The 72,089-nt window shown below is 40.9% G+C and overlaps 1 protein-coding gene across 1 annotated transcript; it reads left to right on the top strand.

Moving 5' to 3' along the window:
* Nucleotides 1-32,858: 32,858 nt before the first annotated feature.
* LOC126483881 (cytochrome P450 6k1-like) lies at nucleotides 32,859-65,203 on the top strand. Its single transcript, XM_050107137.1, has 5 exons — nucleotides 32,859-32,883; nucleotides 50,412-51,311; nucleotides 54,833-55,069; nucleotides 59,632-59,883; nucleotides 64,604-65,203. The coding sequence occupies exons 2-5, from the start codon at nucleotides 50,420-50,422 to the stop codon at nucleotides 64,774-64,776; spliced, it is 1,554 nt and encodes a 517-aa protein (XP_049963094.1). The 5' UTR covers nucleotides 32,859-32,883; nucleotides 50,412-50,419; the 3' UTR covers nucleotides 64,777-65,203.
* Nucleotides 65,204-72,089: the final 6,886 nt, after the last annotated feature.

Below are 72,089 nucleotides of genomic sequence, written 5' to 3'. Positions count from 1 at the left end.
GCTGGAACGTACGATGTTATGCAGGATGGCGCTCCACCCCATATTGCTAGACGCGTGAAAGATTTCTTGCGCCCGTCGTTTGGTGATGATCGTGTGCTCAGCCGCCACTTTCGTTATGCTTGGCGTCCCAGGTCCCCAGACCTCAGTCCGTGCGATTATTGGCTTTGGGGTTACCTGAAGTCGCAAGTGTATCGTGATCGACCGACATCTCTAGGGATGCTAAAAGACAACATCCGACGCCAATGCCTCACCATAACTCCGGACATGCTTTACAGTGCTGTTCACAACATTGTTCCTCAACTCCAGCTATTGCTGAGGAATGATGGTGGACATTTTGAGCATTTCCTGTAAAGAACATCGTCTTTGGTTTGTCTTACTTTGTTATGCTAATTATTGCTATTCTGTTCAGATGAAGCGCCATCTGTCGGACATTTTTTGAACTTTTGCATTAATAACACTGAGCGTATGGCATTGGTGGCCGGGAGACCCCTCGCATGACGGTTCGGCCTCCGCTCCACAAGTTCTTTAATGCCACTACGGCGACTTGCGAGTGAATGAGGATGAAATGATGATGACAGACACACAACACCTAGTCATCTCGAGGCAGAGAAAATCCCTGACCCCGCCGAGAATCGAACCCGGGACCCCGTGCGCGGGAAGCGAGAACGCTATCGCAAGACCACGCGCCACGGACAACTTTTGTATTTTTTCGGTTCTAATAAAACCCCATGTCATTCCAAGCATGTGTGTCAATTTATACCTCTCTATCTACGTTATTCCGTGATTTATTCAGTTTTCAAATTTATACTGACTTTTTGATCACCCGGTGTATAAATTCGTACTTCACTATGTATTTTACATCGCACATAGGACATGAGATATTTCAACAGGATTCCCAGTTAACGCAACTCAGACTGAAAGCGAATAGTAATTTTGGTTTACTGGAGACACCTGTTACAAATGAAGTACATACCTTGGATGTTTCTCTAGGATAAATTAATAATTTCTGACAAACAATGTTATGGTTTTGTAATTGCGTAGGCTTCCGCGGCCAGAGTCAGTCGACGTATAGTTTTCTTGGTATGGTACCGCGTCATATTGTATAAAACTACTGCTGGAGAAAAACCAAAGTTTCGGCCGCTGCAACCGTTGCCGAAACGTTGTTTTTTTCCCTCCAGCAATAATTTCATACAATATGAAGCGGTACCATACCAAGAAAACTTTTATGTCGATTGTTATGGTTCTTTCAGCAAGGTCGCCACCGATTTATACCCCCATCTATGTGAGCTAATATTTTTTTCTCCAAAGATTTCGATGTAGACAGTGTGTTAAGCTCTATTCTTCATGGGCCATGTTACACCGAATTATAACAAAGCCTCTCGATACAACAATAAGTTACAGCTAAATTGTAACATGTTACTGTAGAATTGTACCAAACTGGCTCAAGTTACACCAAGAAATGTATCAAATTGCTCCATGTTACTGACAAACTGTAAAAAATTACCACAACCCATAGAAAACTTTGTCAAATTGGCAATTTTTGGTCGAAATAATTGAATTTTGTGTAGAACCAACGAACTTTTGGTAGAAATCAGAGAAGGAGATTTAATTATTATTATTCTCTCTGCTTTAAAGTCTGAAATTCAAAATACACCTGAATTTTCAAAACTGCAACTGTGATAACTAAGGAATGCAAGTTTTATCGGCCTTTGGATACTAGGACAGTCTCCACCATTTCCAGGTACCTTGTGTTAAGTAAAGAACACGAAGATAGCAGGCATTGCCCACTTACCGTGCTAAGGTTTTGCCTGACATCGCACTGGATATAGATCACTTGCGCTATGTGTAGTATCTAAGATGGACACTTATAAAATCCAATATGGCCATAACATATAAAATTCAACAGGTTAATCTTAGTGCAGTCTGCGTGGTGTACAATAGAACCATCGATCAAAGCTGGTGAGTCAAGATGGTGGGCAGTAGTCCAGACTGCATGATTATCAGATTTCCCATGACGTTACTGATATGTCAGATTTCAAGATCTCGATCCAGGATGGTAATTCTGGGGATTTGGGAAAGCCTGAAGTGCTATGAGTAGAATATAGTTGCCACAATTTCCCTGGCACTGAAGTTGTCAACCCCCCCCCCCCCTCCCCCAATTACCCATAGCATCCAGGCTTGCTAACAATCAGATGGGTTTGCTAATTGTGCTCTGTACACCATAGTGAAAGACTGATCACCATGAGGTGATCTCCCACGTCCAAACAGACGACACTCACTTACACATTTTATTGTAACTAGTAACCCATTCCCAGCTCCCAGAGTGGAATTCAGTGTACAGAAATGTTTCCAGACTTCGAGTTTCCACCACATACAATGTCTACATCATTAGTCCAGCCACAGCTAAGTAATTTCAGAATGCTGTTGTTCAACACTACTTATCAACTAATCACCAGTGGACCAGAACATGTTAATATCAGTATATCATCTGACATAGACTTTGAAGATATAGTACAAGCAGAGAATGTTCAGTGGGTACAATTTAATGTCAGTAAATTTTCTGAAATAGACTTTGAAGTTATAGAAGAAACAGGGAATATTAAGTGGGTACAATGGTGCAGTTCACTAATATAGCATGGGATCAACTGTGCAGCAAACCGGAATACATCAAGGAATGCATGACAACTGACAACAACCCATTCCCTCAAGAAACCAATATAGTCAGTGGCAGCAGTAGCAGTGCATCCATCATCAATATGTATGAGGGTGATACACAGAAATTAACATCTTGAGACTTAACACAGCATTTATATTTAAAGTGTTCAAATGTCATGAGCCTGAGTCGCTTGCATACTGCAGTAGGTGTTTAAGTACTTGTTGATGATGATGATGTGGAATATGTGGTGGAATACAAAGTTCTTAGGGAGGAGGAGGACTTAGACAAACATATAACTGCTTAATGAGTGTTATATCTTAGCCATACTAGCAGAGTTTACAGATAGTACACATATGACTGTAAGTTCTTACTAAATATATCCTATAAGACGTAACATTTCACCTGGGAAGAGAGTGTTAGCAGTTCATACATTTACAATGTCAGAGAGACTTTACAGTCCAGTTGTTGATATGTTGAGGAGACTTGACACATTTTTATATAAGGTGAAACTTAACAGTACAGCGTTTGCAATGTCACAGAGTGAGAAAGACTTCATTGTTGTAACAAAATTCTCCATGTTACACCAAAATTGTAACAAAATATTCCATGTTACACAGAAATTGTAACAAAATGCCACTTATTACAATAAAATTGTGACAGAATGGCAGCTGTTACAGAGAAAGTGCAACAAATTACCAAATGTTATGGTAAAATTTTAACACAAAAAGTTCTATACTACAGCATAAATTGTAGTAAATATACATGGATGTTGGATAGCTTTCTGTAGAGAACTCTCAAAACTGACTACATCAGACATTCACAGCATTAGAATACTAACCAATATCTTTGACATGCTTGTCAGAACAAATTCTGAGCTCAAACAAAACGAGATAACCCAAACAGATTGACCTCATCCATGCCAACCAGTATGGATTCCGAAAACATCGATCATGTGAAACCCAGCTCATATTTTCCTCACATTACATAATGAAAACCTTGGATAAAGGCAGGCATGTAGAAGCAGTATTTCTTGATTTACTAAAAGCATTTGATTTAGTACCACATCTATAACATATTATACAGAATTTAATAGTATGGGTTATCAAGCAAATTTTGTGACCAGATTGAGGATTTCTTGATAGGGTGAACGTAGCAATGAACGGAGAGTCATCAACAGATGTAGATGTAGCTTCAGGTATGCCCCAGTGAACAATATTAACAGTAACCTCGGTCTGCAGGTGATGCAGTTCGCTGTAATTAAATACTGTCTGAAAGAAGCTGTATAAATATTGTCAGAATTTGATTACGTTTCACAGGGATACATAGAATGGCAGCTCGCTTTAAATGCCCAGAAATATAAAACTGTACACTTCACAAAACGAAAAGTTGTATGCAAGACTATAATATCAATGAGTAACAGCTATAATCTGTTAACCATTACAAATACCTGTGCGTAACACTTTCTAGGGATATGAAATGAAATGAGTACATTGGCTCACTTGTTGGTAAAGCAGATGGTAGGCTTGGGTTTATAAGCAGAATACTGGGGAAATATACTCAATCTATGAAGATATTGCTTACAAATCAGAAGTAGAGTGTATAATGTAAGCAGTTTCTTTAGCAAATACCCAGCATCTTATTCTCTGGCAGTAAAATGTAATACAACTACAGTGGCCTATGGCAGTACACACTAGGTTACATGATACTGTGGACATGAGAGACATGTATAGATATTTATTATTAGGTAGTCATTTCACAAAAAATACTCTTCCTGACTGAAGAGGATGATACTATGCTGTGTTAAGTAACACCTATTACAACTAAAACATAATAATGATCATGGCAGAACTATATACATATTGCAATTTATAAACATTTCAATTGATTACAATATTTTTAGTTTAATTTCATGTATGTTATTAACAGTGACAATACTGACCATACATACTACACCTTTAAAACATCATTCCAATTCATATTGAACAATATTTTGTTATTAATTGTTTTCTATTAGCTCATAAATATGCAAAAATATAGAAAATTTAGAAAATGTGAAAAAATAAGTAAAATGCGGAAAGATACAGATACGAAAGGAAATACAGGTTGTCTATATTCACTTAAAGCGATCACTCATATGTTGACATACTACATATTTCACTCATAGAAGAAAAAGTACATGTTGTGGATATCATGTGTATTTCATGTTGCATTAGAGATTCTATGGTGGAGTTAACAACAGAATGCCGTGAAATTATACATATACCCGAAATAGACACCACATATAGACATTCCATATAGAGACTGATAATAACTGAATAGTTCAAAGTGATCTTACCACTTCCTTTGATAAAACAAGCCAAAGTTAAGGAATCGTGATTTTAGTGCTAAAACGTAGAACTGCCAGAAAATACCATGTTTTTCAATATAGATGTCGTTCCACAGCGTTCAAAAACATGCCATTTCACCTTCTGACAGTGAAACATTCAGATGTATGGCGAGGGGAGTGGCAGGGAGAGGCGGTGAATATCAACCTGAAATCTATTAGTCTAGACTGGGCAGGTTGTTTGTAGTGGTGGGGAGGGGTAGTATTTTTTAATTTCTTGGATGTCGAGCCTGTCGTAGGAGACACAGAATTGAACTGCTTTTATAAACAAGGCAGAGTGTTGGATGGCGGACGTTACATATCTTGATAATGTCGCGTTCTAATGTAGCATTCTAAACTGCTACCGTTCCCACAAATACTGTTATTCCACAGGCTCAACATGTTGCGGATACGTACGAGCTGAAACCCTATCCTGTACGACTTTCGGTACAGTACAGGTTAGCACCATCTCAATAGGAGAGCTAGGAGAATATTGCGAAATTAGTGTAGAAGGTCACCCATTACAAACGGTATATAGAATGCACGCGGGGATTCGATTGGGATGGGATCAGTAAACATCATCTATTGGTCAATTATTCCTGTAGGGAATAGTTCTAATTTGCAGTGCGTACGTCGTACGTGCATCTATATCGCATAAGGACGCAATACAAGTGTCTCTGTAATACACATACATTGCTATATGTCCTCCCTGCGAAGGCGTTTGATGGTGTTGAGTAACAATGCGCGCAAAAAACAGATGAAGGTTGATTGCCGTAACATGAAAAAGCCGGTCACGAATGATGCAGTTGTCAATAAGTAGAGATCGACATTTGGTACAGGGAGACTGGTATTAGTAAATGTAACGTACTGCACATACAAAGGGGAAGAAAAACTGAATTGTTCTAGTAAACAACAGCTCAGAACAGTAACTATTGTAAAAAATACCTAGGCGTGGCTTAAAGTACGATGGCTGGTGAGAATTATCATGTTGCAGAATTGGTTGTTGTTAGCTGTGGCTTTTCCGACCTGTTTCTAACAAGAATATCTCTTCACATTTGAGCCAGGTTTAGGATTGGCTGTACACATAGTACATAGGCGTGTTTAAATGTTTTTGTAGTTTGATTAAGAAACGAAATATCAAAATGCTGGGACTGAAATGAGCAATGACGGTACATTTATGCGGAAACGCCACGGTGCAAAACTGGTTGGTCGGAAGTACCACGGTACTTGCTGATCCTGTAAAATAGTCGAACAGGACACGGTCAGAAAGTCGAAGGAGCCCCTCAGTGAGCCTTTCAATGTCACAACTGGAAGTAAAGATGAGTCTGGGTTACTGACGGATCGAAAGAAAAACTCCTCTTACCTACATAAAATAACTAAGGATTTTGCGACCGTCTTTTACGGATTTGCCCACAGGCTCGTTTCCTAGAAACAGGTATTGTTGCCAGTTCGCTGAGGGTTCGTTGACATCCGCAGTCAGGAGTGTCAAAGATGTGGAGGGACACATAACTGCAAATTTCAGCCCTATCAAATATGTGACGTGAAACACAGATAGTTTGGACATTGCGCATCGTACATGGCGGCGACATGTCGGAAGGAAACCATACTGTCGACGACGACCAGTATGACTGAAAAAAGAAACTGAGGCGGATTCTACATGGTTTTATTCAACAAAACCGATTCTATTTCATATTTTCTTACCTCTTAAACAGGCAATTAATTTTACAAACTGCCGTTTACGTTTTAAAGCTGATTACAGGTAAGTAAACCAAACAATACTGTACAAATTTTAAGACATATTTTGTAATGCCTAACTTAATTACATGAAACGTGAAATGATGCACATGGCTCAGAAGGATATCGTCTCTCTCAAATTGCAGCAGAGAGCCGCGTACGTTATTTACCAGGGCACACCGAGCAAGGTTGCCCAGTGGTTAGCACATTGGACTCGCATTCTGGAGGACGACGCTTCAAACCCGCGTCCTGCCGTCCTGATTTCAGTTTTCTGTGTTTTCCCTAAATTGCATCTGACAAATGCCGAGATGGTTCCTTTGAAAGGGCATGGCTGACTTCCTTCCCCATCCTTTCATAATCCGATGGAACCGATGACCTCACTGTTTGCTCCCCTCCCCACACCAGTCAATCAACCAGAAGACTCCCACCTGCAATACATTCACAAAACGGCATTTTTTAGCATTGTACAGTACGGGCGGTGCTCAGTCGAATGCCAGATAGTTGAGAGCGTACTGCTTTCGTCATTTCTTGAAGGCCACATTACTTTTGCTTCTCTGAAAACAAACCAATCTGATGATGGTAATAATAAAGAACGCCACTAATAAAATTCGATTTTGTTTTAAAAAAATCATAATGTTTTACGAACAAGAAACTGAATTTATCAATAGGAAAATAAAATGAGCTCTTATCTGCACCAGCAATGGTTCAATTCTTGAAGAGACAGATGCAGCCCTAGGTACGCTGTCACTAAAACTCACCGTATTTCTCTCTAGAGGAACAGATAATTGTAAGAGTTTTCGCTGTTTGTAGAAGGCGAAGTTATAAACGTTCATAGCTTTAGATGTTGTTTTTCACTTGTCTTCCTTATTGTGCCTTTCATTCTCGATGGTATGCGCTACTTAGTTTCTCTTTCTCTTCAGACAGACTTCAAGAATGAGTTGTGCACCATAAATGAAAGATGGTAAACGTGTTTCTACATCTGAAAGATGATGTCAATTCAAATTTCGCGACAGTCGAGTAAGAGTGGCGCTAGTACACGCTGTTTTAAGTACACGCTGTAATGGTAGAGAGCGTTCGTTACCCTTGAGACGGGACGTGGTGAGTTAATGTTAGTCAAGAACACCGTTCAGGCGACAAAGACGCCATTATCAACACCTCACTGAACGAGGTCTTGTAATAGGACTACGATAAGCTGCATGTTCCTTCTGCTATGCTGCAGATAGACTTGGTAGGAGTATAGCCAGTGTACATGATTGCTGCCAGTAGTAATCACGAGAATGTACGGACGCAAGAAGACCTGGCTCCGCATGGCCACGTGGCACTACGGAAAGGGAAGACCATCGTGTTCGGCGTATGCCCATGGAGCATTGTACAGCATCTGCTGCAGCAGTGTCAACAGAAGCTGATCCCACAGTACAAGAACGGTTACAAATCGGTAACTTCAAGGCAGGTTCGAGCCAGCCGCCTTCCCCGGACTGCTCGGTCACCTCATCTGTCTCCAGTCGAGCACATACAGGACATCATCGGACAACAACTCCAGCGTCATCCGCAATCAGCGTTAAGCGTTCCTGTATTGACCGACCAAGTGCTACAGGCATGGAACTCCATCCCACAACCTGATGTCCGGTACCTGTACAACACAATTCACGAACGTTCGCACGCTTGCGTTCAAGATTCTGCCCGTAAAAACGGTATTTAATGTACCAGAAGATCACATTTGGAATGGCTTATCTCGCGCTTACATTAACCTATGATCTGGTAACATATACCTCTTAAATATCTTACTTACACTACTACAGTCCCGAAATTTCATTACTCTACATTAATCATTTTTTGGTGATGCAACTTTTTTCCGTCAGCGTATTTTCGTCTATTGGTTCGTCGCTATGAAGACAGCAAAAATACGAAGTAAAGCCACAAAAGTGTTAGAAAAGTGGATACACAGTAATTTATTATCATGGAAAAAGACCTCTCTAGGAGATCAGTTGAGTAATTCTAGTATTCCCACCGCTCTGTTTACGTGTCATTGTCCGCTATGCAGGGGGGAAGGGGGAAAGGGAGGCGCGTGATTCTTATTTTGGTAAACATTTATTCATCAGCAGCCAGTAACCAGTAAACCTCCGATACTTTAAAGGAGTGAACTCCCATCCATAAAACAGATTTAGTAGCTCGACTTTAATAAAATCTAGTTTTTCCTGAATCTCAGGTTTTAAGACATCATATGTCCTGAAGTAACTGTTCTATAATAATATAATTTTGCTACTACATTCAGTGGTGTATATGAATACAGTTTCCAAACTATCATGCGAATAGATTTGGTAGTAAATTAAAGCGTCATGACCAGTCCTCAAGTTTTACTTCACGAACACAGAAAACGTTACCTCTCATTATTTTGAGGGGCGCGACAGCGAGAAAAAGTTTCGTATGTGTTTGATTTTATGTGCAAAATCTGCTCCAAGTCGCTAAGTGTAAGTGCTCCTGTGCTCAAACTGGCGCCCCTCCGCTGCTTTACACGTATTTACACAAAGTATTTACGACCTGATGACTTTTCTGTTGTAGAGGTGCTTTCATTGACAGGGCCAGTTGATCCAGTCAAATTGACGGAAAAAAGACTATACTTTGCAGAAAGTGGGGTAGCTGATTATATTTTTTAAATTCGTTCGTATGTTTGGAAATATCGGCAAGCAAAGTTTTTACCAACAAAATTTATGTCGGTTAAACTTTAGTACTCAAGAAACACTGAAAATTACGAACTTTTTTCAGTTTCTTGTACTTCTAGCACTTTGGCATCTATTTCCTTTTCAAAAGTGCACGCAATTCTCTATAAATTTAATTACTACGACTGTTGTCTGCATCCAGTAATAAGGTCACTACAGTTCGTCGAAGTATTGCGACTTTCCAAACTTTCTGCACAACGGCAAAATACCAAGTTCTTGATCATTTATATATCAGTTTCTGTTTGTATAGTCATCACTTATTGCATTAACGGTCCTTTATGGCTACAGCACCTAAAAAAAAACAAATAACCACATTAGAAAGGCAAACAAAATCAGCACACCACGAAAAAATTATAAAGGAACACGTACAGGAGCACAATAACAGAGGAAGTCAGTCAGTCACAACACAGCAGATGTATATTGCAGATGGTAGTCCATCGCTGCCGGCCTCTAGCTTTATCATCCACCACTGTCGGTTCTACTTGTCTGAGGACTATTAGTACTTTCGTCCTTCAATCGCGTACTTGGATGATGCCGTCCTTACGAATTTTCAAACAGGTTGTGAATGAGGGACCCGGTGTGGGAGAAGCCCATCAGCTCGGAGGATGTGGCGAACCACTGTAGCCTTTTCCGCCCTAATATTCGACCAACATGCGGTTTCCAAACCGTTGGTATAGATCTTCTTTGATTCTTCGTGCCCATTTACCTTCCATGGTATTGTAGACAAGTCCATAGACCTCTCCAAGTACCTTCCTCTCGGATGCATAAATTGCTTCTTCAGTTGTTGCTGACGTCGCCCAGGTTTCACTACCGTATAAAAGTACGGGGTATACCAATATCATGTACAGCTCGATCTTATTCTTCTTTGATATCAGTCACGACTTGAATAAATTGTTCAGACCGAAACATGCCAAAACCGTTTGTTTTTAGTTGATTCATTTCTTTCGTCGCTTCAGTTTTATTACTCAGGGTGGATGTCAAGTACTCTAATTCTTTAACTCGTTCAAAGGTGTCTCAGTCAATGACAATGGGAGGAATAAAAGCTGCACGGCACAATAGAACGACATATTTAGTCATCGTCATTCAGCACCAGCCCAATTTTCTTCAGATGTGGAGAAATCGTGAAGTGTCAGCGCATACTTGCTCCAGCGTGACATAAAGAATCACAATATCACCAGCAAATGCCAAGATTGTATCTACTCCCGGCATCTCTGTTTCACTTATTCGATCAGTGTCGCGTCTCACTTTCTCCAGGGCTAAGCTGAACATATTGGTGGCAATGGATTTCCTTGTCTCAGTCGACTTCGAATACTGAACGGTAGGGATAGCTGGTTCTCGAACCACACTTGCCAAGTTGAGTGAGAGTGGAAAGCTGCAAGTAATCTGATACATTTCGATGGGATGTCAAATTCTTCTAACGTTTTTCATTACCTGGAGTGGTCAGAAATTAATGAAGGTGGGGAGCAAATGCTAAGCGAACTCGTAAAATGTTTGTGTCAGCTGCCTCAAGCGCTGAAAGAGGTGATGTGATAAAAACATATCGAAAGACTATGAGTGCAGACCACGTCATAACGAACATAATTAACTTACAATGATATCAGCTTAAAGCATATATATATGGCCAGAAATGTTGGTATCCATGTGCAGATGCTGCACAGGTTGTATTATGCAGTGTGTTCCGAGACTATTCATTCAGATCAATACAGGAGGCAGAGAATATCAAAACTGATATATTTCATTATGGTACATACACTCCCCGACGATAATTTCTAGCGATAGGCACGATTCACAGAGAAGGTAGCTTAGCATGTTAATGACAGCAATGCATTTCACAGGAACTGCTCGAATGCACGACTATTGACTGTATGCATGCAATACAATGTTTGGCCATCGATTATCGTGTCCGTTCGAAAATTCCTGGCATGTTCGCAATGGTACCAGCAGCGACAGCAATTCTACTGATGAGGTCATCTTCGGTTTCCACAACGGTTTCACGTACTAGCTACTTCATTTGCCTCCAGAGAAAGAAATACAGGTACCTGAGGTCTGGTGACCAGGTTGGCCAGGTCACAGGTCCACATCGCCCGATCCATCGATTCCTGAAGGTGACTCTCAGATGATTCCTGACAATAATAATGGAATGAGCTGCCACCCCATCTTGCTGGAAGTATATCGTTTGTCTAGTATTCAGAAATACATCGTCCAGCAGTTCTGACTGCACATGTCCCACGAAGATGCAATAGTTTCATCTGTTGAGGCGGAATGGAAGAATGCATGGTACAATCGACCTGTCATCGAGAATCCCGACCCACACATTAACCCAGTATCACTGTTGATGAGTACGAAGTCGCCTGCATCGTGGATTCGCATGTGCCAAAACATCCGAACTGTGAATATTGAAACATCCTTCACGAGTAAACAAAACCTCGTCGGTGTACAGGACCATAGCCGAAAATAAGGGGTGGAGGGCAGTCTGTTGTAGAAACCATTTTGCGAACTCCGTTAATTGGGAAAAATTTTCGGGTGCTTGTGCTGCTACGCGTCGAAGATGAAACTGCTGGTCACATTCCACACAAGGCTAAGTCCAACGCCAAGGATATGAGCAAACAGAGTGTGCTTACAGCAGGAGTGGTTTCTGTATGTCGCAGGATATCGTCATCCATTTCAGGTGTACGCACTGTTCGATTCCGACCTGTATCATGCGTAGATGCAAGGAAAGTGTCAGTTTCACTCAGCAGCCGATGTGGATGTCCGAATGTTTGGTGTTGTGGAACAGGTCGGTTGAGAAAGCACTGTCTACACTTGTCGACACTCTCTCAATGAAGCTCGTCCGTTGCCATTCACAGACCCGTTTACCAGATGCACGTCATCCATTTCACCACACGTATGTGGTCCACGTTCACTGTTGTTGTCATAAGGCTGTAATGATTGGGACTGCACCGGTATGTTTACAAGGACGTCGCCGTTGTTGTCAGAAGGCAGTGACGCTTGCGAATGAACCAGTGGGCTTTCAAGCAAGCCTCAGGGCCATCAGTACACGGAGCAGCTCTGAATGTCAGTATACATTCGCATTCTGCGACACCGACACAACTGGTTGCGTCAGCACCACTAACAAAGTGTTCCCTAACATTACAGGCTTATTTCTCAAACCATATGTTCCTTATCTAAAGGTATTTGGTTAGATGTTCTCTACCTCTTACATTAACTTGAACTGAGATTTTAGTAATGCCCTGCCCACGTGCCCATTTTTATAGCGCACTGTTCTAAAATCTTTATTTGACAGTAAAACAAATAAAATCAGTTTATCGCTGTAATCAGTTCGATAGGAATTTCCGAGCCATTTATTAGTCTTTCAACTGGAAACGGGTGTCAGAGGAAGCCTATGGGACGGCTAAAATGTCTAGTCAGGGTGATGCGAGTAGAAGAGTTCCATTCGTGGTATCTGCAACTCATCGTACTGACAGTAATTTCGTGGCTGCACCGCTGCTCCCGGATGTCAAACAGGACTGTTTGCGAGTTAAGCTGATGATAAGGGACTCGTTGCCTGAAGCGTGACAATCTGGTTTCTCTGTTTGTGTGTCTTCGGATCCCAAGGTCGCCTGCAGTATCTTGCCGTAAGGAGAATCTGCCATTCATTTCGGCAACAGGTGCTTGAGCTAAATTGGTGTCGTCTCAATGGCGCAATACATCAGTCAAATTAAACTATATCGCTCCAGTGTGTAGCCTATTGTGTGTGTGTGTGTGTGTGTGTGTGTGTGTGTGTGTGTGTGTGTGTTTGCGCAGACTGAGGCACCGAATGAACGTACCAAGGCCTGGATTCGAACTCGGGTCTCCTGATTACTAGGCAGATGCTATGACCACTACGCCACCCTGGTAAAATGGCTTTGCATATTTGCACAGACTAACTCCTCGATCCGAACTCCCATTCACGTGTCAAACCACTTTGTATTCCCCGTATATCAAATGGACAGAGACGTGAATTGCAAAAATGGTTCAAATGGCTCTGAGCACTATGCGACTTAACTTCTGAGGTCATCAGTCGCCTAGAACTTAGAACTAATTAAACGTAACTGACCTAAGGTCATCACACACATCAATGCCCGAGGCAGGATTCGAACCTGTGACCGTAGCGGTTGCTCGGCTCCAGGCTGTAGCGCCTAGAACCGCACGGCCACTCCGGCCGGCCGTGAATTTCAATTTGGATCGAGAAGGGAGCCGTGCAGGGTAGTCCATGCAGTTCTGCAGAGCCACTATGCCAGGGTGGCGTAGTGTTTAGCGCGTTTGCCCAGTGAACAGGAGACCCGATTTCAAATTCTGGCGTTGGTACAAACTTTCATTTGCTGCTTCAGTCTGCATATCGCTAGTCTTACAAACGTTCCACAGCTCATTTGTATTTGCCTCAATTTTTATGCATACCAGTCTCAACACATCTGTTGTTGTTAATCTAGACATTTATTCTGCGAAAGTTACAAATAAGTACTCGCGTGATAGCAATGGTGAGTACCTCAAGTTCACAACACACTGTTTTTTTTTAAGATTTTGGAATTCTTTATAGTTTCCCTGACATCTTTATTGATTTCCATTGTCTGCTACCAGGAACCTTTGAAACGTCCCCTTTCAACAATCATACACGACTGTCCTTAAACTGATACACAATTTTTTTTTTAGCGCAACGCAATCTGACTTTCAAAAATTCCTACAAAAGAATGGCCGTGACTAACATTAAACTATACCTTTCACAAATCACTTACAAAAATCTTCGCTGCTCAAGCTACTGTAATACAGCGAGCGCCACTACTGCCAGCTAAATAAAAGATTCAAACTAAGGAAGGCACTAACTACTGATAGGGATAGTTAGCAAATGAAAGATATTAGTAGAGAACAAACAATGTATTTACCTTGATATCGTCATATATAAATATAGCAGTTCATGCCAAATTACAAATCTCCGCCATCTCTCTCCCCACATCCACCACTGCTGGCGGCTCACCTCCAACTGCGCAACGCTACGCGCTGTTCACAGCCAGCTGCCTAACACTACAATGGCGAGTATTACAACAATGCAAAGCAGCCACAGACTGCACACAGCACAGCCAGTGATTTTCATATTGAGCGCTACGTAATGTTGCCAATAAGAAAACATAAACAGCCTACTTACATAGAGAAAACATAAACAGCCTACTTACATAGCCCCCATGCTCCCCACAAAAAATTTTACAAATTTTTTTGGGCAGTGGCCAATAATGATTTGATAAAATTTTTCATAATTACAATAACAAAGAAATCAAATACACACACTTATTGATACAATGTTGGTCAAAAGCTAAAAATTTCTCACAGTCCATAAAGACAGTCCAGATTGTTCATCACAGTAAAAATGCAGAGTTTTTCTCAAAGTCTGAGCAGTAAAAGAAAATGCACACAGAAGTAGTGGATTTCCATGCAGTCTTGAAGTAGTAGTGTTGTCCTTCCAACGGAAAGACAGTGCTGACTCGAGATGCAGACAGGTAATGGGCCACAACAGAGTAAACCCACAGCAGAGTCAGTCGACGTTTTGAAGAATATTGGTAGTTAGGTCATCACAGAGCAGACCCACTGTAGTCCTGGTAGAAATTACGGTACTGGTGGGCCACCAGAGGTGCAGACCCACTGCAGTCCTTGTAGAGATGATGGTATTGGTGGGTCATCAAAGATGCAGACCCACTGTAGTCCTTGTAGAGATGGCCAGCAGCCATCTGTTGCGATCTGTTGCGACTGTGCAGGTGCACAATCACCATTGAAGAGTCTTGCGAATAATATAGCAAGTCCATAACCACCACTTGTGCATTCACAAAGTTTTTGGAATTGTCCTTAGAACCAGCAATGCTGTTATCCAGTCCCTTGCTGAATTATTAACACACGTGCAAACACTATCAGTCCCTACTTCTCACATATTGTCCATGTACTATGACCAACAGAAACGTGTGCAGTGAAATGTAACTAACAAGTTAATAATATCATGAACTGGTGACAATTACAATTTTAGAACATAAGAATACAATAACAAAGGTACACAATACATCATTAAAAACATAACAATATAGATAACATTTGTAGTAATAGGGGCTTTACAAAAGAATCGAACTAACATATACATTAGTGGAATTATGACATGAGTACATACATAAAAGATCACAATAACTTTTGAAACATCAACTTCACACATGAGCATTAAACAGAACGGAATTAATAATGTCTAACATCTTTACAAAGTAAATAACGTATTATTAATGCCAATTATATTCGAGGATAACAGTATTCCTCATCATAGTGAATGTAGCTTAATATTAAAAGAAGAAAAAATTCTATGAAACTACACAGAGACAGGAAGAAAACAAATACACAAGGGTACACAAACATGTAGTGGGATAACACAAAAGGGAAAGGACAGGGTTTGTTTTACTGCAGTATTTTGCATGGAGATCTCCCTTTGTTCATCATTATTCCCAAAAAGTCCTATCTAAGCCTGCTTTCTGTATTCTGTTCACATCCTCTTTCAAAATAGTTTTTCTCCACTGTACACTACCTTTTTTTTATATCTTCTCAATGCATTTCTTCCAATTCATCATAGTTAGTTTCTTATATAGTCTACCCCCTCTTAAGCTAACTTAAATCTACTGAGCTCAGATGCTAAACTAAGGGACGAGGCAATGCAGCAGCACAAAACAATTAATACAAACAGCAATGAAAAAAAATTCAAACTGGCAAAGTAATTGCAATATTACAAGTAATATAAGGCAACGAGCAGCAAACAAGACAAATAAATCAGTAGTAAAACTGGCTTAGCAGAGTAACACAAATTAAAATTCAGTAGCACTATGCCTGACAAACAGCAGCAGCATCTAAACATGACAAAGCTCAAGCAGAAAAAATATTACACTAAAAATGGCCATGTCTAATACCTATGTCACATCTTAACACTAGAGTGATGCATCACAATTTATTCTACAAAAGAAATTACCAAGTCATTAAAAATAGTATTTATGCAATTCCTGTGAAGGGAAATGTCTATTTGTGCTCTCTTTTCTCAGAAAGTTTATCAGAAACGTATTTTTTACTGGGTCTGTAGACAGAAAATAGTGATATTAGTACATCTATTAAATTTTATAATAAGCAATGCTGCAGTGCAGCTAGAAACTACATATTAAAGAAAATGAGCAAATATGTACAAAGGACGGCATGAAACATCATTCATTAACCATATGGCATTTCATAAGGCAGTAAAAATTCTCTCAATTCTAGAGAAAAACGCTTGTCATAATCAGGTGTGCAGATGTAAGTATCTTTCCAAGTAATGAGCGTGTTGTATTTGCGGTGCTTTCTACAAAGGAATGTCGATAGTGAGGATAATGGCCTCACTTTTTTTTTTCTTCCTGTGCTCTGAAAGGCACACACTAATGGCTTTTTTCCAGGCGACTGTCGCGCAGCAGGGTGCCCACGACTCATTACGTGAAGGTGGTCACTTAACTTTCTTACTGAAATATTTACGACACCAGTTTGCATTACAGTGACAGTCTCATATAAAAAATTTCACCGGTTGAGAATTTGCATTGTAAATGTGTAGAAACAAAATCCTATGAATATAAGAGTGTCCAAAAAATTTTCGTCGGCATTGTGATACATTCACGCATTTACACACATTTCATAACTCTTAAAGTATGATTCTTGGTTTCCATCATCCTTTTCCACAAATCAGAGTCCCTAACCACTATTCATTACTCCTTACCTTATTACACATATACATATTCGTCGTCATAACAATAACATCAAAACACCTCAGTCAAATCTCAAAAACGTTGTAGCTTTATGCAATAATTTCAAAACCTAAAGAAAATTCTCTGCTCATTTCAATAGTGTCATCTACCTCAAACGTACTTTAAAAATCATGATCCCATACCAAATACATCATTCAAAGCTCTCATAGTATCACAATGGTTCTGAAAAATATGAACAGTTCACAAAGTACAGACAAGATACAATTTCATAAGTGTGAAGTTATCCAGCTGTGTAATTGCGTAAACATGTGTCACTGATGTAGTAAAAAAAAGTTTATCTCTCAGTTAAATGATCAGATAGCTGTGTAATTTGTGTGTTAGAGAAATATGGTACCGATGTGTAAAGTTGTATAAGCAAATACCATATTAGCTAGGGCTCCTTGTGCTTGCCAAACATATGGTACACAAAGTAGGCGTGTACCCCCCTGAGGATTAATGTAATTATACCCTCAGGTGTTACAGATTACAGCAATGAAATGAAATGTATCACGGAAAACTTTCTTTGTAATTCAAAAATCTTTAAAAATAAATGTTTTAAGTACAAAATTAATCACTCAAATACGTGTCCTGTAGCGCTAAATATTCGTCTTGCTGTAAGATAATCTCTGTGGAAGTGTCGTAGTTATCGTCCTCCGAAAGCTAAGTTCTGCAGAAGACAATGTTCTTACCTCATGGTAAACGAAAGTGAAATGCTTTGCGTATAGATATCTTAGTTATTACGCTTATTGTTGTGGTGAAGAACGTACTGTGCTGTAACGTATTGTTGTGCTACGAAAGAGGCTGTCTCATTGTAGCTATACCACAAAAGTTACTACTAAAACATGTTTTACTTTGCAGAATAATACAGAAAAACTGTGCAGATATGAAACAGAAACACCGCAAACAGATTCTAAGTCTGACAAATCATATTAGTAATGTGAAGCGAAAAATTTTGTGGGAAAGACAAAGTTAAAAGGCAGATTATCTTTCAATAAACGGTTTTACATGTGAAATGTGGTACAATCTTTTACTCTTCAAAGTACTCAGAATTTCAGCTTGAACGCAATTATCATGCAGTATACGTCGGTAATTTTTCACAAGGTTAGCTTCAATGTTATTTTCTCTGAGCCAGCCAGCGCACGTGGGTGCCTGCGGCGCGAGTCATTGTCTGTCTCTTTGTTGGCGCGCATTGTTATTAGGATTAGGAGACCTAACTTCTACAAATTCGCCTTGCCGAGAGGGCCCAGCTCTGTTAGAATCCCGCCGGTTCTGATGAAATTCACGTCTGTCGTTTTGTCGGTAGTTTCCACAGTTTCTTTCTTGTCGGTCACGTGGTTGAGAATTTCTCCCTGAGTCGTAACTGCGCGCTGGACCGTTGCGTCTAAAGTTATTCTGTCTCCCTTGACAATAATTGTTTTGGTTCCCATATTCTCTGTTTCTCTGATTGTCTCTGTGATAGTCATTACTGCGGAAAGGTGATCTTTCCCTGTAACTATTACTACTCTGCCAACGGTTGTCGTACGGGTGGTGTCTATTTTGGTCACGATTTGCGTTGTAAGAATAGACCAGTCATGTCCGGTTATTGTTTCTGTCGTCACGGAATTGTGACGGATGTGACCTGTAATTGTTGTGTCCTTGTTTTCGCGTTCCGCAATTATCAGTGTCAATTTCTAGTTCTTGTAACAGTCCCTGAAAAGCTTCAATGTCGTCTTTCCAACGTCCTGCTAAAATAATATGCCGTAAATGTTCAGGTAATTTGATTAAGCAAATACGGATGAGTTCTGAGGGGCTGTATGGGTTTGACAGGTACTGATTCTTGTGCAACATGTCTTCAAAATATTTCACAAGACTGGAGAATTCAGATTGATCGAAATGTTTCATCATTATGATACCATGTTTTACTCGGTCTTGTGTGGCTTGAGACCAATATGCTGAGAGGAAGGCATGGTAAAATTCTCCTTCACTGTGGCAATCGTGAATGACCGATCGCATTCTTACAGCTGGTTCATTCTCTAAGTAGCCACACATAAATTCTAATCTGTGTTCCAACGACCAGTTGGGAGGAAAACAATGAGAGAATTGATGGAGCCATGCTTGTGGATGAATGTCGTTGCCAGAATTCTTAAATGTTTTGAATTTACGTGTAGTAATGAACAGCTTATAGTCAAAATCATCATGTCGGCGAGTCGCATATCGGTCATTGTTAGGTCGTGTCGGCCGTTCCATCTCAAAATTCGGTGCACATTGCCAATTTCTTTCATAACTTCCGAAATGCCCTGTGTTATTATTTTGCGGCTTTTCCGTGTTTCTAAGTCCCTCTTCCCGTGTTGGAGCGCCAGTGTCCTCTGAAATACGTAATTCTTGTATTACCTGTGTCAGCTGATCTTGTACTTCCCGGATTTCTCTTTGGTGTTGTGTATTAATTTGATTCTGATTTTGTTTGAATTTTCTTATTTGTTCATACTCTTCTGTGACAGTGAAGGCTACGGGTCTTGTGTCATTCAGATCATCATCTACCTTTGTAGATAAGTTAGTGACCTGATCCGAAAGTTCGGCTACTTTCTCCGATAGTGTACTTATTTCTTCAGTGTGTTTTTCTGAACCAAGTTTCAGAGTATCTACTGTGTCCTTAAAGTTTTCCTGAGTTTTTGCAAGTTGCGTAACCGAATCGGTAGATGCAACTGAGTCAAATTTAGCTTTCAAGGTCTCATGATTTTCATGAACAATAGTTTGCAGTTCTTTTATGGCTGCTTCGTGATTCTGTAATGCATTTTCATGCCGCGAAAAAATAAGTTGAAAATGCTCACAAATTTGTGTTTTTACGTCATTACAGACTTTTTGACACTTCGATTCAATGTTATGTAACTCAGTAGTTAAATCTTCACGTGTTTGTTCAAGTGTTTGTTCCAATGAGTCTAACTTTTTAAGATTTTGTTCCACTGTGTCTAACTTTTGAAGCTTTTGCTGTGTTTGTCTCTGATTTTGTTCCATTGTGTCTAACTGTTGCTGTGTTTGTCTCTGATGTTGTTCCATTGTGTCTAACTTTTCAAGCTTTTGTCCCATTTGTTGCATTAATTGTAATAACAATGCACTGGTGTCTGAAACATGTTCCTCAGTGCTTTTCGGCAGTGAAGTTGCACCGGCAACATTCACATTTTGACAAGTGGAAAATGTGTCTTGACTCATTTGAGAAAACGGTGGGAACCCAAAACCTGAGTCTGCAGTATTTGTAATATTGTGTTCTGTCATTCCCGATTCCTGAGGCGAGGTGTTGCCGACCAATCGATCGATAACGCTTCCCTGTTCACTACCTGTTTCACTGTCTACACCATTGTTTGCCGCCCGCTCCATTTCCCTATGCGCAGTTACCAAACTACTACTTTGAACATTAGTTAATTCATTACTCTGCGGCGCTAACACACTGCTTTCGTCTTCACTGTCATTTCTCAGTTTACTTTGGAGCCTAGTATTACGTTTTTCACACGCCATTATTGTCACAGTATTTCACACGATAACACAGAAAAGCGCAATTTGAAGAGCAAAATAAAATAACATAGCAATGGAAATAATGTCTACTTAATTGCCAGCGCAGCTGCGAAATACTTGGTGCAAATCTACATGCATGCTACAACTGTTTTACTGTACAACAATGAAAAACTACAACTACAAAGGAAATTCTCTCTATAATTACGCGCTAGCAATAAACAATAGCTACACTAATTACACAAACTACAAGAAAAAAAATCAGAAGATTCCAGTGAGGTATCCTCGGCTAAGGGTCGACATATGAAACGTCCCCTTTGAACAATTATACACGACTGTCCTTAAACTGATACACAATTTTTTTTTTAGCGCAACGCAATCTGACTTTCAAAAATCCCTACAAAAGAATGGCCGTGACTAACATTAAACTATACCTTTCACAAATCACTTACAAAAATCTTCGCTGCTCAAGCTACTGTAATACAGCGAGCGCCACTACTGCCAGCTAAATAAAAGATTCAAACTAAGGAAGGCACTAACTACTGATAGGGATAGTTAGCAAATGAAAGATATTAGTAGAGAACAAACAATGTATTTACCTTGATATCATCATATATAAATATAGCAGTTCATGCCAAATTACAAATCTCCGCCATCTCTCTCCCCACATCCACCACTGCTGGCGGCTCACCTCCAACTGCGCAACGCTACGCGCTGTTCACAGCCAGCTGCCTAACACTACAATGGCGAGTATTACAACAATGCAAAGCAGCCACAGACTGCACACAGCACAGCCAGTGATTTTCATATTGAGCGCTACGTAATGTTGCCAATAAGAAAACATAAACAGCCTACTTACATAGAGAAAACATAAACAGCCTACTTACACCTTGTTTGTTGCCCACTCCTGACTGTATCCCTGCTTATTTTGATTTTGTTTCGAGCGTTATGTATTGTATTGATACAGCCTGGAATGTTAACCTTGCTAATGGCATTTCTTACTGCCACATTGAAATGATGCAGATATATCCGACTGTACCGTAAGCTTTTCTACAGCTTACATACACCATATCCTCTTGAGATCAGGCTTTTTGTTTGACATCACTGCTACTGTATTTTCCGATTCTTACAGGAAGCGAGACCATAAAAAGTGGAATGGTGATTCTAAATACAGTACCTCGTATATCAATATTCTCTTGGATTATATCTTAATGTACTTCATTATTTATGCTGTTGTTTCATGTTTTGGCAATCCATTACTATTTTCTTTCACAGCCACCTGTCCAATAACGTGACACCAGTGGTTCTATTATCTTGTCCGTTCTCTCTTGTAGCTTTGCTGGGAAATTCACTTTGGAAGGAAGACTGAAAGAACAGAGGAAGTGTTCCAATTCTTTAATTTCTATAAAAAGTTTCAGAAACTGTATACCGAAGCACAGCATCTAGTACATTCACTAAAAACTCAGGCTAACACACTTATTCGCTTAGAAGTTTTCTTAGGATATTCTTGAAGAACCTGAGAACTGTAATTTTCAGTTCAGTATGAAAGCTTACATATGTTGGACAGGAATCACAGATCTGAGGAAGACCAAGATTCATACAGTCACCACCGTAAATATATGGCTTAGTAAAATGTAGAGCAACGGTCTCATACAAGTTAATGCAGTGTACGTTAGAATCAACAAAATTTACAATAGAATCGTATCAGAAGTTGTCCTGCTATTATTGCAGAGAGGTGTATGGAAGGCGATATACTCTCAAGTGCTGCAATCGCAGCAGTACGGTTGTAGATGTCGGCGAAAAGAAACAATGCCGACAACACGTTGTAGTGCGTGACTTATAGCTTTGTATCTGTTCAGACAGCCTCTTCTTCCCTGCAGTCACACAATTTTAATTTGACGAGACCAGTATGCTGTAGATGCTTCCTGTAGCATCTGTGCTTGAAGGTGTGGCATCTTATAGAAATCTTGAGACTTTCGGAGCGCAGATGTTTCTTGTGCCAGAAGTTAGTAATCAGCACCAGGTTCACTGTGGCATAATCCCTGCCTTCGTATTAAGAGGCATCTTGTCACTATGTGTATCACTTCTCTTTCACTTTTAGTTCGATGCCGTTTAAAAGAGCTGTTGCTGCAAATTTCCACATGTTCTCTCTCTCCGTCATAAACGGCTGCATTGACTATTGTTTCGTTGCCATAAATACCATAGCGTGGTTTTATCCAGCCTGTGGTAACTTCCTGAGACTCATTTGTGATCTGTTATACCATATTGATGATGTCATATCTTATAGGATGGTTGGATGGTTCGTTGTGTAGATATTCTTGTAGGTGTAGCGCTGACATCCTGTCGGAAATGATAACGAACTTATAGACCATGTGCTTCTCGGAGTATTGAAGGGTAAGTAGTACTGCCGAAAACTTGGCCGTCATAATCGTTAGTTCGTAAGGTAGTTTCAGTTTTATTCCATTATGACAGCTGCTGTCCCAGTAAGCAAATACACAGCCATCTTCATTCTTCGAAGCGTCAGTAGAGGTGAGTCTTGCGTTTCTACGTTGGATGAGGTACTTCTTCAAAACGCTGTCATCTTAATAGCCACAGCCAGAGTCGAGGTGTAATACGAACTGTGGTTCCAATACACTGACATGGTAGTGTACCTTAATGTAGTGTAAACTTGGTGCAGATAGGCTTATTTTGATAAATGGACTAGTATCAGTTTATGCAGCAGCGAGAAGGGGAAGATGTTTACTGAGCGAATATCTACACATGTAACACAGCTCCGTTAAGGTATAGCGCGTACTGCGATCGTTTCAGTAATAATTTCGCACTCTGCTACTGGCGACGTAGTTGTAGGAGAGACTCATTTGCTTCAGCTAAAAGAGCGTGTAGACTGCATTGTTCCCAGGCATATTCAAGGTTCTTTGTATTAGCATTTGTCTAGTGGTTTTAGACACGTGACTTTAGGTGACACATCACAGAGGTATACCTGTTCCATGTATGGATGTATTAAGTACGATATAGTCTTAGTCCAATGTCTGCATCCACTCGCTAACACACTCCCATGATGGCTCAGAGTATATCTAAGGACACTTCAAAGTTTACCACAGTTTCTGTAGTATGTTGCTTCCATCGAAGTTTGTGGTCGATATGGAGTACAAGTTATGTGAATACTTGAGGGAAGTCACTTTTCTATTTTTATTTTTGAAATAAACACTTTATTTCATGTTTTTGCGCTCTTAGCTAATTTCGCCTCTTTGAGCATTTTCGAGCTACCTCCTGTCACAGTGGGAACTGTAGTCGCATGTCTTACCTTACCCCCATCAGTGTGGAGGAAGCTCTTTCTAATGGTATTCCTAATAAAGGTTGCTTATGAATGTGGTGGTAACAGGCAAAACTGTCACATCTAAAAACGGGCTACGTGAGACAATGTCTTTCCTCAAGGAATTTGCAGTGGTTGTGGACCCATGTACACGAACACTATTGATACCTTTAAATACTATCTTCGTTGTGAGTTCGTACAGCCAAAGCTTCAGTGTCTCCTTAGGCGGAATCATGTGTCTGATGAAGAGAATAACCGAAGACCTTCTGAGAGGTGTATCGAATCCACTCTTCTCCTTGTTAGTACATGTTTTGTCTAGACATAGCTTAATCTATACGAGGCAGGCCACCTGGAATGGTGTTGATCGTTCAGTAACATTTTGTGTGAATATTTAATGTAGGACTGACGTAAATATATTGAAAAGCAGGGAAGATAAAAGTGATCTCTCAGGTTGCTAATAGCATCTCGCCATTGGAACCTCGTAGTCATTTCCACTTCTTACTACTAATAATGTATATGAAAGTAAGTGGATAAGTTTACTCGCAAAGCTAACGGGATTATTCTGCCTCTGCATTTTGGCACCTGGCATTGTTAAGGTGACTTTATAATACGCATTGTTTATGTCATGGAAACCGGTAATGACATATCGGTCGTGGCTGAGACTACATAGTTATCGGTTACTAATTTTATCAGTGTTCCGTTCGCCTCATGTCCTCTCCGAAAACCAGAAGTCATCTTAGGTAACAGGTTGCAGTAGTCATACAGCCACTCAAGTCTATGTTTCAGCATTCTTTCCAAGACATTTTCTACTCAGCTCAAGAGCGTTTTTGGCACATATTTGTTTGTTTCATTAGGTGGTTTACCATGTTTTCCCATTGGCACTATTCGTGAGGTCTGCCATTCGGGGACATCAGTTCTTTTGTTCCATGTATTACTGAAACGATTACAGAGATGGGTCCCCATTTATGCACAAATGAAAATGGGATGTGTTAATATGCAGGGTGATTCACAAGGAACCGGCCCCGAGACCTAGACTGCGCATTGTCGACAGCCAATTGTCATCTATTGCTCCGAAACTGTTGCGACTACTTTTTGTATTGTCAATATTTCTTTCTTATTTAATTATTATATGTTTATCCATTTGTTGTTGTATTTGCTCATGGCGGGTAACAATTCGTGCATAATTGGCGAGTAGTCTTTACTCGGAGCCGGTTTTTCTCGCGTTGCCCTATATACTGTCAGTTCCTGAGGCACAACGTCTTACAGATGACAAGACTGTTGTGTTCTACAAGAGTGAAGCACTAGTGTTGGAAATGCTATCTTCCTTGTCTTCCTCACGAATAATTTGTTCAACTGAATCTGGTGCCAGGCGTTACAGGAAGCCATAAACTAATTTCACAGGAAGAGCTTTTACTATTGTTCCAGGCTCTACGTATACGCTTAACTCGTTGCCGGATGGTCGGGCTGAGTAATCGTAAGCTTTACAGAAGTTCATCCCAGCACATTTCTTACTTGAGAATAGTCATTTTGCTTTCACTTGCAGTTAATTTAAGTTTATGTAATTTTCTTACGAAGCGCGCCTTCTGTACAATTTCAGAGCGTTCCTTTGTTCGATCAATGAATTATTGCATTCCTCATCCCATCACAGCCGTAATGTTTTACTTTTCCGAATGAAGGGTCAATATTTTGGGATAGATAGCCGTGAATCATTGACTTTGGCGAAGCTGGGTGCTTCGTGTTTCTCAACGACACAGACAACCGTACCGTAAGTGGAAACAAAATGGAGACACCAAACTAACCGGTGGTTCCTGGGGAGGGAAAGCAACCTTCTCAGCAGTTGCAGGGGCAACAATCTGGATGATCGACTGATCATCAGCCAACGTGGTCTTGCCGTAATGGTCCTGCAAATGGCTGAGAGCAAGGAGATGCTATAGCTATGATTTTGTCTCTGAGAGCATGTAGCACAGTCATACGGCATAATTATGATTGGGTCCTCCTGGGTAAAATATTCGAGTGCTAAACTAATCTCCCTTTCGGATTTACGCGTGGGGACTACTCAGAAGGAGGTATTCATCTTGAGAAAGAAAACAGACTTTCGACGAGCTAGAGTGCGGAATGTTAGATCCCTTAATCCGGTATTTATGTTAGAGAATTTGAAAGGGAACTGGATCGATTAAATAAAGTTAGACATAGTGAGAACTAGTGAAGTGTGGTGGCAGAAAGAGCAGGACTCCTGGTCTGTTCAGCACACGGATATCAATACTAAACCAAAAGAGGGAATGCAGTAGCTAGTCTATTAAAGAATAAAGAATGGGAACGAGGGTAAACTGCTGTGAAAAGCATTGTGAAAAAGTTATCGAAGCAAAGTTAATGAAATCTACACCCACCACAGTGTACAACTTCCTATACCAACTAGCCCCACAGATGATCAAGAAATGGGAAGAATGTTAGATGAGGCAAAGGAAACTTTTCAGATAGCTAAGGGAGACGAAAATTTAATCGTGGTAGGTGACTGTAATTTGATAGTAGGGCTGATGGAAAGAAATGAAAGAGATAGCTGCCTAGTAAATTTTGCACTCAGCATAATTTAATAAGTGACAACACTTGCCTTAAGACTCGCGAAAGAAAGTTGTATACATGAAGAGACTTGGGGACACTAGAAGGTTTCAGTTGATAGATCGAAGGTTAATTTTTACAAAAAGGGGCTTCTCTGATAAAACTGATATTTAGTGTAATTGTGGAGAAGAGCAGACTATTCATCATGTGGTTCAATGCCGACTATATCCAGCCTCCTGTACAAAGCCGAACTTCATCAAGGAGCAGAAAATGCATTGAAAGTGTCCTACTCCTGGGCAAAAGTAATACATTCATAACTGTGTAAATAATATGTTTCTGGTATAAGAATAAATATACAATGGTAAGACAGAGATTTCGAAAACAGATTTTAAGCTGTAAGACGTTCCCAGGGGCAGATGCGTATTCTGAGCATTATTTAGTGAATATGAACTATATATTAAAAGTAAATTAATTATAAGAACGTAATGGATTAGAAAGATAGGACCCGTATATTCTGAAGGAACTAGACGTTGTCTGGAGCTTCAGTGGGAGACATGGGTACTGTTGGACAGAAAGGAAAGGAACACCATAGGAGATGGAAGCAGCAGAGGATCACACAGGTAAAAAGACAAGGCTTATTAGAAATCAATGGGTAAGGCAGGAGATATTGAATTTAACTGACGAAAGAAGGAAATATTAAATCATAGCAAATGAACTACACGAAGGGGAGCATAGACATCTAAAAACTGAGACTGACTATAAATTGGCTAAGGAGGAACTGCTGGAGGACAAATACACTGCTGTAGAAGCATGTATAACTAGGGAAAATATACGTGTAGCTATAGGAAAATGATGGAGACCTTCACGGGTCTTCAGTGTGAAATGTTCTCACATTACTGTCACATTTCGCTACACCGTATTGTTCCATGTTCTCCTGATGTTGTCTCAGGTTCCTGTTTGTCAGAATAAAGCAGTCAGTGAATCTCATTAGAAGAGGTGAGCCTGCCCAAGGAAATGGCGATTTCCCAGAAGTGGGGCTGCAGCTCCTTAACAAATAATCAGAATTTTTTTTCGCACTGCAATAGATTAGCGTGATGGAATTCTAGAACTTCTCTTGCAACTCGATTTCGAACCCTGCTTGACATCGATATTAATTTTTTGTAATTCGTGTATGGGCATTTACTTAAGTGATCGAGTTAAGTTTGCTCGTAAAATAAATGGGACCATGACGGGTAATTATTCTGAAGCAGGTCGATATTTTGTTGCACACTGCCGAAAGACTTGAGGCAAACAGGTCTTGACCTACGTCGCCAAGGACACCAGGGCTCGGCATCAGTGGACAGCCCAGTGCACAATGGAGATGCTACTCCAATTTACTATCATTCGCTTCAACTATTTGGTTCTGGATGATTGACTGATCTTGGCTCAGCTACCTAGTGTGGAATGTGCTAAAGTCTTATGTGTATGGATTTTATGGAAATGTCTGACATGCTCTTACTGAGCTTGCCCATCAGAACACTTCAGAACAATTCAGTATGTTTTGTCTTTCAGTATTCAGTATGTTCGATATATCACCATCATTGCTTGACGTTGGTGAAGAATTACATGTACACCCCCTTATGTAAGTCTAAGTAAAAAACAGTGAAAAGATTATCTGTCTCTCCAAACAGTGTTTCATTTTAGTAAAAACCTCAGACATATTGAATAAGACATGCAGTTAAAATTATTAAACTTCACATTGCAACGAGGCTGATTTACATATTCAGTAACCTAGCTGGAGCAACTCGAAACATTTGTCTATGGGTATCACATAAAGACAAACTGCAGTGTATGTATATAGTAGCACTGTTCTTGATGTGAGGGACTATAACATTACAGTCTAGTTATTGCTATATCAGAGAAAATTTTTACATGAGATCAAACTTAAAAGTTCAGCTGCTGCTATGTCACAGAATGAAAAGGAGTTAACAACTGTAACAAAATACCCCTTGTTACAGCAAAAAAAAAAAAAAGTAACAGAATACCAGACGATACAATTAAATTTTAACAAAATGCAGCATTTTGCAGTACACTTGTAATAAAATGATACATTTTACAGCAAAATTCGAACGAACTGCCTCTTAGTATTCATGAAATGTTGTGCAGCGTTATGTAGAGAGCTCTAAAAGAACTGGCTACCGCAGACAGTTAGCAAAAGCATAAGACTACACATAGAGGGAGATTTAACAGTCCATGTTGTTAAAATGTCCATGAGAATACATTTTAACTGAGATGGAACTTAACACATCAGTTAATGCTGAATGTGGAATCATCTAGCCAGCTGCCATGAGGATGCACTATAGTGTGCAAAAGGCTACTCACTATCGCCCACATTCTAACTTGATGTGACATACTGACACAAACATGCTGCTAGATTTGACATGCGCTGGTGGAAGAAGAGTACAGCACTGGTGCAAGCAAAGTGCAGAGTGTAGAGTAAGCAGACAGAGTGTAATATCATGCAGAGCGCAGCGTGCTATCATAGCCTCAGAAACATTCTGCATTAGCCTTGCGACCCTGCAGGGTGTGGCGTTAAGGGCATGTGGCAGCAGAGAATGTTTGGCATATTGTCTGTCGACAGGCTCCTGTTACCACTGTGGTTGGACCATACTACATTCCTCACTAGATCATATGGCATACCAACTAACGTTTCATCACAGGAATTCGGTGAGCTCTGACATGCATGACTGGAAGCATCTGCCTGTAGTTGGAGACGGTACAACGCTTCATGTCAGGTGGCCATAGTGTGCAGGTAAACCAACTGAGCCGCGCAGGGTAGCCGCGCGGTCTAGGGCGCCTTGTCGTGGCCCGTGCGGCTGCCCCCGTCGGAGGTTCGAGTCCTCCCTCGGGCATGGGTGTGTGTGTTGTCAATAGCGTAAGTTAGTTTAAGTTAGATTAAGTAGTGTGTAGGGACAGCTGGCAACGAGGTGCAGTCGGCTGTAGGGCGTGCAGCTTTGGCAGCAGTGGGGCGTGGAGAGTCTGTTGACCAGTGCGACGTGGTACAAGTTCTGCAAGTAGATTTGCATGGTGTGTTTACACACAAGTGGATCCCGCTCCCAGTCCAGTTCCATTACATACGGGAGACGCAAGTATTTGGCAAATATACAGGTTGCACCAGCTAGCCATATAGTTAGGACAAGTGGTCTAGTTCTGACGACCACTATGTTTCCCCTTCCTTTTTAACTTTGGATAAACAGATTTTTTTAGCTGCCCGCCATTTTAAACCTAGGTAAATTCAAGCTTTTTAATTCCCTGACACTTTAAATTTAGGACGGGGTAATTTGTTTTAATATTCCACCATTCTAAACTTAGGACACATCAGCTCCAAACTTAGGGTAGCAGTTCTTTAAACAGTGACATCAGAATGGCGGGTGACAATGATGTAAACTTACAACAACTGGCATGTGGACTCAGCCCAGCCAACAGCTAACGGTCTGCCTAAAGTCAGTAGAAAATGAACGTCGTAGAACGGTTAGTTGGCAGCACTCTACGACACGTGCCTTCATTCAAAGCAAAGTAGCAGTGTTGCCCAGTTAGAGCAATGGACAGAGGATTGTCTTAGAACACTCGACGCGGAGAGCTCGATTCCAGATCTAGGTGTAGTTTTTTTCTGTGTGATAACATTGTGTTGCCCCGTAGATCTGTAACATAGAATGTTTATTAAACTATACGCATGCTACAAGTGAACTATTCCTTACAACTGAAAGTTAAAATAATTTGGCAAACATCACAAATATTCATGAAAATTATAACTATTTAAGCAAACATTACCTGTCATAGCATAGAAATAACTACAACACGTTAATGGAGAGATGTTAAACATGCATAATAAACGGAGTACGAGCGACCGAGGCAAATGGTTCAAATGGCTCTGAGCACTATGGGACTTAACTGCTGTGGTCATCAGTCCCCTAGAACTTAGAACTACTTAAACCTAACTAACCTAAGGACGTCACACACATCCATGCCCGAGGCAGGATTCGAACCTGCGACCGTAGCAGCCGCGCGGTTCCGGACTGAGCTCCTAGAACCGCTAGACCACTGCGGCCGGCGGTACCCTGCTAAAAAACTGTCGCGAACTGAGGTGCAAGCAGTGTGCCGTTTGAGCAGCGACACTGGTACTTTGCTACGAGTCGGCGGTTCACACCCGAAATCCAACTATCGTTTGTATTTAGTATTTATCATTTCTAAAACTCTCTGTGAATTTATTGTGTCTGTAAGCTTTGTACATTCAAGAATATTCGATATCTGTATAAATAGCAGCACCCTTCGTCCAGGACAGTGACGGAAACAATTGGGGGAGGGATAAGAAAGATATATCCTTCCTCCCCCCCTCCCGCCTCCCTCCGAAGTTCGGAAAATGTACGAAATCGCAGATCTTTCATGTATTTACAAAAGTGTAGTACAACGAAGAATGAAAATACTAACGCAGTTGTTTAACAGCTGCTACTCTTGAAAGACCAAACTAACAATCTCTCTTCTTCACGAAATTTTGGGCAGCAGCAAGAACAAACATTTGAGAAAGCGATTTAAGAATACCGCGGTGGCCGAGCTGCTCTAGGCGCTTCAGTCTGGAACCGCGTGACTGCTACGTTCGCGGGTTCGAATCCTGCCTCAGGCATGGATGTGTGTGATGTCCTTAGGTTAGTTAGGTTTAAGTAGTTCTAAGTTCTAGGGGACTGATGACCTCGGATGTTAAGTCCCATAGTGCTCAGAGCCATTTGAACCATTTTATTTAAGAATAACCAGTGCCACTGTACACATTATATTTTAAAAGTTGTGGTGAGCCAAATCATTTTGCGCTCAGACCACACAAACTCATAAACAAATATTCATTCCGAAGTCTTTAGAAAATGTTTTTACTTAAATGATATCCTGAATTTCAATAATTTAGCGCACCATTGGTCAAACGAATGTGGTGTAACTAAAATCTATTTCTTGTATGCCCTTAAGCGTCAGTTTTACTGAATTCGTTCGTATGTAGTAGGCTCTGGATTTTTAATGTAATTGCAACTTCCGCGAAGAAGAAAAAATGCCGAAAATTTTATCATAAGGAGACGTGAATTCAACACCCTTTAGACCTTGACTGTCTTCTTAATCGCACAGCATTTCTTTCTGGATAGGAGTATGTGCACCAAGTTAAGTCGTAATCGATCCAGGGAATTAGGGTGAGGTTTGTGCTCGCGTCTTCGCGAATGTATGCGCATGTTACATATCCTCACTTTTATTTAATATATTTGTACACATATTTCACCTGTATATCTGGCAAATTTCGGCTTTCAGTTTAGTTTTGAAGTAGATCAATATTTATGTCATCACATCTCCAGCCGTAAAATGATATAATTTTGTAGATACTTTCACTGGTATATGTGAATATTCTCTGCAAAATTTGCCGGGAGTGGAGTTAGTGGTAAAGAAGTAATAAATTAGAACGTCCAGTCTGATGTGGAAGTTTTACCATACGAGCAGGGAAAATAAAGTTATGTATAAACTTCTTTGCTTTCACCGTTTTGTGGAAAGCGTCAGCGCGAAAAGCTGTAGTAAAGATTTTAAATTACGAGTAAAGTCTGTTGCAAGTGACTTGTTGCAAGTCACCAAGCGCTCTCACCCTTAAACGCTGGATGAAGAAAGACTGGTATTTGCGCGTCGTGAGCTAAATACCTATTTCACATCGACCGCCTCCCATCTGACAGGCAGATGTTTCCGGACGGTAACTAATATGTGTACCAAGTTTGGTTGAAACCCGTCCTGTGGTTTAGGAGATGTGGAAAAATACATGCGTATATCCATTTTAATAATATGGATGGAGTATGGATTTTGTCGCTATATTTTTAATTTTTACTGAAACGGAAATGTGTGGCTTTTTGGAAAATATAACACTAGAAGGGAAATAACGGAAAGCGGTTTACCATTTTCAGTGTTCTATCAAAATAGGAGAAAATATGGTGAACATACAGCTAGTAAAAAGACAAGCAGCCTGTCTTTCATTTATTTTACTAAGTAAATAGTGAATGGTGAGCCATTAAATAGAGGTAGTGAGTCAGCGATTCTGATCTGATCCCTTGAATGAGTTTCGCTCATCTCTACAACCGAGGCGCGTGTGTTCTTTTATCTCTTTCGCAGTCACGTGGGGACGAGTGAGTTGCATAACTCCAACTCGTGTCGCCTATTTAAGCGGCGTGCAGAATATATCTCACAGTTCTCCACAACAGCAGCTATATCACCAACAGGCAAGTACTGCGCTGCTCAGTTGTCACAGCAAACATGTTTCATTCTGCAACCGACTTCCTTCTAAACCCGTCAGATTTTAGCCGCTTGTAGTGAACACACATGTACACAAACACAATCGTCCAGAACCTTCAACATCGCAGCGGGTCAGCTATCGTTGGTTAATATACAGGCTGTTACAAAGAGGTACGGCCAAACTTTCAGGAAACATTCCTCACACACAAAGAAAGAAATTATGTTATGTGGAGATGTGTCCGGAATCGCTTACTTTCCATGGTAGAGCTCATTATATTACTTCTCTTCAAATCACATTAATCATGGAATGGAAACACACAGCAGCAGAACGTACGAGCGGGACTTGAAACACTTTGTTACAGGAAATGTTCAAAATGTCCTCCGTTAGCGAGGATACATGCATCCACCCTCCGTCGCATGGAATCCCTGGTGCACTGATGCAGCCCTGGGGAATGGCGTATTGTATCACAGCCGTCCACAAAACGAGCACGAAGAGCCTCTACATTTGGTACCGGGGTTGCGTAGACAAGAGCTTTCAAATGCCCCCATAAATGAAAGTCAAGAGGGTTGAGGTCAGGAGAGCGTGGAGGCCATGGAATTGGTCCGCCTCTACCAATCCATCAGTCACCGAATCTGTTGTTGAGAAGCGTACGAGCACTTCGACTGAAACGTTCAGGAGCTCCATCGCGCATGAACCACATGTTGTGTCGTACTTGTAAAGGCACATGTTCTAGCAGCACAGGTGGAGTATCCCATATGAAATCATGATAACGTGCTCCATTGGGCGTAGGTGGACGAAACTAAAATGAGCTCTAACATGGAAATTAAGCGGTTCCGGACACATGTCTTTATTTGTGTGTGAGGAATGTTTCCTGAAAGTTTGGCCGTACCTTTTTGTAACACCCTGTATTAAAATACTAAAAACTCGCCTCGATTGCGAAAAAAGCACTATGTCCTTTCTTCGCAATCGAGGCGGGTTTTTAGTTTTTTAATACAATCGTGCAGCTCTGTACACCAAATTACAATAAGTGCGTAGTTTAGAAATTTAATTCATATTATCAGCTAAACATTAGAATTCGAAATTATCCTGTTGGGTTTGAGATCAGTCTTCTTACTTTCTTTTCTGCATCATCAGTCTTCTAACTTGTTTGATGCTGCTTAAATTAAAGTTTACATTTGTTACTGACAGATTTGTCTTAGCAGGGAACGTTCACCTAGACCGTGCTAGTCTGCTTTTTATGCCCTCCTTACCTCGTTCGTCATGCATTATTTTACTTTCAAGGTAGCAGAATCCCTTCAGTACGTTTATTACACTGTTCCCAATTTTGATGTTAATTTTATGATTAATTTACTACCGCTTCGTTTTTCTTTGGCTTAATCTGAGTTCATGTTCTATGCTGATTAAACTTCCTAGTCCGTGCAACAGGTCTTGTAATTTACCCTCACTTATTATACCAATCTCATCAGTGAATCTCATCAATGATATTCTTTCACACTGAATTTATGTTTCCGATATTGCTTCCTGGATGTACAGGTAGAACAACAGAAGGGAAGGGCTACATATCTATCTTACGCCCTTTTTGGTGAGAGCGCTTCTCTCTTGGCTTTCCATTCTATTCTTCCCTCTTGCTTCTTGTACGTTTTTCCCTACAGCGTATACCTATTTTCCTGAGAATTTCAAATCTCTTCCATCATTTCTCATTGTCTAACACTTTTTCTAAGATAGCAAATCGTATGAAAGTGTCTTCATTCATATAAAATTTTGCATCGCTTATCAAATGCGACGCTAAAATTACTTTCCTGGCCCCTTTGCTTTTCCTAAAGTCATATCACCATCATATAACGGTTCATTAAGTTTATTTTCAGTTCTTTTTTATGCAATTCTTGTCTGGAACTTGGATACATGAGCTGCTAATCTGATTATGATATAGTTTTCTCATTTATCTACCTCTAACACTGTCAAGATGTGTCTGGAGACTCATAGATTCTACGTTGTAACTTCAGGAACTATTTGCGTGACACTCCCACACAAATTTGAAAAATTTCTATGGAATTTTATGTATCCATTTTGTTTTGTTTGATCGCACAACTTCCAAACATCTTTCAATCTCTAGTTTCATAATACAGAAAAATATATTTTCTCATACAACGTCGCATTTCAGTGGTTTTAGCGATGTTAACAGTATAAATTTCTCCTCTATAGTTTTACTGAGAATTACAGCACTAGTGTACGCTGTTGAAGCATTCCAACCAAAAAACTACAAGTATGCACGAGGCTGTAGAATCAGCATAAATTCGTGTCTCTCTTCTGCTAAACAAAGGATTTTCCCAACTGTCAAACTTCCAGACTTGTAGGAAATTTCGTGTTATGCATTCCTGTTCCTCTGATGCTAGTGGGCACTATTTTGTACTGAAACAGGCGTCATCGGCTAACAATAATACTGAAAAGTTAGCTTTAGTACAATAATATTTTCTTCCACACTGAGTTTTGTCCTGCTCACATTCTGTTCTCCTGGCAGAACGCCCGAGTATGCGCCAATGGGACGTTGTTATCAATATGCACATACAGTAAGTCCAAAAACTATTATTCTAGTTGTTTTTTTAAAGAAAACTAAGTATATGTCACGTGAAAGGAAGGGAACACAAAATGTGAACATCCAGTCATATGCAACGAACCTTTGTAAGTCATTTCTATTGATGGACAAGAAAAAAATACATCCATAGCAATAACAAATTTGGCAAAATGGAGAATTTATTCAAGGGCTACTTCAAAAAGTAATCGCCCATTAATATTTTTTTTTCTTTACAATCTGAAAATATAATTTGAATTACAAAAATAAATATTTAGTGGGCTTTCCCTTTGCAGCTATTACTGCTTGTAGTCGTCTGGGCATCGACTTGACCAAGTTTGCTGCCACAGAGGCTGGAATTTTGTCCCATTCATCTTGAAGTGCTTCTTTTAGGTCTCTCATATTAGAAATGTGTCTTCTCCTGATGCTATCTTCCAGTACTTTCCAAAGGTGTTCAATAGGATTAATGTCTGGTCTCTGAGGAGGGGTGTTAAGTTTTTTTTTTTTGGGGGGGGGGGGGTGTTGTATAGGAGCCACAGCCTTCTGTTTAGAGCCGTATGCGTTGGGCCGTTATCTTGTTGAAAAATTTAATTTCCTTGCAGACCTAATTTTTCTGTGCTAGGATTCAGATTGTCCTTTAAACCGTTTATATACATATGGTGATCCATGTACCTTCCATGAAATGTAATTTTCCAACACCTCCAGCACTTATACAGCCCCACAGCATTAGGGAGCGCCCACTGTGTGTAACCATTGGCACAAGATTGCGTGACAACATCTCCGCTTTCTTCTTACGCCACACCATACGCCTGGCAACCGACCCGAATACGTTATATTTACTCTCATCCGAAAATATTACTCTATTCCAGAAGCCTTCCTTTTTGAATCTGTGTCCCATCGCAAAATTAAGGCGCTTCTTTCGATTCTGTTCACTGACCGAAAATTTCCTGCGCGCTACCCGGCCGTGATACCCATACGTTTTGAAAGTATTTCTGATTGTGTTGGTACATACCTTCTTCCCCCTAGACTATAACTCCCCACCCAACTTAGGAGCGCTGATTTTAGGTTTCTTCTTCATTTCCCTCAAGTCAAAGTGTGAGGGCGTCCGGTACGTGGTTGGTTTCTTAATGATTTTGTTGCGCAAAATCTATCTATTATGGACTGAACCGTCGATCTATATCTACCGACTACTTTATCAATCTCGAAAGAAGATTTGCACTGATTATGTAAGCGCAGAATAAGTTTCCTTGCCGGCCGGAGTGGCCGTCGGTTCTAGTCGCTACAGTCTGGAGCCGAGAACCGCTACGGTCGCAGGTTCGAATCCTGCCTCGGGCATGGATGTGTGTGATGTCCTTAGGTTAGTTAGGTTTAATTAGTTCTAAGTTCTAGGCGACTGATGACCTCAGAACCAGTGCTCAGAACCATTTGAACCAAGTCATAAGTTTCATTTCGGTCAGCGTTGTCTCACTAGCCTTACGGCCCATGACGCGAACTGCACTGTATCGACGCCGTTCAGAACCACAACAGGCGATAGAGTGGGGCCGCGCACTGTTGACTCTAGTGTGTGCTGTGGGTCAGCGTTATAGTTTAATCACTCGGCATGTTTAGATGGTGGACGAATACTTTATGAACTAGCTCTTGTATTATATTTTCTATTTTGTTAACCTTGCTGTCGATTTGAATGTATTCCTTTCCTTGCTTTTCAACAAAAATGACTTACCGAGGTACTTTTACTGGCTCTTTAGATTCTGTATACATTTCTTTTCATGTTACACAGACGTTGTTTTCTAAAAGATATGCAGCTAGACGAATACTTTTTGGACTCACTGTAAATTGATCAGACGTTCACAGTTGTCATACTTCGCGGCTGCCACAATTGCAGCGGGCAGAAGGGCACTGGGTACGCCGTTACGCGCTGTCTCGGCAAATCCAACTTTGCATGAACTATCGCAGCTAGTAAGCCACTACTGCTCTTACTACCGATCCCACTGTCGCAGAGGTTTTTTTCCCATGGCACGAGCCTTGGCACTTTTTCCCTCTGCTCTTCAAATCGCTACCCTCACTCGCGTTTCGTCCACTATCTATCACCTGATGGACCGTGTTAATGCGTAGTCTTACCCAGACGCACAGATAACATCAGAGCCCAGCAGTCTTACCCAGACGCACGCATAACATCACAGCCCAGCACCCTGTGATCCACTTACTAGATAACTAACATGTTTACGGAGGTGACAGTAGAACTTTTGGTTTGGCCACCACGTTGGTGCGGGCGTGGAGGGGCCCCATCTCTTTTTGCCGTGGCGAGGCAGGTGTGCACCCACCACCTCATGACGTCACAGCCATCTAACTGGGGCCAACGAAACACACGAGCCCCACAACGAAGTTGTGACGTTACTCGGCTTATCCGCTATCCTTTGCGAGAGACTGGTCCCGTGCAAAGCGTAAGTGAAATCAATACTCAATTGAAAAGATACGCACTAAAGATGTCGTGTGTTATTGAGAGTTTGCATGCATTTAATCACACAGTCGAGAATTATTAAACTTGCCTCACCGTATTTTCTCCCTACCGGGAATCGATGCTGGCACTCATAACACCTGCAGTGTCACATGCTATGATGCACGCGCCATGGCCTGTCTTTTTCATGGGCCTCGCAGCTAGCCGCAGCACAGACTGTGTATCTTGCACTGCCTCAGTAGTCGGCAGCTCGGCTACCAGATTGCCTTTCACGTTGTACACTATTTTGTGTCACTTTACGCTGCCATCGTTATGACTATGTCGCTTTGTCACCATGACGTCGTTTTTTTACGTCAATTGTTTGAGTACTCAGCCTATCCAGGGTTTTGCAATTGCATTTGCTTCTCTCTTGCTGACATTCTATCTGTCCATTAACCCATTCTGCTCTGCCTCTGGTTTTGCCGGGGAAGAACTTAAACAGTTTTTTAATATCCAACTGGATTTTTTTTCCGGAACCCAGCAGAGCTTAAGGTGGTAGTCCACAACCTACAAAAGTCTTTCACAAATTTTATTCCCTTCTCAGATGTCTAACCTTTAAACATGCTAGTTATATAATTTTAACAAATGAACTTCAAACAGTTTGAATTGAGTGTTCAGTATGAGCTGAAAGAAACAGAAAATTCTGTATTTAACATCGAACATTTTCAACTTACACACTTATGATTGTTACAAAAAACGAGTGAAAAGAAATTTTTCCTGATTAGAAATTCTCCTTTCTTGAAGCAAGCACGCTGATCAAGTGGCATGTTATATCATTCCAAAAACGGCTTTTCAAATTTCATCATATAATTTATTAATTCAGATACATAAGCGACCCATTCTATCTACCCAAATTCCATCTACAACAGAAGGGAAATGTACAAATATGCAATATACACTGAAAAGCGAAAGAAACTGGCACACCTACCTAATATCGTGTAGGGCCCCCGCGAGAACGCAAAAGTGCCGCATCACGACCTGGAATAGTCTCGACTAATGTCTGAAGTAGTGCTGGAAGGAACTGACACCAGGAATCTTGCAGGGCTGTCTAAAAATCCGTAACAATACGAAGGGTGGAAATCTCTTCTTAACAGCACGTTGCAAGGCATCCCAAATATTATCAATAACGTTCATGTCTGGGGAGTTTGGTGGCTAGCGGAAGTGTTTAAACTCGGAAGAGTGTTCCTGGAGCCACTCTGTAACAATTCTGGACGTCGGGTGCTGCACTGTCTTGCTGAAATTGCCCAAGGCCGTCGGAACGCACAATGGACAGGTGATCAGACAGGATGCTTACGTACGTTTCACCTGTAAGAGTCGTACCTAGACGTATCAGGGGTCCCATATCTCTCCAGCTACACGCCCCACTCCATTACAGAGCCTCCACTAGCTTGAACAGTTCCCTGCTGAAATGCAGGGTCCATGGATTCATGAGGTCGTCTCCATACTCGTAATACATCCAACCGCTCGATGAAATTTGTAAAGAGATTCGTCAAACCAACCAGGCAAGACGTAAAGCTTTGTGTCGTGCAGTCATCAAGGGTACACGAGTGGACCTTCAGCTCCGAAAGCCGATATCGATGATTTTTCGTTGAATGGTTCACACGCTGACACTTGTTCACGGCCCAGCATTGAAATATGCAGCAGTTTGCGGAAGGGTTGCATTTCGGTACATTGAACGATTCTCTCCAGTTGTCGTTGGTCCCGTTCTTGCAGGATCTTTCTCCAGCCGCAGCGATGTCGTAGATTTCATGTTTTAACAGATTCCTGTTATTCATGGTACACTTGTGAAACGGTCGTATGGGAAAATCCTCACTACATCGCTACCTCGGAGATGCTGAATCCCATTGCTAGTGCACCGACTATAACACCACATTCAAAATCACTTATATCTTAATAACGTGGCATTGTAGCTGCTGTGACCGATCTAACAACTGCGCCGTATTCTGCCTGTTTACATATCTCTGTATTTGAATACGCAAGCCTATACCAGTTTCTTCGGCGCTTCAGTGTACATCCTTACACACACACAGTTGCCATAAACATTGATGAACAAATGCTGAAAATAATTACGGCCTCCTAATTGCACCCGCCGTCAATGCACGTGCATGATGCATACTTACTCACACGAAAAAGTAACACACAGGACACAATTGGACATGTACTCTCTGTATTCAAATGCACACGTTAAAATAATTCAGCCCATATAGAAATAATACTAACTTTAGTTATGAGAGACCCACTGTCCACTGTTGTTAAAGAACTCATGACCTTCTGAAGAAGTACACACTGGAACAGCTTACACAAAATAACATTTCTCTCAGCACACAAAATAACCACGTGAAAATATAATAAAGGCCTCAGTGCTGTTCCTCCCAGAATTTTTGTTTAACTTTCGAGGCGCCACATGGGTTTATGAGGCACATCTTTTCAACATAACAACGACATTAAGTAAATTTTGTTTTTAAATCCCCCAAAGCCTAGCCAGGTGCATTACAAGGAAATTGGTCTTTAACGAGACTCTCACAATTTCTTCAGGTTCAGTTTGTGAATTCGTATAATGGCTTCAGTAAAATTATATGCTCTACACCATCTGCTGCAGGGGATGCCGAGTACCCACTTGCACCCCACCGTAACTTGACGACAAGAAATTGTGACTCGCTTGGAACTAAACTCCCATAGACTGGAAATGCTCCAACATTGGCAACGATTACTGCTAAGTGCAAACTGCATGATTATTGCGATCACCTCCACTCATGTGAACTTCTGAACTAAAATTGAAGTAATCACCTCATCCCACATTTTGCTTAAGCACTTGCTGTAATCCATCTGAAACACAATCTGCTGCTTAATAGCTGACATCAAGCTATAACTATTAAGGGTGTGGGCAGAATTAGCACTGGCGCAGGCCCCTCAGCTTTGAGTTCACTGCACCCCCCTTACTAGCGCCCTCTGTAAGGATGTCGCGCAATCCGTCTCCAGTGATGGAGTAGAATTGTCTCTGGCGCACTGGCAACTTATCAGTACGAGCTGGCAACTGGCTCAGCGCTCTTGGAATACATTTCAGAAGTGATTCCTTTGCTGCCGCGACTGGTACCTTTTTACTGTAGAGGATATTGAGTATTAGTCGAGTCTATGTATTAATAAGTGCACGGCGATGCGTATTAGTCGGAATGAACTCAGTTTTAGCTCCACTAGAAACTGCGTCCTCGAGACTCGTTATGCTAGTTTATATGTGTTACACATCATCATCTTGATAACAATACGAAATAGTTTTACATTTTGTGGCATACAAATCCTGTACTGGCACCTATTTACAAAAGCATGTAGCATGTCCACTTTGAGAACACGGATTCTGCAGGATCAGAATACTTACAGCAAACGGACTTAAATGCTCTCGAAGAATATGGGAAAATTGTGAATATCAAGCAGTCACACACGCACAATATGCGTACAGTAGTGCAGTCGATGACATAGTGGGTGCTTTCTGAAACAGATATTAAATCAGTTCTTGCAGTTCAGTAAAAGCCTAAAACAATGTATGCACAAGAGATTGTGTCATTGCTCTGATTAATAAAGTAATTAAAACTATAATGAACTGCTCATGGTCCATGCTGTTGTTAATTGTTATCATGTGTCTTATTTGTTGGATCGCACTGCATGCTTATCTAAAGTTGACTGTAATATATGACATAGCAACTGCCGTTTAGTTGGTTATCTCTACAATTGTTCGAATAACTATTATAGAATTTTCACTTAAATATCGCTACTGCTCTGGTCAAACTCCTGAACTAGTAGATTTCTGTGCAGATTAAGTGAGGAATTCAGATGAAAATCACAGTTTTGCTATTATTAATTTTTCAAGACACAGGAAAAACGTTTGTACGTAAGCTGTGTGCTTTGTGTTATCCACATTATCTCTGTATTTATTTGTGAAATTTCCTATCGAGTAGGCAAGACAAACAGTTAGCAAATTAAAATATATTTTCGAAATGTCTGGGTTCGCCATCAAAACTGATAGGCAAAATACACATATGAGAGGTGTTCTAAAAGCGTTGGTCGGAGACTAGAACAGTTTAAAGACTGCGTAATTTTTTATTAAATAATTAAATCGTAATTCTGACAATCTGTTCATGTGGAAAATAAATCACAACTTTCCTGCAGTAATCAAGTTTCATATTTCCAACGTTTCACATACTTCCCATTGTTTGTGAGGCCGCTCTTCGTCATCTTCCTCAACATCAGGTTCTGCATCTAACTCGACGTTCAGACGATGAGAGTCGAGGTCATTGTTATACTTACACTCGACTCCATAATGTTGTAATGTTTTTAAGGAAAGTGTCAAGGTCATAAACATTAGCATTCTTCAGGACAAACTTACTGGTAAAACTCAATCAGCAGAGCACATAGGACTTTCTTACTCTGGAGGAAAACTAGTCATCAGAAGCTTATGATGAACTGCTGACGTTGCCTCATTAGATGATTCTGGACGCTCAGTTTCTGTCCACATGCAAATGCAAATAATCTCAGTTGCTACGGTGCACCTTCAACGACTGTAAAACTGAAAGTGTTCAGATGTCGTGAGAAGTAAGTGGCTTGGTTCACTTGCGTGCAGTTAAATTTTTCCGGTCGTAAGAAGTAAGACGGATGGCTCATTTGCGTGCAATTAGATATTTCAAATAGTCATAACCTGATGTCATTATGTTTTTGTTATTGCCTTTCAAAATGTCAAGAAATGTGTCGCTCGAGTTGTATGCGTACGTTTCTGGTATATGATGTCCTTAATAAAAACAGAAACCGTCTGTTGCTTTTCTTTCAGTAACTTGAATGCAGAACGAACAGTCATCAGTGCTGGATTTCTAAACCTAACATTGTTAAAAACATTCCGAAAAGTTAAGACATTAACTTGAGTGTTATAAGCGCTCTGTAACTACCTAATGAAACTGAATGCAAGTAAAAACGGGAACACCTTTAGAGAGTCAGTAAGGACAGGATAAACAGTATAATCTTCATGTGTTTTCTTCATTGTTGTGGTGACTTTCTGTCTCCTTTTCTGATCTCACGACTCAGGCAGCAAATACCCTAGCTGTAAGTGATACGCTATCTTTCCAACACGAAGAATATCGAGAAAAACCCTCTGAAATGTATGATCACTGTTTTGGCTGCAGCACACTTTACTTCATATTTTACCCACAGTGCATGGGGATTTTACGTTGGTACACACATATCTATTTTTGAAGAAACATCATTACAGAATTAATTTTAGTCTTTTAAAAAAAATGATGAAAGATCTTTGCATCGACCATTATCAATAAATGACACATAAAAGAAGTTTACTTCTTGTCAGGATGGTTGCATTCTGTCTGTTCTCAAAGGCAGGTGTTATTCGAGATTCAGCCTCACAGTTAGTAATAACTAATAAGCAATTTAAACTGTTGACTAATGAGAGAGGTCGACTTGATCTGGCTTGATGTTAAGGATCCCTGGTGTGAAGAGGTGAGGACTTGGAAGTGACTTGGAGAACGAAAACTCTCGAAGAATTATTTTTTCTCTGAAATTTCAGTTACAAAACCTTCTGCCCTGAATGAGGTGTATCTACAAAGTAGCCAAGTCTTAACCCAGAGATGGTGACTGTCTGTCCCAAGTCAGTCTGCTCTCAGTAAATATCTGTGCTTACCATTGCGATATAGGGTCCAGCAGCTGAATCCCCTGCGTTCATACGACTGACTATCGTGAGCTCCTGCTGCTCAGGTGCTGATCCAGGTTTCGCTTCTAGAGGGGGGGGGGGGGGGACGTTGCTGGGGGTCACTGTGTCACTGTCGGATATTGTCTCTCCTACTAGCCCCCTCATTAACTCCTCCCCCAAACAGAAGTTGCCATCACCCCCACGTATAAGTGGGAACGATTTCAATACTAGAAATAAAAATTTAAAATGCTTTAATGGTTTAATAATAACAGTTCTTTGTATTATTTGTCTAGATCTCAGTAATCTCTTTGGCATGACATTCTAGAAATCGTAGTTCAGAGGAATACAGCATCTGAAAAAGATTCATCAAAAAATTAGAGCAGTACATGTGCCACGAATTTCATTTAAGAACTATGTTAGCAACAATGTCTACACTTTGACCATGTAGTAATTTACACAATACAGAATGATAGGATGGACTCCCCATTACCAATGTGTCACTCAGCAGTAGAACTGTGAACACACAGTGCAGCGTAAGTTTTTGTGAGAGAGTAAACGAAGGGGATGATGTTTATTGCGGTCGCTTCCGCCTACGGCCAGAAAATCAATCTTTCTCTCATTTTTTTCTTTCTTTCCATGCGGTCTTTTTTTCCTGTCTTTACTTAGTTGACTTGCTATTGTCTTCCGGTTCCACCTGTTGACTCCTGAACCGTCTCGAATTTGTTGTTGACAGCCAGAACATGCAACCTGTAGATGTACGCCTCTTCCTGGCTGGAGTTTGCTCTGCAAGTGGTTAGGCCAGAAGCCCGTCCACGTGGTGATGACCCCCGCTCGAGCAACTGAAAGTATCCTGTGTTAAACATAGCTTATAATTTATAGAATGCCTTGGCATTTACGCAACTGGTAGTAAACATTCTACTGTATGCTCTGAAAGTTAGTTGAGAAATTCCCTCAATGTTAATGGAGGTTGTTGCTATTGTTGGCCGATCGAGGTGGCCGAGCTGATCTAGGCGCTACAGTCTGGAACCGCGCGACCGCTACGGTCGCAGGTTCGAATCCTGCCTCGGGCACGGATGTGTGTGATGTCCTTAGGTTAGTTAGGTTTAAGTAGTTCTACGCTCTAGGAGACTGATGACCTCAGAAGTTAAGTCCCATAGTGCTCAGAGCCATTTTAACAATTTGCTATTGCGGTCACTACAAATGAGGTTTTAATTAGGCTAGGTTAGTGTCTTAACATATATATATATATATATATATATATATATATATATATATATATATATATATATATATATATATAAATAAATAAGCAGCCACTCAAGATCCATCGTCTAAGCAGATGACACAGCTGCCGACGCTCAAGGATTGACATTTGAAGAAATAGAATCCAAGTTGACCTATGCTCTCGAAGAACATGTTACCTGCTACTAACGGAAACAACCACTTGAAACTCAATCCAAAATAAACTGTGTGCCTCGCAGTATTGAATATGGAGACAAGAAGAAAGCTGAACATTACTTGAAAAGGTCGCAGTTTAAATCATTGTGTACGCCCGAGCCCCAATAATTAGGGTTGAAACTGGATCGTGTCTTAACATACAAACAGCTCCATTTGGACACCAGGAACAGTCTCACCTCCAGACTGACAAACTTCACGTAGGGAGCACAGGCCAGAGCCCTCTACACATCCACTCTTGCTCTGCGCTCCTCTGCTGCATTTTACGCCACTCCTTATGGAGGAACTCTGCGGATGCTGATCATGTTGGTTGGCAAGGCAGAATAGTCACAGGGTGTATAAGACCGAATGAAGTCAATAAGACCTATAAACTGACAGCAGAGCGAGATGTAAGAAGAAGTAGTAACAGACACTGAAAAGAAGTGAAAAGAAGAAGGAAAAAACAGATCTAAGGCATCAATTATTGGAAGCTCGCGCTTTTCCATCATGATTTAGCTCCTGGAAAAGCTTCGTCCTTACAACAGCACCAGTTCAACTTCAGCAGAAGCCTGCTGTACTGAGCTATGGAGAACAATATCCCTTGGAAGATTATGGACAGCTACAGCGAAGCTAACTCCAGGCCGCCGTCTCCAACACGGAACAAAAAAGATCAACTAATTAAGAAAAGGGGTGACGAGGTAGAAGCCTACTTTGTAGAAGCAAGGATCCGTGACGATGAGCATTGTGAGTGTGTGTGGCGGGGGGGGGGGGGGGGGGGGGGGGGAACGCAGGACTCTAAACACTTGTTGGTTTGTAATAGTAAGAGTGGACCCTGTGATGCAGGAGGCCTGTTTGCAGCGAATGACTGTGCCAGTCAGGGTTCTGGATATTGGATTCAGAAAGTGTGAAATTCTCTCTGTCATTATTATTAGGTTGTACCTTTAAGTTTATGCTGTGCTTTAGTCTTTCTTTGGACGTGGATAAATGAATTAATAAATAAAAGACGAGAAATTTGTACATTTCTACTATATGTAAAAATAGAAATGTTCTTACGAATTTTTTTTGGGGGTAGGTGGAGGGGAAGAGGGCATGGCAACAAGCATGACAACATGTACGTCAGAAAGGACAGACACCATACATGTAGTATGTATACTCCAGATGGCGTTATGACATTTTAGTGCAGATGCACATCAGTGTCTGAAACCTTGTGCGAAGTGACTTAGGCTCGGAAACAAGTGGATTAAAGGGTATCGGACGCTGCTCTGTAGCGAGCGGCGCATGGGGATCTGGGACTTATTGGTGGACATTCACAGGTGCTAAAGGCGACCGCTCATGTGAAACAGGAAATTTGGGTTTGACCGCCAGTCCGGAAAAAGTTTTAATCGATCCCCACTGGGATCACTCTCTGCCCCACTGCAGCTAAATGTCTGATTTCTTTTGTCATGATTCAGTATAGCTAAGGATCGAACAAATTCCGCACATTATATCCAAAAGAGCAAAAACTATCGGTACAACATCAATATTAAGTTTCTTATTGATGTCATTTAGAATCCTATGTAAGTAGACATATTCTTGAGTACACAATTCTGTCGAAAATGGCACTCAATTTACGTCCTATTTTATCTTGTATTTTTTCTACATCTTTTTAGTGCCTCAAGCCCTAACTTATGGTCACAAACCAGTTCTACAACATTATTTTGGTTGAGTTTTGATTTGTTATTACATTTCAGTCCTTTATCAAGCAATTGAAATTCTCTATTATTAAATATAATGTCAATCTTATAAATTATTCTACTACAAAATTCAAATTTTAAAGTACATGCATAAGCACAGCTGTGTTTAATACATTTGGATAGGAGGAATTTTAATTTTTTTATCATGTCTCTTTTGAATAAGATATTTTTATTTCTGTAGCCATTGATTGTCATGAATTGTCCAGGTGTACACTGTGTAACATACTAGTGATTTCATTGTGTATTCTCTAGTCGCTAACATTCAATTTGTCTTTTTCTATGAATGTACATTTTATCCTATCATTCTTGACAAACTTCATGAGTTTCTAAGTCCACTTGTTATTATGCACATTTGTAGGCACTTTCATGTAAGCAAGGACATATTTAGGTATTACGTTGCTGATGATGTATTGTTTATAAAATTAATGTGGTTGGAAATCAGGAGAGTGTTCCGTTTGTTTTTCCTTTACATGTAGATGGTTCTTTGCATCTGGCTTGACGTTAAATTTGGTACTTTATCCATCTGGAGCAACTGTAAATATATTTGCCTAGAAAATCGACAAACAGGTATAAAAAGAGATTTATTTCTTTACCATTTTCAGCTTGCTAGTGCTCTTCTTAATAAAACTGCGCTGAAAAATATGCCACATGTAAGTACACGCTAGATAAGAATATCAGGAAATTTAAGAAGTAAAATTAAAAAAATTAAAAAAAGAGATTGCAATTAATTTGAATTATCACACCAACAATGAGTGTCAGAAATCTAGAAGTGTATGGAGTATAGTACTGTAGTCCTACAAGAACACAACAATGATATGTAATATAATAATGCATTCAATTAATGCAGAAAGAGCTCATGAGTCCTTACATATGGATCGTAATACATGTACAAATATGGGGTAAGGGCACCAAACAAATGCAGACATTATGCAAGAACTGGAGCTAATCAATTAATGAGATATGTATCTTCAGTTTGGTCTCAGAGTGGGAGCTAAATATAAGACAAAGAAGTAGAACAAGAATTTATAAAACTATAGCTGCCATGAAACATAGAGGAAAATGTAAGGGCACATAATCACTGTATTAACTAACATATAATATCCTACATATTAAGGTTGAATAAAATAACTTAATACAAACGCCATGTGACACTATGGATGGGAAACTTAGAAAATAATCGCTGAATAAGTGTAGTTTGGCATTAGTGTCTTAGCACCGAATTTGTGGGCGATAACAATTTGCAAAGTTGGGTCTGGATGCTGCAACTAGAGTAAGCAGAGAAACAGATCAGGATCAGTAGCTAATACGAATGGTCGAAAAATGACTGTAGCAGAAAGGACGTTTGGGCACAATTGTGTACCTCTATTGTAGGGAAACAATTAATACTGTAACATACGATGTGGCAGGTCACAAATACGATTCGTGAAACAAGTGTAACTAAAGGTATTCATACCAATTTATGGTAAGTTTTAGGATATATTGCTGAACTTGTGTTGAGAGGTGCTTGCAAGAAATACGCCCACACAAACAATGCGTGAGACATGCCATGGGGACAGAAAGAGTAAGGGAGTGGATAAACATTTTCTAATAAATAGTAAAAATGAAGAGCCAAATAAACAGAGACAGTGTTGTGTTCATTTGTTATAGTGAAATAACTAGTTCAGAAATGTGCACAACGTCATAAATGTGCTTCATGAGAAAATGCAACTAGTGACGTTCACACTAACTGTATGAAATAGCTACAAAAGGTTTGACTGACTGACGTTAAATAACTAAACAGCTGAAGATGATAAAGTGCCTATAATAGTGGTTTGGATGCCTTATTTGCAGGCTTCAAAGTTTATGAAGTGTGATGGTGCATGTGATGTAGCACGACAGCAACCATTGGAAACAGTGCCACATGTTATCCCAAAGTCGTATCACAACACACACATACACACACACACACACACACACACACACACAGACGTATTGTTGTGAGCCACATAAATCCACCTGATAATGGAGGTTAAAGCCTCCAGAATGTGTCGTGGAAATAAATAGATTGTGGTTGTTAAGCGTAAACTTGTTGTTTCGTTACAAGTTTTTGGGTATTGTATGTCTGCATGAATGTAAATATTTGTACAAAAGAGGAGATTAGTAATTTAATTTCCAGCCGAGCTGAAGAGTATATCTATTTATGAGTACATGTAATGAACATCACCATCCATTAAGTCGAGAAACTGGAAAGCTAGAAGAAGGTTCTCTCTATGACAGCATTAGTTTCTTTTGAATATCTCTAACCCCTGATTTTCAGCATGGAGCCACTGACAGCATATGTAAAAGTCTTCCTATTTGGCACAATAATCTGTTCTTATACACTCCAAAAAGTTTCTCATGCAAAATATACAAGAATTATACCCAAAAGAGAAAAAAATGAAGATTGTCATTACTGTAAAATAAATACATCAACCATTGTTAGCAGTAACTTATGCCTGCTGCATAAAAATTTCTATTTTTGATGATGGCTTAATTTAGTTTCCCAGTGATAAACATATGTGTCATTTTCATTTACTCATCAGTTAAGATAGTCTATTTCCATCAGTAACTTTCCATCAGTACCTTATCTGAAGTCCTTTGTTGGAATACTGTGGTGTTCATAGAGAAATTCCCATTTCCCAACACAGTGGAACAACAAAGAACTGTTGCCAGCCGTAGCTAGAGGGAGTATATGTGATGTCTGTCATGAACTTATGAGTGCAGGGTAAGTGTAAAAGATACTAAAAGTAAGTAAAAGTCAAGAATTGGTTTAGGTGTCAGTAACAAGTATAAAACAGCTACGAGTTAATACTTGTAAAAAAAATACTGAAGACCCTTTGAGCTATGCAAGGACTTGTTATAGTAGCTTACTTGACCAGAAATACTTTTTGTATTATGAACAATGTACGAATCTTCTAACTGGATAGAATAAATGGCTTGCATTTTAAAGTGTGGCAGAAAGCAGATACTTTATATCAAACAGAATTAATGGACCATGGTCAACATTCATATTGATGAAACGTGGATACTATAAATGATACAATTATCTCAAATAGGTATTGAACGATATGGAGACCACCAATTAGAAGAAGTTTGCTAACAAACTGGCGCTGTTTCAAATCCCGCAGTGTGATTCATGCGACAATTGCACCTGTGTAAGAATCTCTCTTATTTCTCCACAAATCTCTTGCATAAATCGATGTAGTGAATCTGCTTCACCTACTGTACCATCATAAGGGCATAATTTCTCAATAAATTGGCATCTCTTACGACACCTATCTTTCAACAAGTATTATAACAGTTCAGTTTACCGAGGTGACACAGGTGAAAAAAAGACAGAAATTCACAGGAACAGGTTTCGTACTTATTTTCGGATGTTCGAACGCTAAACTGCAGTGAAATCACTAATATTCTATAGGTAGCGATAGCCAACGTCGCTCATTCCGTCAGTGAGTTGCAGTCAGCTTTCCTGTTGTTACAGAAGTGTGCCAAACAAGGGGTTTAACAACGCAGCATAGCATATAAGGAGTTACTCGTATATGTTGTGATACTAATGATCTATTCTTTCTTTTTGTTTCTATAGGAATCAAAATGGCCATCTTCTTCGATTCTTGGGTGACCGAAATGTTGGCTATCTTGTCAACGGTTTTTGCGATACTTTACGTCACATTTAAAATCAGTTACACACACTGGAAGAAGAAAGGTCTGCCGTATTTGGAGCCGTCTTTCCCGCTTGGAAATGCATGGAACACGGCACTAATGAGGAAGAGCCTTGGCGAGGATCTGCGGGACGTCTATTTTGAAGCAGAAGGCAAAGATGTCGTCGGTATTTACTCATTACACAACCCTATTCTCGTTGTGCGGGATCCAGAGCTGATCAAAACGATCTTTGTGAAAGATTTTAACTATTTTCCCGATCGGGGCGTTTATGTGGACGAGAAGACAGACCCACTGTCAGCACACCTCTTCTTCCAATCAGGAAGCAAGTGGAAGTCATCGCGCCAAAAGCTGTCCCCCACGTTCACGTCTGGAAAAATGCGCGCCATGTTCGGCATAGTGCGCGACTGTGCACGCACTCTGGTTGACGTCACACCTGTGGGCAGCGTTGTGGAAGTCCGTGAGATGCTTGCCCGCTACTCCACTGACGCCATCGCTTCCTGCGCCTTCGGCATCGATGTAGACAGCCAGCACAATCCCAACGCTGAGTTCCGACAGTGGGGACGGCGCTTCTTCAAGCCTTCGTTGCGTACCTTCCTGTCTTTGGGTGTGGCACTCGCTAATCCCAAACTGCGCACCCTGTTACCTATACCCCTCGTTCCAAAGGACATCGCTGAGTACTTCACACAGATTGTCAAGGACACAGTCAGACACCGAGAGGGAGCAGGAGTCATCAGGAAGGACTTCATACAGTTGATGGTTCAGTTGAAGAACAACGGATACATCGATGACAGCTTCTCAGTCTCTGGGCATAAGAATTCTGAACGTAAGTCTTGAAATTTTTTTAAAAAGTTTAAATATATAATTAGCACATCGTCCAGACTATCGTCCTTAAACATTTCTGCATTAAGATACCATTATTCCTCTCGCCTCCGCAAGAGATGCAATAAAGATATCACTTAATGCCATGGTACTTAATGTCGTTGATTACCACACACCACAATGCCAAATTCATTCATTTAAAACTGTGATGATTGTCACTCTAGGTATAGAAGTTGTAAGCTAAAATAATTTAATCGCATATCACTCTCTAAAAAATGACAATAGTTTGGGGTAGTAACAGTTTCTGAAAGCTGATAGTCTACCAGTAATTCATACGTTACGAACAATATTACTACCAATATATTGCCGTTATATTGTCATCTGCATCATAACTGGTACATCCTCTGTTTGAATCGTTAACAGTACTGTTTACATGACGAAACATTGGACAACAATTAGACATCTCCCTGTTGCTCCATCGCAGCCCCACCTATGATGGTGAACTATGGACTGGCTGAACACTGAGAACCCAGTTGCACCACTCGCTGGAGAGGTCGTTCACTCTCAGCCCCTGCATTGTGGATACAGGTGGAGATATATGTAGTGCACATAGGAATTACTATCACTGTGTGATCCAGTGGCTGGCGCCATCCTATTTTTAGATGAAATTAAAACGGCTTTTGTATCAGTTGTTTTGATTATACATATGACACGGAAAGTGATAGCAATGAGCTGATATGGCATACAGATTTGTGTTTGTATTACTAATGCAAAGGGTTGATCTACATTTGTCGAAAAGGCAGTAGACACACCTGACCTTCATATAAACGAGACAACGTAGTAAGTTTAAAAGAAGTGAGCAAGAAAGAAGCTCCCAGGTAGATGTCATTTTCCTTGACTTCCGGAAGGCGTTCGATACAGTTTCGCACTGTCGCCTGATAAACAAAGTAAGAGCATACGGAATATCAGACCAGCTGTGTGGCTGGATTGAAGAGTTTTTAGCAAACAGAACACAGCATGTTGTTCTCAATGGAGAGACGTCTACAGATGTTAAAGTAACCTCTGGTGTGCCACGTGGGGAGTGTTACGGGACCATTGCTTTTCACAATATATATAAATGACCTAGTAGATAGTGTCGGAAGTTCCATGCGGCTTTTCGCAGATGATGCTGTAGTATACAGAGAAGTTGCAGCATTAGAAAATTGCGGCAAAATGCAGGAAGATCTACAGCGGATAGGCACTTGGTGCAGGGAGTGGCAACTGACCCTTAACATAGACAAATGTAATGTATTGCGAATACATAGAAAGGAGGATCCTTTATTGTATGATTATATGACAGCAGAACAAACACTGGTAGCAGTTACTTCTGTAAAATTTCTGGGAATGTGCGTTCGGAACGATTTGAAGTGGAATAATCATATAAAATTAATTGTTGGTAAGGCGGGTACCAGCTTGAGATTCATTGGGAGAGTCCTTAGGAAATCCATCAACAAAGTAGGTGGCTTACAAAACATTCGTTCGACCTATACTTGAGTATTGCTCATCAGTGTGGGATCCGTACCAGGTCGGGTTGACAGAGGAGATAGAGAAGAACCAAAGAAGAGCGGTGCGTTTCGTCACAGGGTTATTTAGTAAGCGTGATAGTGTTACGGAGATGTTTAGCTAACTCAAGTGGCAGACTCTGCAAGAGAGGCGCTCTGCATCGCGGTGTAGCTTGCTGTCCAGGTTTCGAGAGGGTGCATTTCTGGATGAGGTAGCGAATATATCGATTCCCCCTACTTATACCTCCCGAGGAGATCACGAATGTAAAATTAGAGAGATTCGAGCGCGCATGGAGGCTTGCAGGCGTTCTTCCCGCGAACCATACGCGACTGGAACAGGAAAGGGAGGTAATGACAGTGGCACGTAAAGTACCCTCCGCCACACACCGTTGGGTGGCTTGCGGAGTATAACTGTAGATGTAGATGTAAATTGTTTTCTTCATACCTCTCCATTAGGGAAGGTGTGTATTATATTTTGAGAGTCGACGTATAGCTCACCATTTGAGATCTTGAGCGCTATTTAAATTTTTTACTGATATCTTATTAGAGAGACAGCAAACGCAAGGAAGTGATGAAGAATATCATACATAGGTCGTTTTAAAAATTTCATTATTGCTACGGGAGACAGTACTTGTCGAAACTATAAAAACAGGTTATATACGTCTAACATTAAATAAAAACTTGTTGAGACACAGATCATTCTGTTCTACTGTAGCCATCTGTCCGTTGAAACCACAGAAGATGCCAAAGTGCTCACTGTTAACTCTTCCCACCCTTCATCCATCTTTTACAAAGAATCACGAACTTGCGCTAGCTCACGTGACAGTCCTTGCATTCACTGACACGTTTGACACAGATGCTTTTGTAATGTGTTTCGTTTTCGATGATTGTGAAGCACACCAATGCCTTTAAATGTGCCCATAATCAGAAAACGAAGCGGTTAAGAGCAGGTGACGTGGGAGACCGTGATGATGTACATTCTCGACCAATAAATTACTCATTAAACGATTGTGTTATGTAATGTCGTACGAAGAGTGTGAAATGTGGTGATGCCCCATCGTGCACAACTTTCGTTGTCTTTTTGCAAGGCTAACGATCTCCACTAACGTGTGATAGAGATTCACATCTCGAATAAATTAAATAAAACTTTTACTGTGCCTTCTAAGACTGTGGTTCCGTTAGGCTGTCACCCACGGCTGCTCAAATGGCTCTGAGCACTATGGGACTTAACTTCTGAGGTCATCGGTCCCCTCGTACTTAAACCTAACTAACCTAAGGACATCACACGCTTCCATGCCCGAGGCAGGATTCGAACCTGCGACTGTAGCGGTCGCGCAGTTCGATACTGTAGCGCCTAGAACCGCTCGGCCACTCAGGCCGGCCACAGCTGCTGCTCACACATTGAAATTATAGTGAATCTGCTGCTCCGCTTCCATGAAACCTTGCCTAATTGCACCTCCCCCCACACAGCTACCATGATAATATTCAGTCACAGTCCGAACTGTAAACTGGCTGTGACCAACACCACCATCACCGTCAGAGGAGCAAGTACAGAGGCAAACACAACCAGTAAGAAATTAGCAATGAACATCATCCACGACACAATTATTGGTTTCCAGACGTATTTTTATAGGATTTTTGTTTTTTAGTTTTCACCAACATCGCCTCCGGTAACAATTTGTAAGACACTCCGTTTTAAACATCCAGTATAAATCAGCATGTATTTTCTTTAAGTCTGTGTACTACTTTCTCCATATTACGCATTTAGTATGTGTCAGAGTCAAGGTTTCTGCAGTTATTGTTGATATTTCACTTCTTTATAATGAAAGTGCATCTTGAAGGAGAACCTTCCCCCAGTCGACAACAATCAGAGATAAATTTTTAGAGTGCATTTTTCCATGAATCACTGTAAGATGATAATTCATCAATCTCATTTGTCTTACAACGCAGCTGACTGCATACAAACATATTTTATCCTTGGCAGAAGAGAACGGGATCCTGACGACCAAGGAGATGGCAGCACAGGCGTGGGGGTTCTTCCTCGGTGGGTTCGAAACTTCCTCCAGCACTGTAAGCTTCTGTCTGTACGAGCTCGCTAGACACCCGGATGTTCAGAAGAAACTACAAGAAGAAATAGACGACGTGATGAAGAAGACAAAAGGTGATGTGACGTATGAAGACATAATGACCCAGATGCCATACCTGGAAAAGGTGGTGAACGGTACGTTGTACGATTTTGATTTTTTCGTGTATTACAGTAATTAAATTTCGATGCTGAATACATGAAGAGCCATTAAGGGGGAGAACGGAGTTTCCTAACAATATATCAAAAACATAGTTTTCTATTTGTCCGCCGTTTGGGTAGTTAATGGTATCCATATACAACAATGTGAAGCAAAGTAATTTACTGCGTCAGTGCAAACCTGTACCACAAGTAAAGCTCAAATATTCTCAGGAATGAAGAGGACCACAGTTGACTAATCCCTACTTGAAACATCATCGTAAGCTACCCTTACAAGCCACATTTTTGTACCTACAAGTCTAAGATAGCTTCCGGTATACCTTTATCACTACGCGATTTTGTACTCTCTATACAAATACACAGACACACACACACACACACACACACACACACACACACACACACACGTATGTAAACACACACCCCATACACACATGTGCACAAACACACACACACACACACACGTATGTAAACACACACCCCATACACACATGTGCACAAACACACACACACACACACACATGCGTATACACACACAAAATGAAATAAACAGAAACAGAACCTAGAGAAGGGGCTTAGATATGCCCTTTTTATTTGTTGATTCATTCAGAACTGTATGTTTGCAGTTGTTTTTCCAAAAAACACCTTATACCCTCATGCTATCAACCACAGAGTATAATAAGGTTTACTCTAAGAGCAAGTGAAGAGCTTGCCAAAATATGTTAATCACATTATTATAATTCCAAGAAGATCTTTTACATAACTTTAATCTAACTTGTTATTAATTATCCATGATCAAGGAACACTTATTGCATATTTTTAGGAATAGAGTTGTTTATTTTGGTATAGAAAATAAAATTGTCGGATTTATGAATCCCTTTACTCTGGTTTTGCACATAAATGATCAGAAAATAACAAGCAGAAAAATGCTCCTAATGGAGCACAAAAATGCAAGTATGTTCCTGTTTGTTTAAAAGACGGACTGAAAAGTGATCTTCCGACAGTCTTATTCTATCTTCTTAAGCACCTTTAAAAACTTTCCAAAAATTTTGGCATACGAACGTATTCATGCTGTTCTAATGTTCAACTCACCTCAAACTCCCAGAAGCTCTCCTACCTCTAATTAACTCACACCCACTAGTCCGTCACTGTTGTCTCTGTTACCCATCCACTCACAGTTGCTCTTTCTCACTCACTTATTCATCCCAACTCATTGTCTATATCTCTTTGTTTCTCCTGTATCAAAATTACAGCCATTTCTTCTTCTGTCTTACTACTGAAGTCTCCTCTCTCTGCCGCAGTCTCCCTCTTGCTCTCTCTTACTCCTACTATCTCATTCCTTCCTTCCTATTGTTGCTGTCTCTTCTCACCGTCAATATCTCTCTGTTCCTCGTCGTCAGTGTCATATATTCTCTCTCTTAATCACTTGCTCCCACCCAATTCATCTTCCTCTTTCTCTTCATTCCTTCACTCAGGTACTTTCTCCGTTACTCTTTTCCTAGAATTGTTCCGTCACTGTCACTGCCCCCCCCCCCCCCTCTCTCTCTCTCTGATAATGCAATAGTCGCCTTCACTCTTTCTATAACACAAATAACACAGATACTGTCTACTAATACTTACAGTATTTATTACTTTTCCATCTTTTTACCATTACCACTGTCTTCTTTTCTCTCAGCATAAGAAAATGCGAGTATGTTTGCATGCCAAACATTTTGGAATTTTTTTTAAAGGTGCCGAGGAAGGTAGAACGAGGCAGCTGGTATGCCACATTTAAGTCAGTCTTTGAAATAAACAGGAACATATTCACATTACTATGTGCTCCAGTAGGAGCATTTTTCAGCTGGTTCCCTTCTTTCCCCTTCTGCAGCAGGAGCATGTTAGTCATAAGAAACGAAATGTACTGGTCAGTAAAATTTAGACAGTCTACTTATGTGAAGTTGAAATAATACAAAACTTATTTTATACCTCAGTCGGATTTTACGTGCAAATTGTTTTACGGGTACGTCTGTAGTACAACATAGGGTTTCCAGATGATAACGGAGACACTTTGCAGCATGTTTATCAGTGCTACGTCACTTTGTAAACCACGTTTTCATCTCACAACCGATTTTAGGTGCGTATTTGACATGTGCATGTAGGATAATTTTGAACCTTTGTACCTCTGAAACGGATAAAGATATGAAGAAAATTTTCAAGGTTGTTCAGGACCAGGATCTTAAGAATCCGTTGTAAAAATTAGAGCCCTTTGCTGTGCATAGCCGTCTCAGAATCCACGGCAAAGTTTTCAGCACCAAAATTATAAGTTTTTTGGTGTTTCTCGATAACACATTAAGAGGTCTGTAAACGGGGAGATGGCTCTTCTAGATAGATGCATAGAGAACACACCGTTAACATTTCAGCAACTTCCTATGGTTATTTATTATTCAGATTTCGCATCACACCGTATTTTTCGTGTAGAAGAAGGGTAAATCTGAACATTAGTATCTTGGAAACGGATAAACATATTTTACAAAATTTTCTTGAAATCGGGGTCTTAGGAATGTTTTTAAAGTTTCAGCTATTTCCTCTGCGTAACCGTCTTCGAATCCTCGGCTGGGATTTGGTCAGCTTGTGACGGCGAAAATATAGTAAAAAAACCCTCTTTGTGACGTTTTCCGAGGAAATGCACATAAACTAATGGTGCCTCCACACTTCCCATCAAGTTCACCGTAGACCGCCTCAAATACAAAAAGAAACAACAGACGTGCTCCATTTGCCTAAGTAGGAGAAAGTATGTCACATTCACCTTTGACCTTGTACTGTAGGATAGTGAGACTGAGACGAACGTCCTGTTGGTTATACGAATGATCCCTATTCCTATTTTTTATCACCAATAAAACCCCTGTCACATGCATACCATTATAAAAGTGTGTGTACGGATGTTACATTCAAGACTATACCTCTATTTACTTGATGACACTGCAATTCACGCTTACATATCCGGGAAAGGACGCTTCGAATCACTGTCGTGGTGTTTTCTCTACCGTTCCACTCTCTAACGGCGCGTGGGAAAAACGAACTCTTGAAACTCTCTGTGCGAGCTCTGATTTCTCTTACTTGATTACGACGATAATTTTCCCCATGCAGCCTGGAGATGATACAAAATTTTCATATTCGGAGGAGAAAGCTGTTGATTGAAATTTCGTGAAAAGGTCTAGCTGCAACGAAACACGCCTCTCTTTTGCTCATCGACACCCGAAATCGCTTACCACATCCATGACGCTCTCCCCCTGTTTCGCGATAATACAAAACCAGATGCATTTCTTTGGACTTTTTAGATCTTCTCCGTCAATCCTGTCTGGTAAGAGTGCCACGCTACACAACAATATTGTAGCAGGGGATGGACAAACGTAGTGCACACAGACTCTTTAATAGACCTGTTGCACCCCCTAAGTGTTCTGTCAGTTAAACACAGCCTTTGGGTTCATTTCCCACAGCATTATCTGTTTCACCTTTGCAATTTAAGTTGTTCGTAATTGTAATTTCGAAGTATGTAGTTGAATTGGAGGCCTTTAAATTTGTGTGATTTAATGTATACCGAAATTTCACGAATTTGCTTTTGTATGCATGTGGTTAAACTCACACGTTTACTTCTTCAGTGACAATTGCCACTTTTCGCTCCATACAGATATACATCTATATCATCTTTCATTTAGTTTCGATCTTGTGATGACTATACTGTAGATAAATGACAACATCGTCTGCAAACAATTTAACGGTGATGCTCAGCTTGTCTCCAAAACTGTTTCTACAGATCAGACTAGTCAACATTTTTTACCTACCACCCACTTTTGTAATTATGTTAGTAGTAAAATTCTCTAACCGCCAACCGGTTCCACAACAATGGTTATTTATAACTTAGGAAAGTAATTTCAATTCATAAAAGTTGTAAAGCAGAGTTACAACAAGTGAAAGGATGTAATAATAATTAGTTACCAAAAACTTGACGTCAAAATTTTATGAAAATCTGATGAAAATATTTTTAAAATTCCTACCACCTACCGTCCAACATGGAAGCTGAAATGCCCACTAGTGCCCTTTAGGGACCACGTTGAGTACCACTGACACAGATGGTCGTATTTCCTCTTACAAGCACAATGAATTTCGTTTGAAGGTCAAATGCCCCCAGTGCTGCTGATGATTTTCCTATTTCCCAGCAGTCTTCCCTTCCATTCCCCTCCATGTAATAACGTTCGAACTACCTAGGACTATCAAAATCTCACCCCTTCCGCGTATTTAATCAACATCTCTAGTTCTACATATATTCCCTCTATTTTCTCGTCATCGGCTTGTGATGTGGGTATGGAAATCTGTATGACGATGGTGGATGTTGCCTCATTTTGAAACCTCAGAAAAATAATTCCGTCACTTTATCACTCATAGCGTCCCACCCTTTTACCAGCTATACCAGACTGCTGTCCATTAGATTTAAGATCTTACGCGTAGTGCCACTGTAGAATAATAATTAAGATATCTACGATGAGATATGTCTTTTTTTTCAGAAACCCTTCGTCTGCACCCTCCAGCTCCAATTCTGAATCGCGAGGTGGCGAAGGATTATAAACTGCCAGGATATGACTGTGTGTTGGAGACAGGAACTAAGGTGATCATTCCAGTCATGGGACTCCATCATGACAAGAAGTTCTTTCGAAATCCTGATAAATTCGACCCGGAGCACTTCTCTGAGGAGCAGGTGGCATCCCGACATACCTACAGCTTTCTGCCTTTCGGCGAAGGGCCACGCATCTGCATTGGTGAGTCACTTCTACTTTCATATTTATTGATTCTTTTTAATTGTTACATAATTCTTATGAATATTTTTACACGTCCAAAGTAACCGAGATATAAGTATTGCAATAAGATTTCTTACGTCTACACTATGTTTAATGCCCGCACTAAACAATCAACAGCTGGCGCCACTCACGAATTTAAAATACATTCAGAAATGGGAGTACTTGAGGTAAATATACTTAGTTCATTGGAGGTAAGTGTGAATCACAAGAACTCTCAATCATGTAGGATGATAGTACACTGTTTTTACGCACGGAGGTACAATAAATCAGCAACTAAAAAAAAAGCTCACTCAGGTCGTGTTGTTATGTTGCCATTTTCTTTCTATGCCCATGCTGTTCTTTGTCTCTTTTTCTTTTGTCCCATAGTAGGCTCCTGAAGATAGTATCGTATTTTTGAAAAAGTTTCTATCTTTCAAATGTTTAATGCATTTTTCTGTAGAATGAAAATATTTCATTTTTCTTGTCTTCTTATTGAATAATGAAGTTTTTTTGTTGATAGTCTGTAAACTTGGTGGACCACTAAGACATTTGGGAAGGTTATCTGTGGCCATAATGGCGAGAGCAATGCGTCACTTCGTACAGGAGATGATAATGGTCAGAAAATACCTGCATCATATATACGCCTAGATGTGTAGTTAATGTGTGTCGAGGTTTCATGGGTAAAAGTGCAGCTTCCAAAGCTTTGTGGAGGACGGTGGGTAACTGATAACATAGGAGTGCACAGGTTAGGTTTGCAAGGCTGTTGGGTTTACATTTTGAAGCACCTGAGCATTCACTACGAGAGTTATCCCATTGATAAGATGCACCACACACTTTCTTGTGGCCTGCTCCACTCTGATTGAGCCACACATCACGGAGGCTAGTCGTGGAAAGTATTTATTTATTTATGCTCCTCCAGTATCTGCATTAACCATGCACAGCACTTCGCTAGGCAATGAAAGCATATTAATTTTTGCCGGCCGGAGTGGCCGAGCGGTTCTAGGCGCTACAGTCTCGAACTGCGCGACCGCTACGGTCGCAGGTTCGAATTCTGCCTCGGGCATGGATGTGTGTTATGTCCTTAGGTTAGTTAGGTTTACGCAGTTCTAGGGAACTGATGACCTTAGAAGTTAAGTTCCATAGTGCTCAGAGTCATTTGAATCATATTCATTTTTTTAAAAGAAAACACCCCTAACGTTCCGATGTTTTGACTCTTAGGGCAGTGCACTTTATCCAACGATTTTCTAGTGAAAATGTTTGATCCCTGAAGTGCGATTGTTGAAGATTTACAAACACATGTCTTTCGCTGCCGTACCCTCTATCTGGGATTAAAAACATATTCTCACAAAGAGCTTTAGAAGTGGAAAAAATAAGTGAGTACACTAGAGACGTAACACGAGTTCATACTGGGGAAAGGAAGGAAAGAATTATCAAATTGATAGTCCTTTGCAAAGGAACCATGCTGGCACCCACCTTAAGCGAGGAAACCACAAATCTTAGAGGGAAGGGATTCAACTGCCACCTTCCATAATGTGTCCAGTATTTTACCACGGCAGTACCTCACTCTGTAGCTGTGGATACCTATGGACACCAGTGTTCTAGCACTATGGTATGTCGCACACCTACAGCTACAGAGCCATGTGGAGTCCAATGTTTCATCTCTGAAGGCCCTGACTCTGTGTGTAGTTTTGAAATGGTTTAAAGGGCTCCAAGCACTATGGGACTTAACATCTGAGGTCATCAGTCCCCTAGACGTAGAACTATTTAAACCTAACTAACCTAAGGACATCACACACATCCATGCCCGAGGCAGCATTCGAACCTGCGACCATAGCGGTTGCGCGGTTCCAGACTGAAGAGCCTAGAGCCGCTCGGCCACAGCCGCCGGCATAGGTTTGAAGACAGGTGGAATACCACACTGGTAGCTCACTCAGTGTGTAGTGTGGTGGCATGTGGAACTTAATGTTCTATCATTGCAGCCGGCCGAAGTGACCGTGCGGTTCTAGGCGCTGCAGTCTGGAACCGCGAGACCGCTACGGTCGCAGGTTCGAATCCTGCCTCGCGCATGGATGTGTGTGATGTCCTTAGGTTAGTTAGGTTTAACTAGTTCTACGTTCTAGGGGACTAATGACCTCGGCAGTTGAGTCCCATAGTGCTCAGAGCCATTTGAACCATTTTCTATCATTGCATACATCACTTGTCATGTAGATGTATAGATGGTAGATTCCGCTGTACTACACTTGTGATGATTCAGTTGGTGTGCAAGTGTGTAGACAGGTGCGTCACAGTGTACTACCATTGCAGTAATTCATCCAGTGTGTAGGTGTGGAGTCAGGCGAAATTCAGTGTTCTAGCGCTATGGTACATCCCTTGGTATGTAGGTGTGGTGATTGGTAAAAGCGAGTTTTCGACCACTATAGTAGTTCTCTCGATGTGTGGGTTTGGAGACAGGTAGAATCCAGTGGTCCATCACTGTGATACATCACTCATTGTGTAGGTGTGGAGAGAGGTGGAATCCAACATTTTACCACTGTGCTAATTCAGTTGGTGTGTAGGTGAGTAGACAGGTGAAACAGAGTGTTCTGCTACTACGGTACTTCACTCAGTGTGTTGATTTGAAGACAAGTATAATCAATGTTGCACCACAGTGGAAGCTCCCTCGCTGTGTAGGTGTGTAGACAGATGGAAACCAATGTTGAACCGCTACAGTACCTCACTTGGTGGGTAGGTGCAGAGGATGGTGCAATGCAGTGTTCTGCATCTGCGATTCGTCACTTGGGACGTAGGCCTGCAGACAGGTGAAATCCAGTGTTCCATTACTGGAGTACCTCACACGGGATGCAGGTGTGGAGACAGGTGGAATCCAGTTTTACACCTCTTCCATACCTCATTTGGTTTTTAAATTTGGAGCCAGGTAGAATCCAGTGTTTACCGGTGCGGTACCTCACTTAGCCTGTAAGGGTGTAGACTGGTGGAATCCAGTGCTCCTTCACTTGATATCTCACTCAGTGTACGGATGTGGAGACAAGTGAAATCTGTATTTCTACCACTACAGTAAGTCTTTTGGTGTGTATATGTGTAGAGAGGTGGAATCCAGGGTTCTGTCATTATGTTCTTTCATGACGTGTGTTGGTGCGGAGAAAGGGGGTATCCAGTATTCTAACACTGTGCTACGTCAGTGTATAGGGGTGGGTACAAATGGAATCCAATATTCTGCCAATCTTGTATATCATTTGGTGTGTTGGTGTGTACACGGATGGAATCTAGTGTTCTAACATAACTTGGTACGGAGTAATGCAGACGACTGATAGCTGAAAGCTATTATTTACAAGCAATGGAAATACTCAATTTAAATGGCTGTAGTGGTTGTAACTGCATCGAACTCGTATTCAGCCTTCAAATACCACAGAAACCACATGATGAAATGTATAGCAAATTTTAATACGAAAATCACCTCCTCTGTAGTACTAAGATAAATGGCAAATGAAAACATTAAACACCACGCCTCCTAGGCCTGACGGGTTTCAAACGCTAAGCCTCTCTTAGGGTCTCCACATCGCTGCCATTCAATTACGGCAAAAAGTCGTCGGATGTGGTTCTGAGTTGCGTGAAAACTTAAAATGCATTCCTTATGCAACTATGTTGTCAAATCGTGGACTTTATTATCTTTTTTTCCTACAAAATGTCGGTCGAAAGTTTGAGACAGAGAACTCTCCTTACAAAATACCGTAACTCGTTGTTTGTAAGAGGTCGAAAGCGCACTTTGCTGCACATTCTCTCTCTCTGCCTTATGTGTGTTTCTCCCTGCGACTATTCCGTCGTGTGGGTTCCATTTTTTTTTCAAGATTTTAAGAATTTTATTTTTTTCTTAAATTCTTGATCGGAGATGCTTCATGACGCTTGAGACAGTTAAACTTAGGAGGGAATTCACGTGGGCCATAGACCCTTGAGTGATATTAACTTTGTTCTGTGACCTACAGTACTTAACTATTTGTGTATCCGGTATTCTGAGGTGAAGATTGGGGAACAGCCCACAATTCGAGTATACGAGCGTAGAAATTCGTCTAACCGCACTTAGGCTATGCTATGAATCAAAATAGTCGTCTCACAGTTTTATTTGGGATATTGAGTGGAATGAATTTTTTGATTCATTATTTCGAAATTTCAAGACTGATTGTTATATTGCTAGAGAAGGCCGAAATGCACGCTATAAGCTCACACAGGATGGCGTGAGGTCTGAAACAGGATAAGTAATGAATGCTATAAAGAAAAGTACGTAGCTTCTGGAATACTTAACTTTAATCCATCATTTGTATACATCGTTCTTGATGAGACATGCTTCATACGATAACTATCAATTGCTATGGCGCCTTGCTAGGTCGTATCCATTGACTTAGCTGAAGGCTATTCTAACTATCTTCTCTGCAACTAAACGAGGCTTCGTCAGTGTTGCATCGCTAGCTAAGTCGTCCGTACAACTGGGGCGAGTGCTAGTAAGTCTCTCGAGACCTGCCGTGTGGTGGCGCTCGGTCTGCGATCACTGACAGTGGCGACACGCGGGTCCGACGTGTACTAATGGACCGCGGCCGATTTAAAGCTACCACCTAGCAAGTGTGGTGTCTGGCGGTGACACCACACTGATAAGACGTAACATTATTTTTCGCACCACCAATGAAGTGATGGCTCCTTTATTTTGTTGCAGGCATGCGTTTTGGCTTGATGCAAATGAAGACGGCGATAGTACATCTGCTGTCAAAATTTGTCGTACTGCCTGTGGACGACAAGCCGCTACGGATGGATCCGAGCTTCCCAGGGCTTACACCAATCGGCGGTATGAATTTGAGGTTCGAGCGGCGACAAGAGCATGCGTGCTGAAGACCTGCAGCTGCAGTGGAAAACTCTGTGGAAATGCCTGCACACACTGTGTTCACATCCGCTGACGAGTGGATCCAACATTAGGCCTCTTCTATGATGGAACACTAGCACCATCTGATTAATCAGACTGTTGTTTAACAGTGTGGATAGTGTGCAGTTTTCTACTGATACTACCGCTCTAACAACAGGTGCCAATCTTTTGTTCTGTATTTTGTTGGATGTTCATTGAGATTGATATCACTGTCAAATGGAATAATTGCTCATTTAACTATAAAAATGTTTCATGGTAATGCGTGCCATTTAGTTACCTTGTTGCTTCTGTGTGTCATCGAGAAGAGTTGAAAACCATTCCTCACATGAAACTTGGTCCAATTAGCTGACTACTGTATATCTATTCTGTTGTTTGAAATATAAACACTTTCGGTAAGTTTCCTGTTTGACTACCGTTGTGAACATGAATAGTGGTCATGTGATACCTTTTATCTTCTTGTGCTTCCACAGCTGATTAATACGAAATTTAAGAAAACCATCATAGCTGTGGTTCAGTGGCTAGCACACTGGACTCGCATTCGGGAGGACGACGGTTCAATCCCACGTCCGGCCATCCTGGTCTGGTCTCCTTCCCCAAAACAACCCCAAACATCATAGTTGTTATCTTAGGTGGATTTAATAACCAATGGGCAGTTTCATCATACACGAACATCCTCAGGTGAACTGCAGATCAACAAGGTAGAATTATATACAATACACTAAAAGATGCACATAATATATTATGTGTAGCGTCACAGAAAATATTCACCAACAGTTTTTAGAAATAATACGAAGTGATAGAAATATTGTGGTGTCATGGTTTAAAATATTGAATCACCGAAAAAGACATTGAAAGGTGTCTTGCAATACGACAAATACAACGCTTCACTTGGTCGACTATGCTTGGTATAAGCACAGCTAGTAGTACGTGCTATGTACAGGCTGTAGAGGGACACGCAGAGCTATACTGGGCTGGCATTGCAGGGCTGATCAGTAAAAGAATCAGACATGTAAACATACCGCTTCACATCTGTCAAGTGAGACATATCGATTGTGAGGCACCGTAACTGTATCAGACAAAGGTAATGACTTTCACTTCGAGAATGTAACCAAGTTAGTACATGTATTTACAATCTTAGTTTCAAATTAAAACGTAAAATTACATAATACGAGCGCAATAGCTACGCCATGAAAGCCTAAACGAAAATTTACATTAACGAATAATAGAGTGGACAGTCACGTGAAAGAGACACCGAACAGCTACTCTTACGTTTTACAACGACTGTGTACAATCGAAAGTAGATCAGGATAATTGAGTACAATATAGGAGAAACTGATAGTTGTGATTACACATTATTATGAATGATGGTTAAAAAAAGTTTTGGAGAATGAGACGAGCACAGATCTTTAACCATAGAAAAGAAAGAACTGATTGAAATTGGTCAACCATGTCTTTTTCCCAAATTGTTAGAAACAGTCAGTTGAAAGTTCTTGCACAGAAAGGTTACAAAAGAGTGCGATAATGTCTACAGCCTCTCACCTCATTCCAGAAAAATTCTGAACAAGAATTTACTTAATCAACCAACCTACCGATAAAACTTTTCACTGATTTAGAACAATACCGAAAATGCTAAAAATAAAAAGTTCTTTTGAAAAGCGCAGATGAAAAGTATATATATTTCATTATTATGCAACTCCGTAATACACAAAAAATGACAACGACTTCACTTATCAAGCATGAGAAATTACGCTGTTCACCCTGCTGAAAGCAAACTCTGCTTTTACCGAAAAAGTAGATCAACGGATAAAAATGGACTAGGATTTGGGATGAGTAAGAACCTAATGCCCGTCGAATTATCCTGAGTGACTTTTGTTATGGATTTCTTTATTCGCCTCATGCCAAGGCTGAGTTGGTTTCTTTAAACATGTTGTTGTTGTTGTTGTGGTCTTCAGTCCTGAGTCTGGTTGGATGCAGCTCTCCATGCTACTCTATCCTGTGCAAGCTTCTTCATCTCCCAGTACTTACTGCAACCTACATCCTTCTGAATCTGCTTAGTGTATTCATCTCTTGGTCTCCCTCTACGATTTTTACCCTCCACGCTGCCCTCCAATGCTAAATTTGTGATCCCTAAATGCCTCAGAACATGTCCTACCAACCGATCCCTTTTTCTTGTCAAGTTGTGCCACAAACTCCTCTTCTCCCCAATTCTATTCAATACCTCGTCATTAGTTATGTGATCTACCCATCCAATCTTCAGCATTCTTCCGTAGCACCACATTTCAAAAGCTTCTATTCTCTTCTTGTCCAAACTATTTATCGTCCATTTTTCACTTCCATACATGGCTACACTCCATACAAATACTTTCAGAAACGTCTTCCTGACACTTAAATCTATACTCGATGTTAACAAATTTCTCTTCTTCAGAAACGATTTCCTTGCCATTGCCACTTTACATTTTATATCCTCTCTACTTCGACCATCATCAGTTATTTTGCTCTCAAAATAGCAAAACTCCTTTACTACTCATTTCCTAATCTAATTCCCTCAGCATCACTCGACTTAATTCGACTACATTCCATTATCCTCGTTTTGCTTTTGTTGATGTTCATCTTATACTCTCCTATCAAGACACTGTCCATTCAGTTCAACTGCTCTTCCAAGTCCTTTGCTGTCTCTGACAGAATTACAATGTCATCGGCGAACCTCAACGTTTTTATTACTTCTCCATGGACTTTAATACTACTCCGAAGTTTTCTTTTGTTTCCTTTACTGCTTGCTCATTATACGGATTGAATAGCATCGGGGAGAGGCTACAATCCTGTCCCATCCCTTCCCAACCACTGCTTCCCTTTCATGTCCCTCGGCTCTTATAACTGCCATCTGGTTTCTGTACAAATTGTAAATAGCCTTTCGCTCCCTGTATTTTACCCCTGCCACCATTAGAATTTGAAAGAGAGTATTCCAGTCAACATTGTCGAAAGCTTTCTCTAAGTCTACAAATGCTAGAAATGTAGGTTTGCCTTTCCTTAATCTTTCTTCTAAGATAAGTCGTAAGGTCAGTATTGCCTCACGTGTTCCAACATTTCTACGGAATCCAAACTGATCTTCCCCGAGGTCAGCTTCTACCAGTTTTTCCATTCGTCTGTAAAGAACTTATGTTAGTATTTTGCAGCTGTGACTTATTAAACTGATGGTTCGGTAATTTCTTTAGACATAGTCTTCATTGATTTTGTATTCACGATGTTGTGCAGCCTGCTTGAAACTGGTGAATAACACTCTATATATAAACAAAGCAAAGGCTGCTGGCTTTATTGTTTAATCATACACTGAAGAGCCACAGAAACTGGTACACCTGCCTAATGTCGTATAGGACCCCCGCGAGCACGCAGAAGTGCCGCAGCACGACGTGGCATGGACTCGACTAATGCCTGAAGTAGTGCTAGAGGGAATTGACACCATGAATCCTGCAGGGCTGTCCATCAATCCGTAAGAGTACGAGGGGCTGCAGATCTCCTCTGAACAGCACGTTGCAAGGCATCCCAAATATGCTCAACATGTTCATGGCTGGAGAATGTGTTTAAACTCTGAAGAGTGTTCCTGGAGCCACCCTGTAGCAATTCTGGAAGTGTTGGGTGTCGCAGTGTCCTTCTGGAATTGCCCAAGTCCGTCGGAATGCACAATGGACGTGAATGAATGGAGGTGACCAGGCAGGATGCTTACGTAGCAGGGGTCCCACATCACTCCAACTGCACGTGTCCCACATGACAGAGCCTCCTCCAGCTTGCAGTCTCCTGCTGACATGCATGGTCCACGCATTTATGAGTTTGTCTCCGTGTCTGTACACGTCTATCCGCGCGATGCAATTTGAAAGGAGACTCGTCCGACCAGGCAACATGTTTCCAGTCATCAACAGTCCAATGTCGATGTTGACGGGCCCAGGCGAGGCGTGAAGCTTTGTGTCGTTTAGGAATCAAGGGAACACGAGTGGGCCTTCGGCTCCGAAAGACCATATCGATAATATTTCGCTGAATGGTTCGCACACTGACACTTGTTGATGGCCCAACATTGAGATCTGCAGAAATTTGCGGAATGGTTCCATTTTTGTGACATTGAACGATTCTCTTCAGTCGTGGTTGGTCCCGTTCTTGCAGGATCTTTTTCCGGCCGCAGCGGTATCGGAGGTTTGAGGTTTTACCCGATTCCTGATATTCACGGTACAATTGTGGAATGGTCGTATGGGAAAATTCCCACTTCATCGCTACTTCGGATACGGTGCGCCGACTGTAACACCACGTTCAAACTCACTTAAATCTTGATAGCCTACCATTGTAGCAGTAGTAACGGATGTAACAACTGCGGAAAACTTTTGTTGGCTTATATAGGTGTTGCCGACCGCAGCGCCGTATTCTGCCTGTTTACATATCTGTGTATTTGAATACGCATGCGTATACCAGTTTCTTTGGCGCTTCAGTGTATTGTAACCGGAATCTGACACGACTGGTAGATGCTGGTCGACCGGCCGAGGACTTCGGCGCTGAGTCACTGAAGACCACCAAAGACAACAGGAATGGACGAACACTAAGATAGCAGAGTGACAAGTGTGGAGTGTGTAAACCAAATCGGGAGCCCATACGTAGCAATATTTGAAACTAAGAAATGCTGCGTTCAACGAACGGTACGAAATCGCAGTCGGACCACGACTGAGGTGCGGGGCCCTGCGCTGTTAGCTCTATAACGAGCCCGAGGGCGGTAGCAGGCGGGGGAGGGGGGCGTTGAGGTGGCGACAGCAGCGCCCGAAAATGTTAAGAGCGCCGACTAGCTGCCGTCTTCTAGATCCATGGGCATTCGAATTTGTCGTTCGGGATACCAGAATTTAGAGAGGCTTGTCCAACTTCAATGGTCTTGCAGACGATTGTTGTTGTTGTGGTCTTCAGTCCAGAGACTGGTTTGATGCAGCCCTCCATGCTACTCTATCCTGTGCAGGGTTCTTCATCTCCCAGTACCTACTGCAACCTACATCCTTCAGAATCTGTTTAGTGTATTCATCTCTTGGTCTCCCTCTGCAATTTTTACCCTCCACGCTGCCCTCCAGTACTAAATTGGTGATGCCTTGATGCCTCAGAATATTCCCTACCAACCTATCCCTTCTTCTAGTCAAGTTGTGCCACAAATTTCTCTTCTCTCCAATTCTGTTCAATACCTCCTCATTAGTTATGTGATCTACCCATCTAATCTTCAACATTCTTCTGTAGCACCACATTTCGAAAGCTTCTATTCTCTTCTTGTCTAAACTATTTATCGTCCATGTTTCACTTCCAAACATGGCTACACTCTATACAAATACTTTCAGAAACGACTTCCTGACACTTAAATCTATACTCGATGTTAAGAAATTTCTCTTCTTCAGAAATGCTTTCCTTGCAGACGATATACAACATGTAATACTATAGTTTATTAAGTATACGCAGCTTAATGTGGGATGTATTCAAAATTTTGGGTTATGTCGCCCAGTATAGTTTACTTTTGTGTCATCAAAGAATGGTACATTCTTCGGAAATTTTTCTTTAAGTTGTCATTTAGTTGACTTTTGTCACGGCCAAGTTTAGTTACAACATCGACTACCGTTGTAAAGCTGTAAATCATTCTGCCTGATATAGAACACGACATCATCTACATCTACATCTACATCTACATCCATACTCCGCAAGCCACCTGACGGCGTGTGGCGGAGGGTACCTTGAGTAACTGTATCGGTTCTCCCTTCTATTTCAGTCTCGTATTGTTCATGGACAGAAGGATTGTCGGTATGCCTCTGTGTGGGCTCTAATCTCTCCGATTTTATCCTCATGGTCTATCACCAGCAATGTGTTTTGTAATCAAAGCTCCGGTATTGTAGGCTCGGGAAATCTATATTTTGCATATTGTTTTCTGTGGCTTAGGTGATGTATATATTCGTTTTCTTTGATTACTTTGGTTGTTTCGATTATTGAAAGTAAAGTAGTTGTAAAGGGGATTTAGTAGATAAAGTTTTGACACGGAACCCCTGTTCGGAAATGTACCGTTTGGCTACAATATAGGTTTAAAGGTCAGGTAACTGTCAAATCCCCAGCTTTATGCTACGCACACAAACTACGGAGCGGCCCCGTCGTCAATTTCTGTTGTAATTAAGACATGGTTGAAATGGCTCTGATCACTACGCGACTTAACTTCAGAGGTCATCACTCGCCTAGAACGTAGAACTAATTGAACCTATCCAACCTAAGGACATCACACACATCCATGCCCGAGGCAGGATTCGAACCTGTGACCGTAGCGGTGGCTTCGCTCCAGACTGTAGCTCCTAGAACCGCATAATTATGACATGACATACCATTTTCACCTGACTACAATAACGATTGCGAGAAACTGGACAGCTGGCAACACTTACTGTGGTGTTCCATGGAAACGTTGCAGTCTCGAATTTGAGGAGGACTTCTTTCGTCGCGAAGAAGAGAGAGTCTTGAAAGTGGTTCAATCGTCAAATTTATTTCACATCCAAACTGTGTGTTTCCAGAGCAATGTAGCTTGAGGATACTAGTACAGTTTTGAGACCGTTTGCGTCTGTGCCATCAGCATAGCACCCAGGTTCAGATTCATGTGTTGTAAGTTTATAATCGAAGATGGCCACTGGGTTTTCTACTGACATCATAGACCGCTTACACTAAATTTAAAATGGTGAAAAATTGAAACACTCCTGCTAAAAAGACAAGCTAACAGTTTCCATTATCTATCTCATGTCACAGATTGAATGATTGCCACTCTATGTTTGGAACTAACGAGCTGACTGAACCTAAGTTTAAAACACTGTGCTGTTTAAACATTACAGCAGGATAGAACCAACTGCAGCTTCATTTAAACATTTTCTGTGGAGGACACACCTCTGCAGTCTGCTGAGATAGTGTGTTCACAAGTGCGAGCGCTACCCGTTCTTTGAGGTCCCTAAGCCACGACACTGTTGGCTGAAGACAGCTCCATGCAAAGGGCTTCTGTACTGCATCGAAAATGTGCTCCCGAATTGTTTATATTACAAGAATAGCAGGCTGCGATTGGAAGTCTCCTACGCCACCATACAGCACACTTGCCCTAACTTAAAATTCACAGGAAATTCATAAATTCAAGATAGAATTTCCAATTTCAGCCATTAGTATGTTGTTCGTGTAGTACTGTGGTAACAGCCCACATGACCTACGTTAAAAATAGTTGTGCTTCAGTTGAAATTGAAAAATATTAGAAAATTCAAAA

The sequence above is a fragment of the Schistocerca serialis genome, chromosome 6 (assembly GCF_023864345.2).
Source record: "Schistocerca serialis cubense isolate TAMUIC-IGC-003099 chromosome 6, iqSchSeri2.2, whole genome shotgun sequence".
In the NCBI taxonomy this organism is placed as follows: Eukaryota; Metazoa; Arthropoda; class Insecta; order Orthoptera; family Acrididae; genus Schistocerca; species Schistocerca serialis.
The sequence above is the reverse complement of the archived record's forward strand: the minus strand, read 5'-3'. Positions and strand labels throughout refer to the sequence as shown.

Coding starts and splice junctions, on each gene's coding strand:
- LOC126483881 (XM_050107137.1), top strand. CDS start 50,420: ATGGCCATCTTCTTCGATTCTTGGGTGACCGAAATGTTGGCTATCTTG. Junction 51,312..54,832: donor TGGGCATAAGAATTCTGAAC/GTAAGTCTTGAA, acceptor TATCCTTGGCAG/AAGAGAACGGGATCCTGACG. Junction 59,884..64,603: donor AGGGCCACGCATCTGCATTG/GTGAGTCACTTC, acceptor ATTTTGTTGCAG/GCATGCGTTTTGGCTTGATG.